Genomic DNA, 63114 nt, shown 5'->3' with positions numbered 1-63114 from the left:
AGGTCTTACAGAATTCAGGTCCGACCTGTCGGGTCGGTTTGTTTTAAAGACCTATTGTTCACATGCGCGCGTTCCCCGGTGGCTGGGATTTAAACCTCGGGCACACGACCTGCTCGCCAGAGAGGCACGCGTGCGCGCACACCACGGGGTGTGATACTCCCTGTGACGGGGGCCATCTTTCAAAGCGGAATACTTGTTTAATTAGTTCAGGTGGGGAGCTGTGTCACCATGCGTAGGCTGCAAAGGAACAAGTAATAGGTTTATTCCATGCTGAAAAAAAAATAAGAAAGAAAACACAATGTTTCGGCCGTGGACCCTTGCTCCACAAGAAACATTGTGTTTTCTTTCTTTTTTTCAGCATGGAATAAATCTACTTGTTTAATTAGGCTGCTTCGCGGTTTCCGGTACTGGCAAGCAATTATCCATTTAAACAGTTCCATAAAAGCCCCCCATTACCAAGTAGCTACACGATCTCCCGGCAGCATCTGCCCACAATGCGGTGTGATACAACCGAAAATTGTGTACGATGTGTGCACCCTCGTTAGTAATTATAGTAATACCAATTAGTAGTTAAATGTTTTTATATTTTATATCCTTCAAATACAAATTCACGTTTGGTTGGAGCGGTTCCCTTTCCTTATTTGCCATATACAACAAGTGTATTGGAATGCTTACTCGTTCAGCTGTACCCAGTAACTTTAGAGAAACAGATAGATATACTGTAGGCACAAATGACAAACAGACATGGACAATAAGTTTAGACAATAGCCGTTATAATACAGCCAAGACAGGACATAGTGCCAACAGTGCAGTACCTTAAAGTGCAGGTGCTCATTTGAGCTGTTTAAGATGCGGACTGCAGGGGGGAAGAAACTGTGAACCTGTTCGTCAGTGTTCCGATATTGCGACCCCTCCTACCGGCTCCCGGGGGTGAAAACAGACCGTGGCCCGGGTGGACTGGGGCCCGGAGCATAGCTCGAGCCCGGTTGTGGCAGCGGTCGAGATATATCCGGTCGACGGAGGGTAGCTCGGTCCCAGTGATTTTCTGCGCGGACCTCGCAACCCCTGTAAGGCTTTTCTTTCCTGTCCTGTGTCCACTATACCACACCGTAATACCACCGGGCAGGGCCCTCTCAATCGGATCACGGGGAAAAAAACTACACGTGTTGTCTTGCTCACCCCCCCCACTTCCTTGACTGTGTCAGGAGGCGAAGGCGCTGGTGGGCTTTAGGGAGGATGGCGGCAGTGTTCTCCGGCCAGCTCAGCCCCTCAGTGATCTGGAGGCCGAGGAACCTGAAGGTGCTGACAGTTTCCACTGGAGCTCCGTGAATGATGAGGGGTGTGTGACGTCCTCCCTGCCCCCTGACGTCCACTACAATCTCTTTTGTTTTGCCGATGTGACGTGTGAGGTGGTTGTTCTGGCACCAGTCCACCAGCTCTGCTCCCTCGCTCCTGTAGGCGGTTTCATCATTGTTGCTAATAAGACCGATTACTGTGGTGTCACTTGATGATGCGTTTGCTGTTCAATCTGGCCACACAGTCATGTGTCAATGGAGGATACAGCCGATGGAGTTGCTGCGGCCCAGACACCTGAGCTTGACACGATTGTGTTGAAGGCTGAGCCGCAGTCAATAATTAACATCCTGCCACAGGTGTTCCTCTTGTCCCGGTGCTCAAGAGTGGTGTGAAGGGCCAGACAGCTTCGTCCACTGACCTATTAATCCTATTAGCAAACTGCAGGGGGGTCCATGGGGTCCGGGACAATACTGTTGATGTGTCCCATCGCCAGTTTCTCCACGCACTTCATGACTACTGAGGTGAGTGCCACCGGGCGGTAGTCTTTCAGACATGACACCTTGGTTGCATACGCCACTGAACATATTTTTAATTAAAATATTAATCTCTGCTTGATCTGCTTCTCTTTGGAGTCACGCGTTATCCGCCCACTCTTCCCGCTAACTACTGGTCAGCTTCCCAGTAGTCGGAAGAAATTATTTCTCGGCTCCTTTTTTTAGTTTTTACGTGGGACGGAGTTAAATGTAATTTTATATTCTACCACTAGGGGGCGACAGCGTACAGCTAGATTGCTCATCAATCGGGCTCGTATACGGATCTCTAACGTTATGATACTGTACACGTGACTCCATTACGTTGAGTGACTGCTTGTGAGTTCCAAATGCCAGGGAATACGTAAATATTATAACCTTTTATTAATATTGCATTTGCGTAATATTAAAGGGCAAATTGAACAGAAAGTGTTCTGTTCAATTTGCCCTTTAATATTGCGCAAATGCAATATTAATGCCCTTTAATATTGGGTTTCTTCGGTCGGACAGAAATGACTAGTCCTGATACGTGCTGCAGTCTGCTCTCCCTCTTTTTAACTGAAGAGGTTTTATTAAAGGGGCGCTATCGAAAAAAAGATTTAAATCACGGGGAAGGGAATAATCTGGTTATGTAACGCATTTGCAGAAATTCAAAGAGAAGAATATCCGGAATGATGTTCCATTCCGTTCGAATAGTTGACAATATGAAAAACGTGCTTTTAGATAACCGCATGCGATTATAATGATAACAACAACAACTTTTATTTTCTAAGTAGTTCAGGTGGGCAGCTGTGTCAGCATGCGTAGTCTGCAAAAGAACAAGTAATAGGTTTATTCCATGCTGAAAAGAGAAGAGAGAAAACACGTTTCGGCCGTGAAGCCTTCTTCAGATGTAAGACCTCACACCTGAAGAAAGTTTCACAGCCGAAACGTCGTTTTCTCTCTTGTGTTTTATTTTAAAATGCGCCTTTCCAAACCCAAGGGCGCTGTACATTGTGTGTGTGTGTGGGGGGATACAATACAAAGTTAAAAACAATGAAACAAGATATAGGCTCGAGTGAAAAGGTGAGTTTAAACCAGCCAAATAAGTGTCAAGGACTTAGTTTGTCTGGAAGAGGCGGTGGAAGAGCACGGTCACCATAAGTCCGAGATTTAGTCCCCGATCCAGTGATCAAAGGACGGGCCTCAGCTGACGAGCCTACAGGAGAGCGTGTAAACATGGAGCAGTTCAGAGACATGGGAGGGAGTCCAGCTGTAGGGTGTTGGACACATTGGAATTGACTGAGGAGAGTGTGAGGGAGCCCATAGAGTAAAGAGCTGCAGAAATCAACCCTTGGTCTTATAAATGCATGTATGAATCGAGCATTCAGCATCGAGCACTGATAAAAACAAACTGCCTATATTACTATAGCACTGAAGTGTAAATTGGTTTATTGTTATTTGATGACGATTTAAGGGAGAGCAGCGCATATTGAACCGCCGCCCCGTCTGTCCGGAGGAGGGTTACCGTTGTTTACTTGGACTCTCGGATCTTAGCAATATATCCTTTTTATTGGAGGCAATAAAACCTTGTTTCACTGACGTAGCCATCATGTATTAATTACGCTGGCCCTGTAACGTTTTTTTTTTTTTGCTCAGATGGGCCGATGGGCAGTGGCGTCAGCGTGTGTACGCTACAGAGGGAACGAGTCAAACTCAATTCCCCGCATATTTCTAAAAACTCTCTCCCGCACACACACACACCTGAAGAATTCTCGACAGCCCAAACGCCGCGTTTCGTCTTTCAACTTTTTACTTCTTCCTTTGCTGCCCAGATACACCGCATGACAGATGAATGTTATCTAAGAGATGGAGAAGTCCTTCCCCAGCTCAAATCCCGCTCTACATTCTGTTTTTCTCCCCCCCCACTTGGAGCTCCGACGGTGACGGCAAGGAATCGCACACAAACGCCCGCCTTACAGAGGGAGGAGAAGGAGCGTACCTGAACCTGCTCCTTAACCTGCGTGTCATTGACCTCTGCTTTACTGCGCGGAACAACGGGGCAGAGGACTTCCTGTCACCAGGCGACAAGCACAAGGAACCGGTATCTACGGGCCCAGTCCCGCGCCTTGCTTGGTTGCGGTGGTATTGCCCAAGAGCCGTCTCTGGCAATGGGCCTCTCCCATCACCCTCAAAGTCAACAGTACAAATCATACTCGCCAGAAATAGTCTATACCGCGATATTTCTGAAGAAATCATCTGTTTTGGTGGCATTGTTGAACCAAAACCTTCCGGATACTGAACGGCGGGGTGTGAAATCGCGTCACCACCCTTGATTTATTCGAAACGACCGTTCACGGCCGAAATTGAATTCCTCGACAGGTAGAGAGAGGTTGCGATTGCTTGAAAGGTAGACGCGGAGTGTGTTCAGACAAGTCATCTTATCGGGCTCATTCAAATTTCGCTTTAGTCCAGATTTTGTATGGTTCTCCAATCCGACTCTTTTGAATCGGCCGTGTTCACTTTTTTTTGCCGCTATAAAAAGACAAAAGGGTATCAACACATTTTTATTAAACACGTTTTTCATGACGTGTTACAGAAACCTTTTTTAAAAAATATATAATTTATTCACATACACTCATGCACACGGAATTTTTTTACAGACGTGTTAAAGGAGTTTTAAAAAAAAAACATAAAATAGTGATTCGGATCAATAAAGTGACGTTTTTCTCCAAGAAGATTCTGTTAAGCCAACAAAACCAGGTTTGCCCTTTCAGCTGAAAGATCTAAATCTAAATCATAACATCGAAAGCTTGGCACAGCGTATGAGAGATACGCCAAATTCACACACCGAAATGATCGAGTAGTGAATCCCCTCTGTAATACAGCCAGGCTGTTCCTCTCAAACGATTTTCTGCGTATCGTCGCCGTTTGAAACGCGCAAGGCGAGAATGTCTCTTTGCTCACTTCGCATGATTTTAGCGGACCTTTTTGCCCAAGTTTTAGACCATAACATGACAGTTTTAATAGCAGGACATGACGTGCGTGTTCCCAGGTAGAGTGCACCAAGCTCTCTGTAACACTGTCCCCTCAAATCAGCGGCTCCGCGACGGGTGTTGTTGAGTTTAAGCAACCTGAGCTCCTGTATCCTCGTTTATCTGGCGAAAAGCATTTCGGCGAGTAGTTCTAAGAGGTCCGCCTGGCCGATGACAGGTCTGAAAAAGAGCTCGGTGATGAGGCTCGGCGTGATGGTCTTGAGCGCGGAGGCGGTGAGGAGGATGCGGGCGAAGCGGCCGCGGTCTCCCGGGTGGAGAGGGAGCAGCACCTCGCGAAGAGCTCTCTGGGCCTCCTGCTGCATGCTCTCGATGAACAGAGACGCTTTCAAGCCCGGGACATCTGAAAAAAATAACCGAATTGAAGGCGTTTTTAAACGTCTACACGCAGTCAGCCTTAATTCGAATTATGGGGTTGCAAAACTGTGCTGGTTAGATACCACCGAGAAGGCACTAATCTCTCTCCCGAAGCGGGGAAAACCAATCAACTCTATTAAGTGTTTCTCCTAACTACTACACGTATGAAACAGAAGGTTTTACATGTGTAGTTTATCCTTTTGCGAGCAAGTAATGGCAAATGATGCCAACACCCGTTACGGACGTGTGCTGTAATACCCACAGTGTCAGCAGTTTGAAAATGTGGTACAAACCCCTTCATAACAGACTTTCCCCGCTGGGGGCTGCCTGACGAATTGTGTTCAGGAAACGGTGGCCTTTTTGACAGCTTGGAAACAACGACTTCAAACGCGTTGGTCCGATTCTTGCGAAGTAATTCTATGCCACTTTACCATACTCATTTTTTATTTCCTATTTTAACTTTCCCCCCTTCAAGAGAAATTAGCTAATTCTGCACTTTATCCCAGTGGACAAGTAATGAATGTGGCTTGTAGACCTAATTAGGTAGAATTTCCTTTTTTTGGGGGGGGAAATGGGACTCTTTTGGGCAGAAGATTTATAGTAGTAAACGAAGGATGAAAATTTGGGCCAATGTCCATCAATGTATAATTTTCGAAACAGCCTTTTCTTAAGCCATGTCAACAAGCTATTTTGTCCGTTAAAAGACATTAATAAGCAGGACATTCATCCACTCATACATTCCAATTAAAATACTTAGTGTGGATTCCTTACTAACTAATCCATCTCCCAACAATAATGTGAGAAAACTATTCGGGAATTGACACTTATTACTTTATTTAACCCGTTGGTACAAGAAGATCAATAAGCACGGTGATAATAATTCGCTAGTATACTTACCGGGGTTAAAAAGAATCGCTCCTTTCAAATAGGCGTATTCTTTTGGACTCATATCCAGGCTCCAGAACTTATTGACGCAAGACTTCAGCTTCTGTACGGCGTCCAGCGTGGGCTGCGCCCTGTCCGAGTGCTCCAGCCGGGTTTGGTCCTGGTCCTGGTCCTTGAGCAGGATTCTCTTCAGCAAACTGGCGGCCGGCGTGTCCGTCACGTCGAAGGCCACCCCTTCCTGCGCCAGCCCCAGGATGAACAGCGGCGCCCAGCCGCTCTGCAGCAGAGCCAGCTGGTCCTTGAGTGGGAGCTGGTAGAAGGAAGGCAGGTTCTTCATGAAGTGGATCGTTTTGACCAGCACGCCGGAAGCTACCTGGCACGTCTCGTCCGGGTTCTTGAGGCCAACAGTCCGCCGCATCTCGCAGTGGCAGCTGTGCGGAGACGTGATGTAGCTGTGGGCGAGGTGGTCGCTGTCCTTGCGGCTCAGAATATTGTAAAGGATGGCGTTGGACTGCCGAACACTGAAGCCGGAACACTGGCATCTGTCGCTGGGCTCTTCGAGGCAAGACATCGTTTACTTAATATTTTCAACTAAACGAGGCTAAAAAGAATTTGGTATGGTGAACACGCAGGTAGCCTGTAAATCGCCCTTGCGCGCTGTACCACTTGGCCGCGCAGCTGATTAAATGCTTTGGATCAGAACGCTCTGTCCGCCGTGCGTACGCCTGTCTCCAGCTCTGCTCTCCCAGACCTATTTATAGAGGCTTCCCCCTAAGGTACAGCAAGCCAGCCTTGACCCTAGCTGAATAACATTTGCTCACTGAAAAACAACATGACCCTGGACTGCTTGGCTCAGGTAGGTTCGCTCCACGTGGAGAAGATAAGGTTTTCTCAATGAAGATCGGCGGGTTGATGGTACAAGGCGACGTTGGGGTGGTTGGGAGTAGGTCACTTATCTTATTTACTTCAGCCATTAACCCAGCCTGTACCAAGCTACCAAGGACTGTGGGAGTAATCAAGCAGACAGTATATGGCAACTATCGCTGCCAGCTAACACCTAATGAGCTGGAAGCCAGCCAGTACAAACAGTTAAGATGTTACGCATGTAAAGAGCTGTCTGATGCGTCCTTGAGTAGTATATCGCCTATCGCAGATGCGAAATTATTCATTTCAACCCCTTTTCGGCAACCTTAAAAGGTGCTGAATACGAACTTAAAACTGGAACTGTTTTCCTTCGAGTATAAAATACGGAGCGATAGAGATTTTGGTTTCAAGAATAGGAGACTTCAGTACGTCACGTCCATTGACTTCAACCCAAGGGGATAGGTAGACGTTTTGAAGAGCTACAATGCATAAGTGATACTGTTGAAAATGCAAGATATTCGCGATTTACAGAAAAATCAATAGGAAAAAGAATCACCCTGAAATGGATAGATGGATTACTTCTGAAAGCTTAACAACATGTAAGAAATTGTAAGGATTTATAATTGTATAATAGAACACCAAACGACGTGTTTTGTAGGAAAAACAGGAAATTCTGAAGTGAAAATTCTAAATATAGTTTGTTATGAGAATAATTATATTAGGTTAATAATAATGCTATACTATATAATATTTGGTACTGACAACTCCCCCGTTTTAATCTGATAAAATACATTATTTTTATTCATCTTGTTTCTGCCCATATGCAAGGCCAAAAATAAAAATCATTGCTGCAATTTTGTAAATTTAAAATAAGCTTGTACCTCCATCCCTGTTCAATGCAAGTCATTCTGTGAACAGCATATATCAATACATTCAGTACAATATATGTGTGAAATAAACTGTTCAGAACCTTGGTATAGGCAGTCCAGTATACAAACCACAAAGGGCATTGATTACTAATAGACTTGTATTTTGCAGATATTATATCTGGGTCAGGAATAGACACTGAACTGAAGGTCATTTGTATTTTTCAACTGCTTAACTAATCAGCAGAAATTAAGGTTGCGTCATCATTTCCCTTGACTGAGTCTGAGACCTCACATTTTCTTTTTTCACACTCATAAATGGTGAATTATTCTGTTTCAACTAGTCCAAGCAATTTGTTTTTCTAAAAACTCGTACCTTTATACACTAAGGAGTTTTAAGGAGTGTTGTATTAATAATCACACTTGACTGGTGTGATGTACTAACCAGCGGAGCGTCTTTTTCAAAATGAAAGAGAAGTACAGCACAATTCTTACATGGCAGTTGAATTTTAGATCTCATCCTTGGTGTGAAACGTCTTGGTGAATGGGTTTCACTTGAAAGAACCACTGTTAGATTTTTGTTCAGAGAAACGGGCTTTTTGTAAGATGTACTGTAAGGTTACTAGATTACAGCCAGATTACTTGTTTCTAATTGAAGAACTAAGACAGCACGTTCAGATGATTTTGCTTGTCTGAAAAACATGGCACATTGGCCTGCTTACTATTTTCTCTTAGTGTGGGATCTTTCTTTCTTTTTGTATATTCTTTTTCTTTTGTATTTTAAAAATGAAAACTCCATTAAAAAAACTGCAGGGAGGAAGGTGAGTGTGAAGCAGTTATTGAAGTAGTTCAGGTGGGCAGCTGCGTCACCATGCGTAGGCTGCAAAGGAACAAGTGATAGGTTTATTCCACGCTGAAAAGAGAAGAAAGAAAACACAACATTTCGACTGTGCAGCCTCCCTTGGGTGTGACACTCGAAGAAGGCTCCACAGCCGAAACGTTGTGTTTTCTTTCTTCTCTTTTCAGCATAGTTATTAATGCGGTTACATTATGCACATTTTGGGCATAAAACCATTGCTGTCTTCGGAACGTTTTAGGAGGTTCAGTGGGTGAAGAGTGAGACCAACAGAAATAAAGAATTATTCTCTTGTCCCCTCCCTTGGTTTTCCAACAATGCTGCACCTGTGGATTAACGCACAACTCCTGGCGCCAATTCTCCTGCTGGGCATTCCTGACTGAATGCCATTCATAATCAGATTACCATTTCCTGATGGTATAGTCAATAAAAGTGAGCTAATGCAAACAGCCATCATCCCAGAAGGAAGGCTCTGAATCAGAGACAAAGCAGTAAAGTATCCCTTTTTTAATCTCAGTTGTGCCTAGCACAGAGCTCTTCTCCTGATAAGGCAATTGATTTATTGGGGAGGAACAAAACTCAGGAATTGCAGCAACATAGTGGCCTTTCACCAGTGTTCCATTCCATCTGGGAAAATGCAGATATGTTGTTCTGAAAACCAAAACATTTAAAAAAGGATATTTAAATTCACTTGCTAACATTCGTGTACATTGATTTTACTGTAATTACTTTGTTCTCTGTATCCTGATGTTGTCCAACTACAGCACATTAAATACAGCACATTTTTTAATACAGCGTATTAAAAAAAAGCACAAGAACTCATTACCACGGTCATTGTTTCTTAGAGTCACTTTTTACTTTTGGGGAACAAAAATACATTTATTTTTCTGACATTGGTCACAACGCAATGATATTATTTTTAGGAGCATTAACTAACTCTCCAATACTACAGCTATTAATATGTACAATATATCTGGTGCAGATTTCATTCCAACCTTAACCAGCATATCTTTCTTTTACCAAGACAGAATAAACTAACATGTCATCAAGAAAAAACACCTGTACATTTACAGTAGAATATGAAGTGGGCAACTACAGAATGCATCACAGTAGCTTACCATTAGGTCCATTGTTTTTTGTTGCATACGTCTCTGATATCTTGAAGATTAATGCATTGAATATCAATATGTGACAAAATCAGCTACTGCATAGGGAAGTAGTCATCTTGGATGGAGACGAGAGGCTCTTGTCATAAAATTGTTTTCTATATTTTATTAAATATGAAGTTATTTGGTAGTTCTATTAACTCAATGTGAGTATATTATTGCTGATGTAGTGACTCTATTTATGCCTTTACCTAGAATAATAATTTTAAGCTAATGTGGCTATGTTATCAGGTACATTAAGAAGTTTTAGGGGGCACATATCACAAATGTCCATTGGTGGAAAGCAGGCAATTGAACAGAATGCTTTCTAACTTTAAGCCTGCCTGATTTGTGCTAAATATAGCATGGACTTTGACCGGTGCTTCATACAAAACAGGTGGGAGAAATCAATGAAGCCAACCTCAGTGCAGAAAGCACACAGACCTGTTTACCAAGTGACATCCAGGTTATCACAGGACTCTGCACACTGACTGGATAAACTGTGCAACATACCGTCGGAATAAACAGGTCTGTCTCACTGTCAGCTGACTGGTAAGTAGTGCCAGGACAATGCACTGAAAACATCAGCACTGCAAACTTCACAGGACAAGCCTCCTTTCATCTAGATCATCGAATCGCTAAATTACAGTCCCACAACAAGCTATACTCTATATATTATGCCTCTCCCATGAATATTTTTTAGGACAGAGAGTAATCAGAGATATGTTTTACAGTATGTAATATGTAATCAGTATTACAAGACATTAAAAGACATATTTCAGTAAAACTTGCATAACCATTAGAAAATATAGTTAACAACAACAATTATTTCCTGGGCTTCTACAGAGTATTCACATCCATAATTGACGAGGTGTGTCAACATATTTGACCAACCTCAATTCCTCATATTTAAGCTGCTTCACCTTTCTTTATCGCTTCCAGGCACGTTTCTTAGTACTGGAAACAGCATTTTCAAGCAGAAACAACATACTGAAAGACAAACATTCACATGACTCAAAGTCAAATAAATCAAGATAATGGGCATCACTTAGTAACTTCCATCTATCTTCTAACCACTTCTTCCAGTTGAGGATCACAGGGGGGAGCAGGAGTCTATCCCAGCAATTAAAGAGCTCAAGGCAGGATACACCCTGGACAGGATGCAGTCAATCACAAGATAGACACACAGACACACTCACACCAGGGCCAGTTTTCCTACAGTTTACCTACCAGTACGTTTTTTGGACTGTGAGAGGAAACTCATAAGAACATCAGGAGAACACATAATAAACTCCACACAGAAAGAACTCCAGGCCCAGAATTGAATTCAGGGCTCCAACACTGCAAGAGAGCAATGCTAGTCTCTGTGCCACCCATGACTTAGTAACTTGTATGTAATATTCAGGTAGTAGTATGGAGTAGCAGTGCTCTGGACTGTAAACCAGAGTGTTATGGGTACTGCTTCCAGGTTGGATGTTGCTGTTGTAACTTTGAGCAAGGTACTTCACTCAGCACACTGCAATAAATGCCCTCTAAAATGGGTCATCATTATAAATGGTCATTTGTTCTCAAATGTGATCACCTGTTCTTAGGGTAGGACTGGTCAGGAATCTGGACTTAACCACTGCAAGGCTGTGAGTTCAAATCTCAGGTGAGGCTCTGCTGATGTTCCTTTGAGCAAGTTGTTTCTACGGTATTGTTCCACTAACATACCCAGCCATACAGATGAGTGAAAATCTGTAAGTGTTAGCCAAATAAATGACTACTTAGCAACTGACTGAATTTATAAAAAAAACAGAAAGTCAACACTTTATATAGGCCTGTGTATGTTTTCTACATTCCTTAAAAAATGTCTAAAATCTCTCAAAGTTCATTATATTCTTTTTACTTATTAGAATTTTGAAGCGTGATATGCATACTCCAACCTGCTAGATTAATTTAAATTTATTTCCAATTTAACAGAGTATAATTGGAAAAGAGGGGAGATGCTGCAAAATACTGTACTAGCTGTTGGCAAATGTTGGCAAGCAGATCTCCTTATGCTAAAGACATGAAGTCGAAGACGGTGAATTCACTATTAATTTTGCGGTATCTTATAATACTGCAAACCGTTTGTCAAAACGAACCAAAGTCAAGACATACTTTGAAAAGGTAGCATAATATCATATTTATTACATTAAATGCTTACATTATAGCATTACAATGGTGCCACTCTACACTTCCCCTAGAGCCACAAACACTGTGATGCATTTTCTTTCACCTTCCAGAACATTCCTTACTCTAACCGCGACTCTGTTCCTAGTCGGCGCGATTTAACAGTCGGAACGCTCTGAACCAGCCCTCTCGGCGACACTGCTGATAGTTGATTGGTTCACAGGACCTGTCAGTTATAAATAAAACATTCGATTGGGTGAGAGTTGATTTTCCTTTTTTTTTTGGTTGTAACGGAGGCGGTGCTTGTTTCCAGGAAGTCAATGGTTGCAGGGCTGCGGGGAGCGTGACAAGACATTCATTGCGTTTGCGACTGTTGCTGTAACAAACGTTCTTCAAATTAAAATTTATTTATTAGATAAGCCATGGCAGAAGAAGATGAGAGGTTTGACGGTATGCTGTTGGCTATGGCTCAACAGCATGACGGTGGAGTGCAGGAGGTAATACATAATAACAAACTCGTGGATGTTACATTGTTATGGGGGATGGGGAACTGCTCTCAAAAACGCTTAAAGAATTTCCGTTGCAGTCCCTTTCTCTAATTGCTGTATGGTCAAACATTATCTGCAATTTCGTAAGCTATTATAAAGCTTTGAGTAAATAAGTAAAGTAAAACGGTTTATTAGTCTTGGGAATCGTTTTATTGCGCTGGGTTTCAGTGGATTTATTTGAAAGTAACCTATGTTCTTTATCTTTAAAATATTAAACAGAATACAGGAGAAAATAAACCTTCCCGTGTGTATCTTCACCCGTAATTGGACAAACATAAGTTATCAGCATTTCCATTTATTGGCCTTTTGTATCCGTACTCCCTAATATTCTGATGTAGCCTAATCTCCGACCATATAAATATATTACCTGTCACTGAAATAGGGGCTGAAACTAAATGTTTCTAAAAAAAAACTAAAAAAAAAACAATACAGGGAGATGGATAAAAAGTTTAGCGCAGTGCTCTGAAGCCCATATATAAAGTCGGTTCATAGCGTTGTGTGGAAAGGCAAGACATTTCTTCATCTTTTCTTACAGGCCTTGTTCTTGATTTAAAAAAATCCTGCTCTTTGCCGATTTGTGTTCGCACTCAGTAAAACAAAGAACTGCCATTAGCAGCACAATCTGCAGCCCTCACACCACACACGTTAAAATACAATGAATAAGATCAAAACTAACACTGAAAAGGTATCTTATAGCACTACACAAGAAAGGTTAGAAACCTTACAAATGAAAGGGCTATTCAGCTCATTAAACTCTTAATATATAGTATTAGATTAGTGAAATACATTCATTTTAAATGCATGAATGCATGTTACCATTCATATCTTGAATTAACAAATGTATATGCAGGTTACTTTTAGTTAATCTAAAAAGAAGAAGGGATTTTTGGAATTGGTCTGGCATTTTAAAACTGAAAGCATGCTGGAGGAGTTGCATAGCAGCACAGTGTTAACTTGAGCAATACCTCCTTCCATTATTTATCTTCCCAGCACAGATGTCTTGAACCTGTCAAATCACTTTTGTTTCGTTTGTGGTTTTGTATGAGGATGGATGCTGTGAATGGTGTTGATGTGAAAGCCAGTGTAGATTGAAACCTTGAATTCCAATGGCAGAGTTGAACGGTGTAATTTATGTACTGTAAATACCATCATGCCATAATGGGTTAATTATTTGTGTTCTATATTTTGTAGCTGGTGAACACATTCTTCAGCTTTCTGAGGCGCAAAACAGACTTTTTCACAGGCGGGGAACCAGGGGCACCAGAGAAGGTAATAATCTTCTGATTTTTATTCAGGTGATCCTGTGCACGTGATCACATTACTCCTGTCCTGGTGTCCTTGCCCTTGCATCTTTGCCTTCATCTCTTGTCACATGCTTGAGATCTCGGGGAGAATCAGGATCTGGGACACAGTCTTTTATGTTTCATTTGAGTTACTTGTAGGATAATTTCAAGAAAGTGTTTTAAAGCAAAGATGGGTTAGGCCAGTGGGCTGTCATCTGTTTCACTCCTGTTTCACACTTGTGTTAATGCAGCTGAAGAGAGGTGGAATTAGTCTGGTTTTTAGTCTTCCAATTGACTTTTAGAATTATCAGAGTATGTTTTTGGATTTGGAATGATCCAAAAACATTCGTAGGTTTTTGATACTAATGATGAATGTAATTATGAATTAACATGCTGCTTTTTTTTCCAAATATGACTCTTCATAAATATGCAGGCCTTCTTATTATTACTATTTTTTAAAATCACTTCTGTATGGAAGGTCCAGGACAGGGTCATGCTCCTGTCCTTGCTGTTTTGCAGTTCATAGCTTCTCCCAGTTGGCAAGCTCATTTGTTTGTCTCTGCTGAAGTAGTACAAAGTCTGGTTTGTTGACCTCAATATCTTCCTGTTACTGCACAGTGTGAAAGTGTCCAAAAAATACTTCAGGGGTCAGACATTGTGATGCAAGGGAAGGCTCAGGGATGAAAACATGTTTTTCCAGGATCTGCTGAGAGCTGCACATTGAACTGTTGCCTTGTATCTGTAAATCAGGCATCAGACAGTGGGTTATTTTAACAGGTATACAGTTATACCCCAATAAATATTTTTACCCCAATAAATTGACCTTACTGGGTAGGAATTCTGTTTCTGCACTCTGCAATTGTAGTTCAGAATCTGAGACAGCTGTTTCTCCCTCAGCAGCCAGAAACCAGTAGCATTTTATTGTATTGAAGTTTTATTGATAGATACTAGTGATAAGACATAATTATGAATTCACAACAAATGTAATAAATCATTTTACATTTTTTGCTGATTTTTTTTCTGAAGAGCACAATGTATTCCTCGTTATTCTGACTTCCACTAGATTTCTACAAGTTTCACAGATTTAATTGCCAATACAGCCTAATTTGAGTTAGAATAAATCAACCTTGAAATCTAATTATCTTTAATATGTGTTGATCAATTAGTTACTAAGTACCAAATGTACTAGAGGAGCCCCCTGTTATTTCTAACATGTTCTAATGAATATTCAAAAGGTTTAGTTACAACTATTGAGTAGTAAATATTAAGCGTTGAAGTAGCTAATCCCCAGAAGTTATTTGCCACGGAAGTCTGTCTGCCTCATTGTCAGATTCTCCCTAGAGCATTATTTGCTCCTCTGTACACGTCACTAATGCTAAAAAGTTGTTTTTTTATACTTACTGTACAGATCTAACTGTTAGCTTAAAACAACATGGCTCCATGTTCAGTAGAAGATAGCCGAGACATCGTGATTCTCCATATAAGAGGAAAAACACGGCAAAAGCAATAGCATATTGCTGAATGTTTACGATTTTTTCACAAAAGTGCACTGTATATATTTTGTGAGTCATCGCAGAAACACACGAAATCTCTACTGAAATGTATTAAAATCCGACAAATACTGTTCATTCAACTATTAATTTATGGTGATCTTAATGCTTCTTGTTATATTTATACCTTGGGACCTTTGCTGGGGTATATTTGAAATGAGAAAAATGCAGTTTTTGCATGGGTTAGTATAGTTAGTATAAAGGGCATCACTGTCATCGCTTTTTGGCCATGTCTGACCTCAGTTGGCAAACACAGTAAGCCTTGACCGAAGTTCCCTTCCTCTCTCCCCTCCCCATCCCCCGGCTAGCTGGTGAAGGAGGCCTTTGCACATCACAATCAGCTGGCGCAGAAGGCTCAGCGGGAAAAACGCGCAAAGCAGGAGAAGGAGCGGCGGGAGAAGGCAGAGAGAGCTGCCAGGCTGGCAGAGGAGGAGGAGGAGGAGGAGAAGGAGAAGGAGAAGGAGAAGAAGACCGGAGAACAGAACGAGCCAAAGATCAAGGAGCTGACGGACGAGGAGGCGGCACAGCTGCAGTCGGAGATCGACCAGGTGAATGACCCTGATCTGCAGGAAGATGGCAGTGCACACAGAGCCAGATACAGAAGATGGTATAACACCGAACAGTAAGACACTTTTGTGCAAGAAAGCACTTGGATGGGTGTGCAGATGCATCAGGTATCCATTTATTCCCTTCAGTTCTGTATGCCTACTGTGTATCTTTACAAAATGGTTTGAATTTAAGTAATTCAGTACAGGAGTAGAGATCAAGCATGCATACTAAGAAAATATTTCTTGCTTAAACTCCCACAATCTCCCACAGTCTAGATGATGACCTAAAACATATGCCGTCCCACTTCTTCCCTTCATGAAGGGTGAACGTCTCTGAATTCATTTTTGTTTTTCATTTTATACCTAACCATTCTGCTAGTTGTGTGATGTTGTTCAGGGAACCTCCAGTCAGGGTCAGCTAGTGACACTAGCACATTAGTCCCAGAGACCGCTAGTGACCCAGGCTTGAACTTGTGTTGTCTGGTTCATGGAGCTGAACCAGCACACTGGGTGAGCACATGTACAGTATATCCAAGCTTCTGTTCTCTTTGTTTCCAGCACAGTGCTGTCCATTCATAAATGGCATCTCTTGTTTCTCATTACAAGAAAAAAGAAGAGGCAAAAAAGCAGGAAAGTGCTCCCAAGAATGACGCAGAGAACTCATCTGACAAAGTGGAGGACAAAGGGGTAAGATCAGTCAGTGTGCCTTGACTGTCTTGTAATACTTAAGCCTCAATTAACTTGTTTAAAATTGTCAAATAAAACTAAATTAAGGATAGGGTTGGGAAGAAAGCACAAGATAGGAATGATTGCGAATGCTGAAGCTGTGAAAAGGGTCGCTCATCCAAATGTTTTTTTCATAATAAAGAAAATGCTTTTTTTTTCTTCTTTCCAGTCTGACTCAGAAGGCGAGGAAGACGAGAAGGACAAAGGAAAGCTGAAGCCTAACTCTGGCAATGGAGCTGATCTGCCCAACTACAGGTGGACACAGACCCTTTCAGAAGTGGATGTGAGTGGATGTATTGAAGCATCGAGCCCTGCTTTGCATATTGCACACTCTTTCATCGTGAGGAAAACTCAGCAGACCATTTGTACGAATATGCCACGCAGCTAAGCACCTTACCGGTGCTTTGGATTTTTAATTCCTTGAATTTACATAGTGATTTTCATTCCACTGGATCTCAAAACATGTTACAAATAGGATGGGCACATTCAATCCTCCTGTGAAGTGCAGGCAGCACCCATCTGGATGTCACACGGTAGTTATTATGCAAAGTGAATGATTGATTTTCTAATTCAGTTAAGAGGAGAGTTTAGGGAGGTCACTCTGATTTAACAATCCTACTCATTCTAACAATGCCTTGGGCTCTTCAATGATATGTGAGCCAGGAACCTGATTAAACATTATCCACAAGGCTTTCTTGCCTACAGTACGGTGTTCTCTTTCAGCTTACTGGGGCATTGTTTGAAAATTGTTCACTTAAAGCACCAAGCTTGGTTTTCTTGGAGTTCTCCTGTTCTATTAGTGAGTAGGCAAAGCCTTATATAGCTTCTGATATTTGATGAGATAATCATACATGGGACAATGCTACAGTTATGGATTGTAATAGAATAGTCTGTGAGCTGATGAATAAAGCTGATCTAAATATGCAAAAATTACTGTGCCATTATTTATAATCATAATAAAAGTAGTGGTGGTGATGTCAATGAAGGTCTTCCAAATTCTTGGGCTCTAAGTTATATATGGCATAAACTGTTTTTTTTTTTAATCTAGCCAAACAGCCTCCCTTTTCATGCATTTTACTTGTTCCCTTCTGCTGTAAATAAGCGTCATTTTATCAATGTATGCTCTCTTTTATTAACCCCCAGCTCCTAGTGCCATTTGATGTTAAGTTCCGCCTGAAGGGGAAGGATTTGGTAGTGGACATCCAGAGGCGGCACCTCAAGGTGGGCCTGAAGGGGCATCCGCCGGTGATTGACGCAGACTTGTACAATGAGGTGAAGGTGGAGGAGAGCTCCTGGCTCATCGAGGACGGGAAGATTGTCACTGTCCATCTGGAGAAGGTAGGGAGCGAGACCTGCAGCGCTGGTAGCCTCCACTCACACACACCCCACAGCGCGATCTCATTGCTGACAAGCCTGCCTTCTGAAAGGTGAGAGAGAGAGTTTGTCGAATGCTTCATCCTCTGTAGACCGAACTGTAATTGCTCTTCCAGTGATAATCTGCAGACTGTAGTGTTGCTCTCTGCATGTCAGGTTTATAAAACTGGTATGTATGTATACAGGTATTAGTGCATACATACAGGTATAGTTATATATAACAGGTATAGTTCTGAATTGTGATTTCTACATTCTTTCAGATTTGTTTCTCATGACTTCTGATAGAATCTCTTGTATACGCTGTTCTGTGTTGCGTACACGAAGAACAGAAATCCTTCACTCATTTCCTTTTTGAAATGTTACCCAGTGACTGTCATTTTCTTAGTAACACTGCATGTTAAAGGTTTTTGTTTTCTGTTTTGTGCCATTTACTTACATTAAGTGTTTATTAAAACAGTGTTGAGTGTGCAACGTAACTGTTTTTTTTACCAGTTTTAACGTAACACCTTTACCTTGTGTTCATTGCTTTGAGTTTTGCAGTTCTGACAACAGTAGACCCAGGTGGCCACAAATCCCTGTCTTCTCTTTCAGATTAACAAAATGGAGTGGTGGAGCAAGATTGTGACAACAGACCCAGAACTCAACACAAAAAAAATATGTCCAGAGAATTCCAAGGTAATCTGAGGAGGGGGGCTTTTCTTCTGACTAAGGAGCATGATAAGGCATTCAAATGTAGGAAAAAACCTAATTTGCTTTTATCATAATTTCAGATTTGACCTTTTTTCTCTATGCAGTTGGCTAATCTGATATGACCATGACCTCTGTCTGTTTCTAATCCGAAATTCAGGCACATTGAGTCACCATGAGATTATTTTATAGGAGCTGTGAATGCATGAAAACGTAAGTGATGCCTCTGATAATATAGATCCCTTTGTCGGTCACTGTGCACAGCTGTCTGACCTAGATGGGGAGACGCGCAGCATGGTGGAGAAGATGATGTATGACCAGAGGCAGAAGTCTATGGGTCTGCCAACCTCAGACGAACAGAAGAAACAGGACATCCTGAAAAAGTAAGTCTGCTTACATTGCTGCAACTATGTGGAAATTGTGCATGGGCCCGGTGACCCTTTAGCTAGTGTGACTGGGTAATTTCCTGAGTTATTGTCTCTAATCTTGACTCTTTCATTTGTGAAAGGTTAATTATTTTTCTTAATATGTGCTTACCTAGACATACATTTTTATCATGGTTTGAAGATTTATTTTTATATGCTGTCTTTATGCAACGCATATTTCCAGAAACAATCTGGATCTGCTTATATTACACCCAAGCAGATGGTTCCACAGAATGTACAGGAGAAAAGAGATTTTATGTCTAACGTGATTGGTGATTAAGTTTTTAGTTTTATTTTATGGTTTGGTTTTTATAACTACTGAATCCTGGTAGCTGTTAGACGTTGGATCATTTACAGTTTTACGGGTCTGGGTAAAGGCCAAATATATATATAAAATCATATCCTTTAAGGCTCGGCAGTAGTTCCTACAGTTACGCAGTCAAGGTCAGGCTAACAAGGTATATTGTTCCAATAAAGTGATTATGTGTTTACTGTACCAGCTAGTGGAAGCTCACCAAGTGCCCGAAGTTGACCTTCATCAGGATTGTGCACTATTGACAGCTGTGTACGCTAGGTCCAGACTGGCTTCCACTCACTCACCATACATGTGGAGTTCACTGTCATTTGCTAGATTGAACTTTTTGTCTAATTTTTCTAGACACGTGTCTGTAAAAACTGTGTGCACCTTGTTACTGTTGCATCTGCTTTCCTCCCATTTCACTTTTTAGTGATTGTATCCTGAACTGTTTAATTCATTACCTTTGATAACCTATTATTTCTAAAAGTACCCCCAGTCAGGCAATCCCATGGCTCAAGTCAGGCCTCAACATGTTTCCAGGTTCTCTGAACTAAAACAGCCATTTCCATGTTGTTTTCTTTATAAATAAATACTTTAACTCATTTCCATTTTTTCTCAAGTGAAGATGGTTACAATTTTGAGAACAAAAGGTGTCTGAGAGTTCTTATCCTTATCTACCTGTGGCCTGTCCTGTCAAACCAACTCCCTTTCAGCTGCCTCAGATGGAAATAGATGGATTTAAGAATCATAATGCTGTGTGAAAATATCCTGCCTTTAAGGAAAACGCCATGAACTAAACATTTTATTTGCGACATCTTAACCAAGGCTGCATTATACAAAAGTAATTGAAGGTGAATTATTTGAATGTCCTCGTGATACATTTTGTGCTGATGTGCCACTGCACCAGTGTACTCTTTTGAAATAAGAATAGATCACGATGTAAAATAGCTGCATGTATGATGGGGATATACTGGGACTACCCTCACACCATTCTAACCTGAATGGACAGCACCATCCATCCATTTTCTAACTGCTTTATCCAATTCACGGTCCCAGGGGAGCCACAGGCTATTCTGTCAAGCAAAGGGCGCACAGCAGGGGACACCCTGGACAGGACGCCAGTCCATTGCAGGGCAGACGCAGACACAAGCACGCACACACTCACACCAGGGCCAGTTCCCCAAAGGCCAGTTAACCAACCAGTATGTCTCTGGACTTGAAACCAGAACACCCATCAGAAACCCACATGAACAAACCAAGGAATTGAAACCAAGGCCCCAGGGATGCTAGGCAGAAATGTTAACCAATGTTAATTGTTTTAATTAAAGTTCAAAAAATCAAATTACAAAGAATAGATACAGTAATTCCCACACAGGTGCAAGAAGAGGTGTGGAGTTATGGAGGCACTAAAGGTTATCGAAGGACCCTGTTAACCTTCAGTGTTGGTGGTTGACTGTGAAAGCAATGCTGTTATATTCCCCCCCCAGTAAATTTTACAAAACTATAACTTGTCTGATAAGGGCTGCATTTATCAAGGTAAGGACAGGTTGAGACAGACACGAATGGCAGCAGCTTATCTGTGGAAAGCTGTAAACCTATGTCCGTGACTGACTTTTGTAGGCAGGTTCACTTTAGAAAATGTATTGCAAGCCTAGAAAGATCTTTTCCATCATAAGTGTCACTACAGTTCATGTACTGGTGGCTGCATTGTTTGAAGAATAGTCACAAAAGAAAGGAAATAGATGGGCACAGATTCATGCAAGCAAATTAGTAACTTTTTTTGTATTGAACATAATGACTAAAATTAATTGCCAAGTATTTAGTATGGGGAAAAGCTGATATTATGAAATGTCAGTGGAAAACTATAATGAATGAAACAAACATAGATATGCTTTAAGGAGACCTGAAGAAAACAAATTTAACTAAAACAGTTAATTTTCGTGTCTTGTGATGATCAGATAAGTTGTAATCAGATCTCATCTTGAGAATCACTGTTGTATGAGAAGATTGACATTTGCCATATATTAAATTTCTTTTAATGTAATAAATATGTAAAGATGTAACCAACAGTCATTTTGCTTCCCATAGACGGATAATAATTAGCTTAGATCTGAATCTACTAACAGGTGTGCCAACAAATATCTATTGCTATGGCACTGACAGACATCTGCTCCTTTCAGAAAATTAAAATAGTGTATCCAAGCATTGAGGAAACTGTTTTGAGACTATAGCTTATTTTGTAGGATATGTGCTCTAAAATATTACCTCATTGTGTATGATTTACTTTCGCTCGGCAGTACATACTTTCATTGTTAAAAGGTTTTGTTAAATTATTCCTGTATTAGAGGACACTAAGTGCGTAAGCTTTCTGTTCCAGCAGTCACTTATTTAGTTGGGGATGATTAACATTGTTTAATGTGAACAAAATATTTCCTAAAGCATTTTTCTAATCACAGGAGAAAAAAAACTGTATTTTTCTTGATTGTTTTAGGTGTGTACGTGCAAACTCCCCAGTTTACTTTAGCTAATCAATGCATTTCTGTTGCAGAATACGTCTGTGTGTTCCTTTACCTTTTAGCAATTAATAATTAATGAGACACACACCTGATGTCATTGACGTAAGCGAGCTTTACTGGTATGCTCCGTCAAAGGTGTCTCTGCTTTTAATATCTGACTTTTTCCCATTGTCTGTCTTTGCAGGTTCATGGCACAGCACCCAGAAATGGATTTCTCAAAGGCAAAGTTCAGCTGAGCGCGTCTCAGAGAGAATCTCTCGGAAGCGGTTTCAATGGTTGTTAATAGCCCACTAGGAAAATTGCATCCAAATAGCAGGTTTTTTTCTTTTATGCAGACTGCCCCGTGGGTCATTCTGTACCTCTATTTAACTGGCCCCACACTGTGTCACAGCTGCTCAGTTCACCATTTGCGTATTGCTGACTTGATGTTATGGAGACAATTTTTTTAATAAAGTTTTCAAACAGTAGCTGACATGATCTCATTTTTGTTGCACGGTTTTGTGGTTGGAACAGAGGTTTTGTCAAGGTAGCCTTGTTTTTATCACTTCCCTTTCTGTAAAACCAAAAAAAAAGTAGCCTCATAAAAGCAAGTTGAAGGCCAGGGAAACAGGTGAAGTTTCTCTGGGTTGTTGACTGTCACATTGTGTCACAGCGTTTTCAAGCCTACTCAAAAAGGAACTCAAGGACCTTGGGTCATTTTCCATATTTTATTTGAAATTTTTTACTCAATTTTTAACTTGGAGAAATTGTAAAAAGGAGCTGTCATTAGAGTGCAAATTCATATAGTATACTTCAGTGTTAAAAACTGTATAACCTTATCTTGGCTTATGCAATCCCAGACCATAAACAAAAATTAAACAAATAGGTAGACCTTTCTAGACCATAGCTTTATATTTATGTCTGGCTTAGCACTAAATGAATTACTGCAGGTTTCCTTTTGCTTTAGAGAGCAGCTTTCATACAGTTCTGGCTTTCTAAACCCCCCTACTCAATATACAGTGCCTTGCGAAAGTATTCGGCCCCCTTGAACTTTTCAACCTTTTGCCACATTTCAGGCTTCAAACATAAAGATATAAATTTTTTTATTTTATGTGAAGAATCACCAACAAGTGGGACACAATTGTGAAGTGGAACGAAATCTATTGGATTTTTGAAACTTTTTTAACTAATAAAAAAGTGAAAAGTGGGGCGTGCAAAATTATTCGGCCCCTTTACTTTCAGTGCAGCAAACTCACTCCAGAAGTTCAGAGAGGATCTCTGAATGATCCAATGTTGTCCTAAATGACTGATGGTGATAAATAGAATCCACCTGTGTGTAATCAAGTCTCTGTATAAATGCACCTGCTCTGTGATAGTCTCAAGGTTCTGTTGAAAGCGCAGAGAGCATCATGAAGACCAAGGAACACACCAGGCAGGTCCGTAATACTGTTGTGGAGAAGTTTAAAGCTGGATTTGGATACAAAAAGATTTCCCAAGCTTCAAACATCCCAAGGAGCACTGTGCAAGCGATCATCTTGAAATGGAAGGAGTATCAGACCACTGTAAATCTACCAAGACCTGGCCGTCCCTCTAAACTTTCAGCTCAGACAAGGAGAAGACTGATCAGAGATGCAGCCAAGAGGCCCATGATCACTCTGGATGAACTGCAGAGAACTACAGCTGAGGTGGGAGAGTCTGTCCATAGGACAACAATCAGTCTTACACTGCACAAATCTGGCCTTTATGGAAGAGTGGTAAGAAGAAAGCCATTTCTCAAAGATATCCATAAAAAGTCTCGTCTAAAGTTTGCCACAAGCCACCTGGGAGACACCCCAAACATGTGGAAGAAGGTGCTCTGGTCAGATGAAACCAAAATCGAACTTTTTGGCCACAATGCAAAACGATATGTTTGGCGTAAAAGCAACACAGCTCATCACCCTCAACACACCATCCCCACTGTCAAACATGGTGGTGGCAGCATCATGGTTTGGGCCTGCTTTTCTTCAGCAGGGACAGGGAAGATGGTTAAAATTGAGGGGAAGATGGATGCAGCCAAATACAGGACCATTCTGGATGAAAACCTGTTGGAGTCTGCAAAAGACCTGAAACTGGGACGGAGATTTATCTTCCAACAAGACAATGATCCCAAACATACAGCAAAATCTACAAAGGAATGGTTCACAAATAAACGTATCCAGGTGTTTGAATGGCCAAGTCAAAGTCCAGACCTGAATCCAATCGAGAATCTGTGGAAAGAGCTGAAAACTGCTGTTCACAAACGCTCTCCATCCAACCTCACTGAGCTCGAGCTGTTTTGCAAGGAAGAATGGGCGAGAATTTCAGTCTCTCGATGTGCAAAACTGATAGAGACATACCCCAAGCGACTTGCAGCTGTAATCGCAGCAAAAGGTGGCTCTACAAAGTATTAACGCAAGGGGGCCGAATAATTTTGCACGCCCCACTTTTCATTTTTTTATTAGTTAAAAAAGTTTCAAAAATCCAATAGATTTCGTTCCACTTCACAATTGTGTCCCACTTGTTGGTGATTCTTCACATAAAATAAAAAATTTATATCTTTATTTTTGAAGCCTGAAATGTGGCAAAAGGTTGAAAAGTTCAAGGGGGCCGAATACTTTCGCAAGGCACTGTATCTCTCTCCATATGTTCCAGTTTACCAGACTGAAGTTTGTAATGTGGATTAATGAGCATTAACAACTGCACCACACATTCATTGATCAATGACGGCACTGTCAGAGGGGTCCACTGAGTAAAAAGTGTTGATCTTACATTCTGCCAGGCTTGTGTTGAGATGTTTTCCTCATTATTGGGTACCCCCTAAATGGTTTCTGAGGATCCTGGGGTCCCTGATCTCCACCCCCCCATGCCCCCACCTCCTGTCTGAAGACCCCTGCAGTAGGGAATTTTTCTTCATTAAATGTAGTCAATTATTTTGAAAACGTTTGTGTTTTGTCATGAGGTCTTCAATGTTCTAGTATTTTGCTGTGTTTTGGGAGTCCAGGTCGGTGCTGCCTACCCTTGCATATGAAATAAATCTTCCCTAGAATCACTCAAAATGTGTGATTTCATACACATTCATGACATGATCTGAAAAAAAAAGCCCAAAACAACTCAAATCATTTGACAGCGACGAGGGGATTCATTGTTTTTGCATTTCGAAGAATGAGCAGCACTACCGTATGACGGTGCCAGATCTCAAAATCTGCTGTCCTGCGTCGGACTTGTGAAAAACACGGTCAGAGACGCCAGGCGTAGCTGGGATGACAGCTGACCTGTGGACAGAGTTCAGCCGCTATGAAATTGGCTGCTGTTTCGCAAAAAAGTTTGCTTATGATGTCAGTGTCATATATTTACTGAAGGCACCCTCAGGATTTTTGACTTCCTTCTTTTGTTTATACAGTATTTCTATAGGGTTATTCACTTTTACAGAAGAAAAAAGAACACTAGACTAGTTTGCACTGTTCATTGATACCTAATCTGGCACTAGATACAGTATGTCTGAATATTGTCTTAGTATAAACACTTTATATAATAAATTAAACACTTTCCATTTTTACTGTTAGAAACTATCTTTGGGGCATTATGTTTTTAATTTCATAAGTCTTAAATCCTAATCAAATGCAATAAGCTGAACATGTTGGAGACAATTAAAATCGTGAGATTTTCAGATAAAAATCCAGCAGGAATTAATCTTACACGTTGCCATTGTCTGAGGAACTTTGGACATTCATAAGTCATGGTCGCACCTGTGAAAACTTCGGGACACAATCTCGAAGTGCGAGACCTACCATTTTTTGTGAACGACGTGTGGGAAACTATATGGCTACATAACACAAACCGATCAGATCATAAGAAAAAGAAGTGAAGCTCACATCAAAGCTAGAAGAAAGAGAAAGAAGAAAAATAAAGGGCGCTTTTTTTTAAAAGAAATGTAAATTAGGAAGTAGACTTTAGCCAAGATGAAACGTTTCTTGGAGCTGAATAATGGAATTTAGCTACACCTCTCACCAAGCCAATAACATACACAAAAGTATACAACCATATTATTTAAAGGTCTCCAGTCAGCCCCTCCAGATTGATTTTTGGGTAAGACTCATCAAAAAAAGAAGCTGTATGTAAAACGTTTCAGTCCCGAGGCTTATTGGCGTAGTCACAGCAGTTAGCTGTGATAAACACCAGTTACCTACAACCACAGGAGCTGCATCACAACATACAGTATATAAATAGGTGCCAGTCACACTCTGAATACAGTGCATCTGTGATGGAGAAAAACTCAAGTAATCCCCATCTGGAAACATTTGCATGGTGGTACATACAGTACACTCCATGAGTAAATAAAAATTGATTATTTGTTTTGATTAATAGTTAATCCAGGTGTCTCCAACCAGTTATTCTTACAAGCCACCCTAAATCACCTGGTATTTCAAGACAAGGGACACAATTAGCCAGTAATGTTTTAGCCAAGGGGACGCTGGTGATTGAGAACTTTCTTCCACTTTATCTCAGAATGATTTAATTGAGCACTCCACCTCTTCAATGGATCAAAGTTAAATTGATCCAGACCTTTGGAAACTTACGATTTAAAAGGCCAAGTCTAAAAAAAACTGCTGGACTGGAGCTCTCCTGGCTTAGAAGAAATGAAATTGTTTTCTCATACTGCATTCCGCTCAAGACTACTTTCCAAGATGTCTTATTTAAAATATTACGTCTCCCAAAACATGAAACGACAAGAATAAGTGCTTGGTTTTAGGTTTTGTTCCACGCAGTTAATTATCTGTGAACGTATACAGATAAACTGTAGATTGTCTTTAATAACCCATAGACATACATATTTTTACATTATCGTTTTTCCACAATACAGCGTAATTAAACCACACGCTTCCCTTTACTCCTTTATGTCCTTCCCGTCCTGAAGTTATTCTTCAATTCACGAATTACGAAAGATATACGCATTCAGTTTAGCCTCATTTCAATATGCGCCATAAACTAAAAGAGCTAAGCTAAAATGAAAGATGGAAGAAACGAAACGAAAGCCAATGGTATAGGCCCATGTGTCTCACAAATTAAGCAAAAAAGTCGTATAAGACACGATGAACGTACGCCTGTGTCCATGCAAGTCCAGGGGCAAACTAAAAAGAGACGCGCGCGCCACCTAGTGGCTGAATGTGTTGTTGCTGGTCTTTCTGTGAACAATAAAGTTCATACAAATGGGGTATGACGTCACTGCCTGCGTTACAGGAACAGTTTGTGATTGAAACATGGCCGACTCTGGTGTTGTGTATGTTGTTGTTAGTAACATTCCGGCAAAATTTCGATCGGCGGATCTGCGAAACTACTTCAGCCAGTTTATCGAAAGCGGGGGGTTCGTGTGTTTCCACTACCGGCACCGACCCGAAGTCCTGAAGGATCCGGTCGTGTCTGGTGGGAATCAGGAGCCGGAGAGATCCGATGAGACGTCGGAGTGTCCGGGGAGCAGTGACCCGGGGGAGGGCAACTCCGCGTCGGCGGTCAGTGCCAAGGGGGTCGCCGCCACGAAGGGCAAAACAAGCTGCTGCTGTGTGGTCTCGGTTCACGCCCAAGAAGCTGCTAAATTCGTGAAGATGTACGCCGGGCAGCAGTGGATTGATTCGGAGGGGAGCTGGCTCGGTCGCCTCTGTGTGATCCGACGAATAAAAGTGTCTGCCCAGTCAGGTACGGTGGATTATAATGCAGTCTCTACTGTTTTAAACCCTTTCAGTATATTGCCTGCAGTCAGGGTGCACCCACGAAGAAAACCGAGTCAGAAGGGTTAAATACATAGTCTGGTCCTTTACTTCCTGCAGCCGTGTGAAACCTCTGACTTAAGAGGAGCATGTTAGTACAGCGCGATTATTTAACAATGAAGAAAATGTAGTCCGACATTGAAAGAGCCATCTTCAATATGACATTTATCGCAAGAATTGTTTGCAATTCTTGGTCTTCATTGCACTTTCCTGTCTTTCCCATATCATACAATAATACTTCATTTCTGTGTTTCTCAGACATCTGTCTTACATCAAAGCAGCTATGCTGTACATACACAAAAACGTAGAAAAACATACAAACAGTACAAGTACACATTATATTACATAACAGACACTGGCCCATAGGATATCCTTTCACACATAACCTAATGGCTGCACCAGAACCCTGTAAATTTACTCTGCTCACAATAACACCAAACCCATATAAATACACAGTAATCCCTTGTCTGCATATAATCCACGGGTTGCACTTGCTCATAATTAAATAAATATTCCTTATGCTTACCTAGAACTTTTCTGGATGCCGTACTCAAAGCACTTTACAGGTAATGGGGATCTCCTCCCCCACCACCCGTGTGATGCGACGGCAGCCATAGTGCTCCTGCACACTCACCACACACCAGCTATCACTGGGGATGAGAACAGAGTGATGAAGCCAATTCATAGATGGGGATTATTAGGAGGCTATGATTGGTAAAGGCCGGTGGGGAAATTTAACAAGGATAACACCCGTACTCTTTTCGGGAAACGCCCTGGGATTTTTAATAACCACAGAGAGTCAGGACCTCGGTTTTATGTCTCATCCGAAGGACGGCGCCTTTTTACAGTATAGTGTCCCCGTCACTACACTGGGGCATTAGGACCCACATGAACCGCAGGATGAACGCCCCCTGCTGGCCCCACGAACACCTCTTCCAGCAGCAACCTTAGTTTTTCCCAGGAGGTCTCCCCTCCAGGTACTGACCAGGCTCACACCTGCTGAGCTTCAGTGGGGCTGCCAGCTGTGAGCTACAGGGTGATCTATATAGGCAGTAAAAATCACTTAACCAAAAAGAACATAAAACAATATGCTGTCAGAGTTAAATACAAGTCTGAACTCAAAAAGTTAAATTTTTTACATGAATTGTTTTGCCTCGTTATTTTAATATCGCATTGCCATCTTATAACCAATAAGCAACAGAGTAACATTAGATGGTTTTGTTTGTGAAGATGACTATCCAGTATTACTAGCCCGTTCGTTTTAAATAAGATAAGATAACTTTATTGGCCAAATACAATTTCTTGTATTAGGAATTTTTCTTTTTACATACCCCAGCTTGCTCTCCATGAGACACACAGTCAGGGAGAGAAGTTGGGGGTCAGAGCGCAGGGTCAGCCATTCATACAACACCCCTGGAGCGGTTGGGGTGAAGGGCCTTGCTCAGGGGCCCAGCGGAGTAGGATTCCTCTGCCGGCCGAGGGATACAAACCGGCAACCTTCCAGCCACAGGCGCAGATCCTGAGCCACAGAGCCACCGCAGTGCCGTTTTTTTTTTTTTTTAAAAAGCGTTTTTCCCTCTGTTTAGACCGGAGCGAGTTCCCGTACCGAACCAGGCCGGAGCTGCGCCGCCGCGTGGCCCTGAGCGAGCGCTTCACCGAGGAGGACCTGAGGACCCTGCCCGAGATGAACCCCCCGGCCCTGATGCCCCGCGGCAACGTGGGCACCCCGGTCCCCGTCTTCCTGCAGCTGATCCAGGCCTGCCGGCTGCCCCCCCGCCTCATCCGCAAACTGGGGCTCAGCTTCCCCCGCACGGCCTCCAGCCGGCGCTATGGCAACGTGCCCTTCGAGTACCGCGGCACGCAGACGGTGGCGCCGCCGGGGGAGAGCGTCTACACGGCCGGGGGCGCCGAGCTCTCCGGGCCGGGGGGGCGGGGGAGCGAGGAGTCCGCTCGGGAGAGCGCCGTGCCCGGCGGGGGCGAGGGCAGGCCGCAGTCGGACTCGGAGGATGTGAGTCAGCCTGAGTTTGGCTTTTGAGTTCCTTCCATGTGGAATTGTCTTTATTTTAGCAGCTGTCCCCATAAGATCCTAACCTTTATCTTAGCATCCACCCCGGCGTTTTCTAAGCACTTCATCCAGTACAGGCTCGCAGGGAGCCAGAGCCTAGCAAGCAACAGGCACAAGGCAGGGTACACACAGGTTTCCCAGAATCTACCAGTATAATCACAATAATGATCATTCCTGATACTGGTATACCACCCTTAGCTTTCTCTGGTCTCCCAGGCAGGTACTGGCCAGGCTCACACCTGCTGAGCTTCAGTGGGTTGCCAGGGTGATATGGCTGCTAGCAGTGTCTGTCAAAGTAGGTCACAGACCCACTGTCAGGAAATCCATGCAAACGGGGGTGGGGGAGAATATACAAACTCCACACAGTCAGCGCCCCAGGAGTAGAACCCAGGGCCCCAGCGCTGCGAGGCACCAGTGCTCACCTCTGCGCCGTTCCTTGATCTTTCCAAGAAATGACAAATCATTTTCGCTACTTGCACCTGTGTCTCTCAGGGCTCGGCCCCAGCGCCAGTCAGTACCAATGAATGTGGTTTCGCTCCTCCCTCCTCCCTGACAGCACTGCGCTGTGTTCCGCTGCAGGGAGACCACATGGGAGGAGACAGTGATGTGGAAACATGGCTCGTCTGTTCTTGACAGTGCTGCTGCTAGTGAAAATTCAAGAAGCTCTAGGATGTTCATCATTTTTAAACTTAACCCCTGCAACTTGGAAAGTTTGCACAAGTGGTTTAAGACAGGGAAGATGAGTTGTGGTTATTAATGGGTATAATCCAGTCATGATCAGATCCTGTTTTTTCTGCAGTCAGTTGAAACAGTTTTGGAAGAGTCATCTAAGAGCATACAGTCATGGTCAGTCATCGATTGTACTGCATGGTCTTTACCCAGAGGGTTGCAGGAGTGTGGAACAAGCTACTCAGTCATGCTCCTGAATCCGATACCCTGACATCTTTGAGACAACGGCTGGTTGAGAATCTTGGATCTGTTCATTAATCACAACCCAGCGGGCCAGACGAGCTGAATTGCCTCCTTGTGTGGTGTTCGTGGCGAGCACAAGTGAGCGGGCTTTTGTGTGTCCTGCGTGTGTGTGCCAGGACGCGGACGCCTGCGAGGAGTGGGAGCGCCACGAGGCCCTGCGCGAAGACGTGACGCGGCAGGAGCGCGCCGAGGAGAGGCTGTTCGAGGACGAGATCGAGCTGAAGTGGGAGAAGGGCGGCTCGGGCCTGGTTTTCTACACCGACGCGCAGTACTGGAAGGAGGAGGAAGGCGGTGAGGCGCTGCCTGAGCAGGGCATTTCAAGCTGAGGGCGGGAGGCGCATCTTTACCCTAATGGTTGTGGGGGAGTGGAACAAGCAGCCAGACACATTGTTGCAGACGATATCTTGACTTCTTTTAAGAAACGGCTGGATCAGTTAAATACTAACTACCACACAAGTGGTAGCCTAAATGGGCTGAATTGCCTCTTGTTTGTAACCATTCATATGTTCTGAGTAGGTTCGCACTGAGGTGTGTGCTTGATTGTCCCATCGTGGTATTTATTACAAATCTCCCTTTAAATGCTGATCATGATAACGCTTATTGACAAAACAAGCTGGGAGATCGATAAAGGAGGGTTCCTGCCAATGTTGCTTTTCTTACTTGGCATCTTCTGAATTGTTGCAGAACAGCAGCGTGTTTATCTAAAGTCCAAGGTCATCTGCGTGCACCATTAAATTTTTTTTTTTTTAATCAAAACCTGTCACCACACCTCCAGTTAAAGATAAGGGTCAAAAACTGAAATATGGCACAAAGTGTCCTGTAGGAACTATTGCAGTAGCTTCATCTCATTCGCACTCTTAGTGGTTTTCCTTCTACCTCTGACCACGAGCTGCACTGTAGTCCTAAAGCAATCAGATTAGGTGCATCTCCAGTTCAGTGGGGGACTTCAGTTAAGGAGCAGTACTGATGCATTATAATTTTCTGGGATCCGGTCAAGTGATTTGGAAATTACTCAAGCTTATGGAATACAAAACCCTTAAGGAAAGGGAATCCCATCCTTGTTTTAATATACAGTGATAATTGGTTTCAACATGTTATGAAGTTGGTCAGTCAAACAGTATTTACAGACAAGCAGATGGAATTCATTCCTGGTGATTTTCCCTTTGATCCTTCTTGTCGCTGGCAGATTTCGACGAGCAAACGGCTGATGACTGGGATGTGGACATGAGCATCTACTATGACAAAGGTACACTGTCCATTTAGATTCAGACGTCATGCGTCACTGCAGTACTGTATAAATATCTGAGTGGATTGAAACGTTTTTGTCAAATGCAGCCCGAGTACCTAATTGCTGACGTTTCTCAGTAGATATTTTACGTTTGAGTGTTATGTTTTGATGAGTGACTGTCCCAACGAGCTCGACGGGATCGGAAGGTGTCTTTCGCTACCAGCTGGTGTCCTCACAGCCTCCCTCTCTCCCTGTTTCCAGACGGAGGTGATAAGGACGCCCGTGATTATGTCCGCATGAGATATGAACGCAGACTGAGAGAGGGGCTGGAGGAGGGGTCGACGCAGTGTCGTCCGATCGGCAGTTTTGAGAAGTTCACGAAGGTATGGAAAAGAGGGAGTAAAAGCCCAGGGCAGCGGTCCTGTCACAGCCTCTTACGGGGTCTCACCCTTGGCATGTGATACTTAGCCTGGGAGTTTGTGGCTCAGCTGGAAGACTGATTTCATTGTTGACTCATGCCACCTTGGATGTTAAATGCAATAAAACCAAATGCAACCTCAGTTGCATATTGTTTGCAAGTAATATGTTGAAATTTGGGCTTTAACTTCATTTTCCCTTAGATTTTTAACTATTTTCATAAGAGACAAGTGATTTTCCTCCCGTATAAACGGTCCCGGTTTAGTAGAGTTAAGCCTGTAGTTTCTAATAAAGCACTAGCAGTCTTCTTTGTGTCTCCGATCCCCGGTGTTGTAGTTAAGAGATCCCTGCAGGAATGGACGGGTTGATGTCCTTTACGTGTGCAGAGCAGGTAGCAGTTGCAGGGATGGCCGACAGGAGCAGTGGTCTCTGTGCTTGGTGCTAGCTGGTCGTGAGTGAAGCAGCAGGTCCAGCGCTCCTGACCGCTTGACCACTGTGCTTGCTCCGCAGGGCGTGGGCAGGAGGGTGATGGAGCGCCAGGGCTGGAGAGATGGAGAGGGGCTGGGGCACAGCCAGCCTGGGATGGCAGAGGCCCTGGAGAGCGAGGGGCAGCACCCCAGGTGCAAGAGGGGGTTTGGGTGAGTATGCATTTCCCCTGGCAGTTCCACGAAAGAGGTCTGGTACTGTAGCTTGTCTCCCACCGCTGAGAGAACAGAAGATTCCGTAGATTCAACCACACGCTTAATTGTGACCTTAGTAGGTTTAGGAGGAGGCTAGTTTCTATACATCCATAGACGTTTTTTTAAATTAAGAAAAACATGTCCACCAGGTGCAACATAATGTCAGATTCTTCCATACATTATTATGTGATTTTATGTTACACGATGTTTCATGTGAGAAACATTTGACAGTTTTTACTGGAGCATTGCGAACCAGCCTTGGAGTCTAGCCACTGATTGTTTGCGCTGCCTCACAGTTACCATGGAGAGAAGATCAGCACTTTTCCACCCGTGAAGAAGCCACGGCCGACTTTCCTCATATCCACCGTCTATGACCAGCCCAAAGACATGGACTGCGGTGACAGCCTACTGCGTCGGCAGCCCACCACCAGCTTGAAGTACAGACAGTGGCAGCCAGGAGGCAGCAGTGAGACGCACAGATAGCTCCTGGGAAACAATTCGAGCGCTAAATGTTGGATCTCCTTTGGACTTTTGTATTATATTTATTAGTCTTATTTCGTCTTTAACATTCCATGGTTTAATCATGGACTTCTCAGGAAATGTGTTCAGGATATTTTTAACTTTTCACTACATAGCTCTCATGAGTTTCAGCTGCAGATTCTGACAGATGAAAAGCTGTCACATTTTGCGGGATTATTTCCTTCATTATTATTGTTGTTATTAATATTATATCCTGATCATATGTAATGGGATTTTATAGTAACAGACTGTAAAACATTTACAGTGTTTCTTGAATTTACTGTATGTTACAGTGTCCTTTGTATGTTTAACTTTTTAATAAGCTGGGAATTTTGGCATGTAAAATGTTTGTAATAAATATTTTATTACAAAATCTTTTTGTGTTGTGTATAATCTTTGTTTATGATCTTGATCTTACAATGAGGAAAACAGCAGCACTGTTTCTGAACATTTTATTGGAGATGAAAAATTGACAGATAAATCAGATCATCAGACGGTTACTTTAAACGGACTGATAAGAAATTTGTATAAGTATATCCCTTAAATAATTTTTGGCTTTTGTTAAATTTAGATGCCTGGGAACCAAATATTTATATTCTGTGTTTCCGTTCAGGACGAATATGAAGCGTGCACTAATTTCCGTTTTCGGATTTGGTGTGCAGTGTTTGAAACCAAGAGCTGAGCAGGTAGGTGGAAGTAAAGGATTTTTCAATCTAAGTAATAAGAAGCAATATATTGGACAATTGGGAGTTATTTTTAACAAAGGAATGCCGGAGTGCGAGTTACTACTTTCTAGTAATGTTTTCTGGTGTTATACCTGTAATGAATTCTAGAAATCGTAGCTAAACATGACGAAAACGTTCTCTACATCAAACACGGGAGACGTGATGTATTAAAAGTCACTATCAGCCGAGCTGTGTTTTACTAATTTGTTGGAGGGACTTTAACGACGTTTTTTGGTAAATATGAAACTACCGCTATATTTATGTTTATTGTTCACGTTCATAGGACGTTAATTTCCGTATGCGGTGGTCATAGTATGACATGTTTGTAGAAACGTAGGTAAGAAGCTTTCAGAGGCTAAAAACTTGGGAGCGATCAGGTTTTGAGCGTCTCTGTCGTATTGCTCGCGTGAAAACGCAGATTCTATGGACTATTATTAAGATGCACTACTCTGCCTGAAAATGAAATACTCGTCTGATTAATGTACACTTCCAGCTTATTTTAAATTTGACTATTTCTTTTATTTTAAAAGTACGTGCACAGTGCATTTGCTTTATACTTTGTTTTACACTTAGGTCTTTGTGTGTGTAGAGATGTCTTTTACAGCTTCTGATGTTTTCCTGTGAAAAAAAAAGACCAAATTTCCCAAGTGTCTCTCTCTCTGTGTTCCTCCTGCGTTATTATTGAATAGTGCGATCAGGAAGAATATGGTTTTCCTTGTCAGTTCCCCTGATCTCTGTTCACAGAGCCCGTCGTGCCTTGGTCCTGACGCAGCTGTGATATGAATCGGTGAATCAGTGACCTGTCATGGCCGCCCAGACCAAAGTGCCCTCCCTGCGTTTTGGCCAGGTGGTGATTGGGCCCCCTGGCTCAGGGAAGACCACTTACTGCCAGGGCATGCAGGAGTTCCTCACCCAGCTGGGGCGCAAGGTGGTGGTGGTCAACCTGGACCCCGCTAACGAGGGCCTGCCCTACCCCTGCGCCGTGGACATCGCCGAGCTGATCACTCTGGATGACGTGATGGAGGGCCTCAAGCTGGGGCCCAACGGCGGCCTCGTTTACTGCATGGAGTACCTGGAGGCCAACCTGGACTGGCTGGAGGAGAAGGTGGCGAAGCACCGGGACTGCTACTTCCTGTTCGACTGCCCGGGCCAGGTGGAGCTGTACACCCACCAGAGCTCGGTCAAGAACATCTTCGCCCGGCTGGCCCAGTGGAGCTTCAGGGTTCGTCTCCGCCCGCTTGCCGTTTGTCCTTGACGTGGCCGGTGGATCACGAAAGGGGGAATTGAGATAAACATTCCCCTGCAGGTCGATTTCTTTTCAAGTGTCCCGGGGTGCTACCACTGATCAAGATTATTGAAAAGGGGGGTCAAATACATCTCCATATTGCTCATATTATTATACATGTCTCTATCCCCGCATATTTCCTACCATGGGGGGGATTTCCAGCATCTGAAGTTATTTTAAGGGCAAAAGCATGCAGGTTACAAAAGCTGAAGGGGCTCTGACTAACGTGAACTGGGTGGTGTAGCTTTTGTCAAGGACGGATTTTGATTTTCTAGTTCAGAGAAAAGCTTTGTCAGCTAATTCTGAAAGAGTTTGCTCCAGTGTGGTCTTCTAAAGTGAACTGAAATCTGGTGCAAGGTTATCTGCAGTCCTTTTAAGAGCTAATGACTACTTTTCTTGGAAACGTACATCTTCACTAACGTCCTACGGGTCTCATTCGATTTAAGATCCCTATACATTGAGCATAGATGCATGTTACCATTCTGGACGTGTGTATTTCTTTTACAGGGATAGTTTATTGTGAAAAGTGAGAGGCATTAGTACTGTAGGACCAGGTCTCCTTTCTCTAGGTTTTATTCAGTTTATACGGCTGGGAGTTTGGACTGCATGATTTGTGTAACAGGGTTGCTCTTTGTCTCTCTTGCAGCTGACCGCTGTGCACCTGGTAGACTCCCATTACTGTGCTGACCCTGCCAAGTTCATCTCCGTGCTGTGCACCTCGCTGTCCACCATGCTGCATGTGGAGTTGCCCCATGTCAATGTCCTCTCCAAAATGGATCTCGTCGAGCAGTTTGGGAAACTGGGTAAGACACAAGGAGCACTTTTATCCTCTTCGAGAAATTAAGAAATAGTTGCATCTGCACCTTTTGGTCATAGAACTTTCACTATGTCGCAGGAAAACCTGATTTCCCAAATGAATTCCATTTTGTCGCAGTGCCGCTATTACTGTTTGTGTAGGGTGGGAGTAAACCATTTACCTGTGTGTAATGACGGAGTCAGAGATCAATCCCTTGTGTTCGATTCCAATCTGTGTGTGTGTGATAGATGAGCCAGTGTGATTGTGACAGCTCTCTGCCATTGCTGATGCACCTCAGCATTCTCTGAAAGCCCTGTTTTGTCGGGAAGAATCCCTAACTCTCCCTGGGACTTTCAGGATTTTTGGCCTGGCTGCCCACTGATGATGAGGTGTAGGATAATTATAATTGTTCATATGGGAAGAGTGTTCATTCCAGATCTTTGTCTCTTTGCAATAGCGTTTAATCTGGACTATTACACTGAGGTTTTGGACTTGTCATATTTACTGGGGCACCTGGCTGAGGATCCGTTTTTCAAAAAATTCAAGCGCCTGAATGAGAAGCTGGTGGAGGTCATCGAGGACTACAGCCTGGTCTCCTTTGTGCCTTTGAACATTCAGGTAGGCGCTCCTTCCCATAGCAGGGTGGGCTTTCTTTTAATTGGACATGGAAAGCTCTGGCCAATCTGTGGATACTGTGGACTCACTTGAGAAGCTCTTACTGTTTTATTTCTTGTTGGTTCTTTTATGTTACAGAGTACTAGATCAGCAAGTGTGTTCCTCTGTGTCTTGGTGATTAAAAAAATAAATAAAAAGCTGAGTTTGAAAGACCACCAGTGCCCACCCCTCTGCTTGCAGCCAGGTGGTTTGACCACAATGTTACTAAGTTCATTCCATGAGTCATTGTGCATGGCTGGAACAGAGTGTGTGACATAACTCGTTTTTTTGTTGAGTCCAGAAGGTAGAGCTGGCAACAAAGGATATCGCTACGCTCAGATCTTTTGTAGTGGCTACTAATTCTTAGTAAGTAGGTATACGTGATACGAAGCTTGTTGAATGTCCTGTCTCTACTCTCCCCAGGACAAGGAGAGCATGGTGCAGGTGATTCGGCAGGTGGACAAGGCCAATGGCTACTGCTTTGGAGATCTGGAGCAGAGGAGCCTGACAGCTATGATGTCTGCAGCTGTGGGGGCTGATTTTCACTTCAATTCGTATCCTTGTCTGTCACACTCTTTCAGTTCCTTTCTCATTCGCCGAGTCGCTTCAGGGTAGATTAGCGTCTCTTTTGTTTGCGTGATCTAGGATCGCGTCGGCTGGACGCTGCAGGTTGGCGGCCGGTTCGCCGTTGGCTGGAGTCTGGGCTTTCCCAGCAGCAGCACACTGTTGGCAGAGCGGCGCGGGGAATGAGGTTGAGATTAATCAGTCCAGGGCTCTCTCGGCCTTGCAGTAACCCCTGCGGCTGCCCAGGTGCAGAGCAGGCTTGCAGAGACGTCGGCGAGAGATCTGCTGCTCCTGCAGGTGGCGCTCACTCTCCTGTCGGGCGCTGTGGAGCTTGCAGCGTGCCGGGGAGGGAAAGCTTTGATCGGCGGGCAAGATGGAAGAGCCTGTCCATCCTTCCTCAACTCCCTGTGCAGCATAGAAGGTGTTGAAAGCAACAGCTGGATATTCTCAGCTCAGGGGGTACAAAATGAAAACTCACAAAATGAAAACTGACAAATTATTAAGGCAAAAGGCAATTTACACAGCAGAGGTGTAGTGCAAATCCTGTTGATGCTTTCCTTATTCAAAGCCCATGAGCGAAGTGAAGTATGGAGGGTATGATTGTGGTGTTTCATGCTCTGTTGCCGTCTGTTGTCTATGTTTCTTTAACCCCAGTCTCAGGAGCCTGGCTGTGCAGGAGAAGTACGTGCAGCCTGGCAGCAAAACTGTGGAGGCAGAGGTGATGGACTTGTAGCTGGCAGCTGGATACCCACTCTCACACCTGATCCGCCCTGGCGTCTGCAGCTGTCCTTCCTCAGGTCGCCCACAGTCATACCCCAGCTGGAGCTGTCCTGCCCAGTTACAGCCCTACCCTGCCAGCATCCATGTGTAGATACCATGTTCAGTGCACAGCTGCTGAGATAGTTCCAGATGAATGATTAGTAACATGACTGTGCTTTTTCAGCACGGTTTGTTTTGTTATGCCCCCTGTTCAACACTATAGACCTATAGCACAGGGGTAGGGCAGACCATTCTGCACGTGTGATATAAATATGGTGGTGAGATCGTGGCATGCTGCCCATGTGTCAATACAGCCTGGCCACATTCACACAGGACAGGAGGGATTTGTGATAGCCCAGGGAGACCAGCTTCGGATACAGCAATGCCTAATGCCTGTAACCTTGAAGTAGCACTTGGACTTCAATTCTACAGTTAGTCCCGGTGGCTTACAGGGGTGAGTTGACATCATGAGCGAACAAGAGCACAAGAACTGAAGCAATGTTTCAGCTCTCAGCCATGTGGAACTTTGAACAGAATAAGGCAGCTGCAGGATTTTACTTAGGACTTTGCCAGGTCTTTTTTGTTTCTTCACATTTCTCGTCTGTTGATTTTTCATAAATTTAATTTGAATTAATGTCTTTAGTTGTGTGCCATGGCAGAGCTTTGGCAATTTGATCGTACTCCTCCCATCACCTTGCTGTGCTGTAGGTGTTAGATCTGTGCTCAGGGTTCACTATGACTTTCCACGATTAAGTCTAAATGGCCTTCTCTACCTAAGGGCACTTGTGTTGTCCTTCCTCAAAATTTCTTAGGTATTGAGATGTTCCAATTAGGAGGAAGATTTGTACTGCTGGGTCCTGTTGATCTCCTTCATGACTGCAAAGTTTAGATAATAAAAAATATTTCTCTGATGCAGAGCAAATTGTAAAGTGCTGCAAAGGTATTATTTATGTCCGCTTATTAAAAGTTTCTGTAATCATCAAAGTTGAACGTTCAGGGGTTAATTTAGAGGTTAATAAAATGTTGGATGCAGAGTTGTAATCTTCTCTTAGTTCTTACAAAATACACCAAACCTTCATCGATTGCAGCCTTGCTATCCTTCCTGGGTTTAAAGTCTTTTAGTCTCTAGCTTTTTCATTCCTATAAAAAAGCACCAGGTGGCGTTAAATACCATGTATGCAGTAGAAGCAAATGGCAATTTTCTTCGCCATCAACTGGCCAAGCAGCAGTTCACAGCCTCTGGATTTTGGTCAGTTTGATTAAACATTTCTACTACAAATTCAGTTGTTGCTTAGACTGACTGAGCATTTAATATTGGGCTTAGAACTGCCATTGATTCGAAATATACACAGGAGGCCAAGTGGTGCAGAAGCCATGGTTTTCCCTGAACTCACTGTGTGGTGCTCTCAGAAGACCTTTATTATCCCATATACAGTAATGAAGCTGGCAGCAGAATGGCCATTAGTTAACCTGATTGTGGTCTCAACTACATTTTAACTTAGTAACGAAATAATTAATATTAAGAAAACAGTGGAATAATTAAGCATCTTAATGAAATTGATTGGCACCAACACTGTTTGCTTGCTTCCATCTTTTGGCAGAATGCCATTCCAAGATTAGGATTCGTCTGCGACAGGTGCACAATGTCTTCCTGTTAATATAAGCAACAGTTTTTCAGAGTTGGGTTCAAGGACAGATCCTGCCGGGGTTAACTCCGACGTATGTTGTTGACTGATGATTTCCAGCAAGAAATGTTTCAGAAAACAAATGGGCACAGAACATTTTATCCTTCAGTCACAAGCTAGCAGAAGAGCAACTTTCCAGAGAAACAGCATAGCTGACGTGCAGTTTTAATGTATCGGACTGAAGAATTTGCTCGACACAATCTGTCATAATTAGCTAACAGGAGAAATCAATTTCAATCAGATATGTTCATTCAGGTCGTCATGCAGCTTGTTGTATTTAGCCTTGTTTTGGGCAGAATGTAACAATCGCCTATAAATTTCTTTTATAATGTGCTTGACATTGCTTGAAAAACTTCGCATTGCTTTGTGGGTGACAGTATCGAGCAAGTGTTAACCAGTGTGTACAAATTGTTACCTGGACTAATGCTCCTTTTGTAATGGTGAAAATGTAGAGGTGCCTTCCTTTCATAACACTTTGCCCCTCTGTAGCTGTTCAAGACATGTAATGTAACAAGGTTTGTGGTTTTAATGCCACTGCAGTCAGTAAACTCTATGATAGCTGGTGCTGTGTTTTGTTCTAGCAACAATTCACCGTAGCAAGATATGTGCTGACAAGCTTCGTGTTTTTTCCGCTACAGTATCCTATGTAAATGCAGAGGAGTTTATGCATATTTTAGAGGATATGGTGAATTCACAATATTACCCAGCAGTTGTCTAAATTCCAGTCCTAAGAATGTGTTAACTAATGCAGTGCATTTAGATCTATACATCCAAAAGACCCCATATTCCTCCTTAAGAATTTCTCTGAGTTCATCAGCTGCAGTTAAAGATGTATAGGACTATATTACTATAGAGAGGTGGTGGGTTGACATTGTCTTGTGTTTTTTGGAAGCCGGTGGACGGTGAGACCCAGAGGGCCCATGTACCAGGCCTGGAGGGTGGGTGGCCAGTGTGCTCAGCTGAGAGCAATGTCTCACTGGGGTCTGAAAATTTTCTTCATTAGCGATGCCATACAGAGATCACAGGGCCGGCTGGGGGCTGCTGTGCGCTTGGCAAACACGTTGCGAATGTGCTGGAGCGGTGTGAGATACATTAACTTGTTTATACCTCGGCTCTCCAATAAATAACGGTGCATTGAAGGATTGCAGGCATGTGCCCAGTATTTGCTGAGGATCGCTTTATAGAGCTGGGTTCTCAAAGTCTTCTTGGAAATCCAGACACACAAAAACAATTCTTCAACAAGGGTCTAAACTAAGAGTCCACTAGTTTATTTTTCATCGGCGAGGGATCCATTCTGTTTTACCCCACAGGGAAGTGGGGTATAAGGAAACCATGCCTGCCTTCTGACTCTATAGTACCATCTTTAAAAAGACCTTGATTTGCCCCCTTCCTGGAGTGAAGCTCATCCGTAAACTCAAATCTCGAAGCTCAATTAACGAGGACAAACACTGACAGCAGGTCTAGCAAAACCCAGCTTCTGCAAGTGTGCGTTCAGGTTCTGTTTGGACAGCTCTGCAGACAGAAGCCCAGTGTGCTGTTGTTTGCTGCTCTAAATGATGCCATGTGTTAATGAATCCCAGTGTCCTTCCTGGCTTGAAGCTTAAACACTGCATTTGAGAAGGGTCTTAAAAGGATATGTGTGTGCACAAGCTTAATTGACATTCTGTTTTAAAAAGGGTAACCGTTTGGGAGGGAGAATCATTAGTAATGTAATGCAAGCTTAAATATTCATTTTTAGGAAGCAAAAAACCATAGAATATGAAAGCTGTACCGATTCCTACTAGTCTGTGACTCCACAGGGAATGGAGTACATGAAGTCCATAGAGAGCTTTGTGTTTCTAGTGCACTGTAATACCTTTAGACTCTTACAGCTGACAGATACTAAAAAGGTTTGCAGTTATTGTAATAGAGCTGTGTGAGACCAATAAACCAGTTTTGTTCTCAGACTTGAAAATCAAAGTACTGCAAAATCACAATTTTCTTTTCTTCTGCTATGTCAGTGTCTATGTGCACGTACTCTTTTGCTTTGTCCACATTCAGAATTCTGTTTCCCATTGACTCCTCGTGGCTCGTTGTTTTCTTTTTTGATAGAGCTGAGCCGTGATGTACTTAAGCAAATTATGTTTTAATTGAAATAATCAAATTTTTACGTTTTCTGGGCGCCCATGTGTATTTGTACACACTTCTACAAGTTAAGAAATCAATAAAAGTGTGCCTTAATCCTGGCAATTGGAAATACAGACTTTAATAATCATACTGATTAATATTTCATTTTCTGACTTTTTCTCACAAATGGTAGCAGTTATCGGTCAGCTTTGTTATCTGTAAAGCATTCATGACAAAATGTTGTGTTGTGTTTGGTTGCTGTTTGTGTAGAAGTGGACATGAGAGCTGTTTAACATGATTGTTGAATACTGGAATATAGTGATATAAATCACCCTTGCGATGGAAATATTTTAGGACTGTCTCTGGGGTTCTCCGTAGAGCATTGCTCATACAGTTACCGTCCAAGTTAATGTACTGTAAGTATGACAACAGGCTGCAAGATTGCTCTCTCATCAGTGCCAGGGCAGCAGTTGTACCTCTCCAGTGTTCATTTGAGTCCCCGTGTGGGATACTTAATCATGCTGAGGGCTGTCACTTCACTGACTCATCCCAGGATAGCGGTGTTGCCCTCACCAGCACAACCTCACTCTGAGTTATTACCGTCACTGATTGAATACTTTAATGGGCGGGTAGCACAGATACGATAGGAAGGCTTTCAGGATAAAAAAAGCCAGATTCAAAGCTTGTGAAGAGCATGTGGAATGTTACAAAGAGGAGAAGGTGATTTGGTCCGTGTTGGTTATTTAGTTGGCTGGTAGCTTCATGATCCAAGAATTCCCTGAAGATGTTTTTTAAGAACCCCAGGGCTGGGTTCAACAGCATGGTTCAGGGGGTCAGTTTCAGATTCCTTCAATTCCTTATCTTTTGAATAACAAAATAAATTGCCACTTGCGTTCCTGGGTCTTTGTGGGTGTTGCTGGCTTTGTAAAAGACCCCTGGATTTTGCCAATTATTAAACTGGACCTTTTAGAGCGTGTAAAAAAGAAACAGTGTTGTTGACATTGTTTAATGACAATATTGAAAGTTTGAAAGGAAACAATTGTGACCTTAGCACAGTGGATTGAAATGGCTTAATTATGATCTGGGCCATAATCAAGTAACAGCACATCAAGTGCATCACATAAACCTTTTAGAAGCCTATATGATTGATTTTACATCTCATGCATTTGTATACTGTGTTATTGAACATAAGAGACCAAGTCAAACCCTCGCTCAATTGCATATTAATGTAATCTTCAGCAAAGAATCCAAGTGATTAATTTAGAGGTAGCAAAGACAACAATCCCACCATTTAAAATGTGCTTTCATAGATGTACAATAGTGTTTTAAAAATCTGTGAAGTGACTCAACAGTAGAGGAAAAAAATGTATTTATTTTTTTAGCAAATGTATTTCCGCAAGGGCTGTAGGAATTGCAGTTTGCTCAACAAATTTAAATTAACAATCCCTACTGATTAAAGTTCCATCCTGAAGATGTCAGATGATATTACTTTTGTTTGGGGTTTTTTTTCAGTAAACCAAATGATATTATGCATTAAAGATTTTACAATATACCTCTGCTTAGTCTCCATTTTAGCAGGATATTTATGCTGAAGTCAATACTGCTGTCTGTATAGTAGATTGTTGTGGGAGGTGAAACATTGAGCATTTTCTATTTCAAAACTAGTATCTGTAATGATCTGTATATTGGACTGTTTTTAAATTTCAAGACAGGCACGGAGTGATTCATTCACAGGACTTCTCCTCTGGAAGAAAAGCATGGGGGAGAATTCCATGTAGCTGGGAAAAATTAAGGAGTCTGAATGTGAGAAGCTGCTCCCTTGTCCCATTCAAGACAGGAGAATGCTCCTACACCAAAAAGTCGTAGTGAAAAGTTAAAGAAGGTGGCAACAGGTAGTTTGGATTGTTTCCCTCAGCTGTGTCTTATGCTAGCCCGTGTTCACCTGTCCCAGACAGTTTCTGCTGGTGCTTGACTTTTTCCTCTCTCATCCTGGGGCGGATCCACACTACCAGTCACAGGAGTACTTAGGCTTGATGCCATCTGTCTGATGTGGCCTCAGAGCGGAGTGAGAATGTTCATTTCTACATAGGACTCGATCTCTAAATTATTTTCGTAAGTCCTGTAACCGATGTTGAGTGAAGGATTTTGCTTCTTTGGGGATTATTGCTGAAGTAGTATGGTAGGTAGTTCTTTTGTATTTCTCATCTTTTTTTAAAGTCAGAATTCAGCATGAGGTTTGCAGGTGAAAGGCAGAACTTAATTTGTGATTGGCTGCAAATGTAAAAGGTGGAGGAGACCATTGTGATGAGGTAGGGAGAAAAGTGTAGTGTAAAAGTGTAAAAGGCTAGCAGATACAAAACTCTGCAATTCAAATCTAGCAACCCACTAAAGATCAGCAGGTGTGAGCCTGGCCAGTACCTGGATGGAAGACTCCTGGAAAAGCTAAGGTTGCTGCTGGGAGAGAAGTGAGTGGGACCAGTAGGGGGCGCTCACGCTGCAGTCTGTGTGGGTCCTAATGCCCCGGTATAGTTATGGGGACACTATACCACCAAAAGGTGCCATCCTTTAGATGAGATGGAAAACTGAGATCCTGACTCTGTGGTCATTAAAAATCCCAGGGCGTTTCCCCTAAAGAGTAGGGCATTATCCCTGGTGTCCTGGCCAAATTCCTTTTAGCAGTCAAGGCCTGCTAATAATCCCCATCTATAAATTGGCTACATTACTCTGCTCTCCTCCCCACTGATAGCTGATGTGTGGGGAGCGTTCTGGCGCACTATGGCTGCCGTCGCATCATCCAGGTGGGGCTGCACATTGGTGGTGGTGGAGGGGAGTCCCCATTACCTGTAAAGCACTTTGAGTGGAGTGTCCAGAAAAAGCGCTACATAAGTGTAAGAAATTATTATTAAATATGACACTCTACAGCTACACTGCATGACAAGCTGCTGGGCCTCTGGCTAGACCAGTTGTGGACTTGGTGTCCTGGTATAATCACCCTAGACCACTGCGGTCTTCTTTACTAAAGAAAGTGGCACGAGGAGGTTTGTGTGAATGGATATATTCAGGCAAGAGTGTGCAAGATTAAAAACTACATACTGCTTGCAACTACGATGTTCTTGAAAACAAGCAAATTAATTTACTTTTAAAATTACATAAATAAAGATCACCATGTTCAGCACGTACAAATAAACAAAATATATACAGTATGTTATGAGGACATCTCACAAAGGCACAGGTGGAAGGAAGGGCTGACAGACATATTTAAACGGACATTTGACATGACAAGAATGACTTCCCTCCCAGCAGGCTGAAACAAGTGTCCCCCATCCCCAAGTCTTTTTAAAACCAAAGGAATTGTGCATGGAAAAGGCTTTCCTTTTCTTGAGGAGCTTGTACAAAGGTGTTATAGAGAGGAGTCATAATTAAGGCATTCTTTATATCTGGAGATCAGCTGCACGTTTATATTAAAAATAGTTTGAATAACAAAACTGATCATTCATATTTTTTACTTTTGATGTTCTATATAACTTTTTAAAATTGACCCACACTATTATCAATGAAGGTAGTGTTTGTTGACACCCGTGATATACCTCATTGTTTTCGTGGTGATGCTGGATTTAAGACTAAGATGGATGTCGCAGTGAATAACAAAACCTAGCATTATTCTCAAGACTACATCCTGTTTTTTTTTTTTTTTGCTTCCCCTCATCTAGAACCCCTTTTTAAATAAGATGGTATGAACACATTTACAAACTGCAGGGCTAAACCGATACCTCAATTCTGCAAAACTATGTTCATCCCATTATGTCACTGCATTCGAGTTCAACCCGGTGACAGAATTCCATAGGAAATGTATCAAAAACATTTGTACAGGATCTGATCTGGCTTCATGCAGCATCAGAGTCAACTGGCCTTCACATCAGACCGATTGGGAAGCGCCTGGCAGTGGGCCTTCAATGTCTGATCGTTACTTTGGAAGGAAGAGCCTGCGTCTGTCCCACAGTTGCACGAAGAGATTTCACCGAGGTAGAAGGTCGATACTGAAGTTCCTCAGGGGTCCTCCTGTGCTGAACCCATTATGTGCTCCAAAACCTGGTGTGGTCCTCTCTCTTTCCTTGTGGCAGGGGTCAAAACGGTCTGCTTGTCCAGCTGGTGGCGCTCAGTAGGTCTGGGCCACTGGCGCCCAGGAGGCCGCCAGTCTGGCGATGGAGCTCTCAAACTGGGCCTCGCCGCTGCCCACTTCGCCCAGGCTGTTGTCATACATGGGGGAGGCCGAGGATGCTGGGATAGAGGAGGTCAGCCCCGAATAGGAGACGGAGGAGCTGCGGAGGAACTGGGACGTCAGGCCGCCCGCGATTGACCCCGACGGAGACCCAGGGTTCAGGGGTGTGCCAGCAACTGACCACAGGTTCGGGTACTGGCTGCAGCAGGGAAAGAGAGGGAGTGGACAAAGTTCAGAAAGGCAATGGTAAGGAATGCAATGCGCATGATCCGAAATCACTTAATGGCACCACGGCACAATACAGTTTGCATGGTCTTGCTGGAATTTTCCATGTCTGGATTAGGACAGTGCCTTTTTATAATACTTTTCATGTGGCTGCTATACATATCTGAAATGTAGCTCCCCCCCTAATTTTTGTGAAAACATTTGAGCAGACCTTGCATATAGAGTCGTTATAAAGCTATTCATGAAGATTTTGTTTAAAGTCAAATTAGTGATTTACACAAGTCTTAGACCTAGCAAAAGGTAGTTAGATTCTCAGCTTTTGAAACAAAACCAATATTATTTAGAACAGCAACGGTGTGGTTTCATTGTGAGTTATAGAACTAAACAATTAAAGATGTACAACAGTACACATTGAGAGCGATCAAAAATAATTCCTTTATACATCACTTGAGTCCCAAAGGATCCCAAACTGCTTTAAATATATAGGACCACTGAAGTGCAGTGTCCACCTCTAAGAGCTGTGATTAGTTCACTTGTGGCGTGATCCTAAGGGGTCAGACATGCCACAGTGACGTGCTTTGTGCTGTGACTTTGGTTTGTCCCTTGACAAGTTTTATAACATATGAGCAGGTCTAGGTATTAAGCTTTCCAATTAGAACGGACTGAGATCTCAAAGGATTGAGTTACATTGATTTTTAGGATGGCATTTTAGAAGTTTTGTGCCAGTAATTCACAAATTTGTTTCCCTCTGCTCACATGGTCTTGGGTTGCTTGATTACCAGGAGCCTGTGGATTAGTCTCTGAATTCATTATGCTTTTTCTAAGGACTTCAAGGAACAAGGCATATGCAGTCAGGTTTTCCTGGGGATGGTTCTGTGGAGCATTGCAGCCTAGGTGAAAGGGTTAAAGAGGTAGTTCCTACCTTGGGTTAGAGACCGTGTTGGTGGTATGCGAGAGAGAGGGCATCCCATTGGAGTTGGGGATCTGCAGGGAGGTCCAGCTGTCGTGAGCAGGCAGGCTGGGGGAGGAGGTATCCATGTACGTGTCTGAAACGATAAGGAGAAGATTATCTCCTATGTAAGAAAGGGGGGGAAAATACACTGAAAATATCATCTTACCCAGTGCTGCAGGTTACACGCGTCACCTTTAAATTTAGAAAGATTTGGAACACTTTCCATTGATTGATTTGTAATTTGTAACCAAAATCAGGTACTTTTGAATTCTGAAGTTCCAGAACTCTTAATTGAACAGAGGGGCTTAATTCATCAATAACACACAGGTGTTGACAATTTGAAGAACCAGGTGAAAGTCCAACTACACCACTGCTCTACAGAACCAGGACTGTAGACCTCTGGATTAGCTACGTCTAAGGTCCAACAGCAACAGGAGCTCTGCAGGACAGGCACCCACTGCTCAATGAGCTCAGAGCGACACGCCCCCCCCCCCCCTCAAGGTCTCTACCTCAGTCTTCAATGAGTACTTATGAAGCCTGCAGGATTTGGGGTCTTTCAAACCCAGGTAACAGAAGGTTTCAGCTTCGACATGAGTGAAGTGATCATCCATCTGCTTCATTAGCATTATACTAGCAGCCGAAGCTTTTCAGAGCCCCCTGCTGGGAGTAATCTGCTTCTATCAAGTATGGAGATGTCCTGGCTCCAGCTCAGTGGTAGCCATTCCTTCTGTTATCTGATCCGAGTCCCCGATTACAGAGGGGAGCTCTTCACGGGCTGTTCCACATTCATTTAAATATACCTGCAGCTTTCGGCGGGATTGAGGTTGTTAAGGAATGGAGCCGAGCTGGCAGCCACATCTCCAGAGAGAGCAGCTCAGCGACTTTAAGAGCAGCGGGGGACTTTATTGTATTGCCAAGAGGAAGGCACAAGGGGGAGCTCAAAAGAAGAGGCCCCAAGAGATACAGACTCCTCCATTCCACAGAGAGGTGGCGTTTCGGTATGTACCCAGGAGGCCTCTAAAGGCGTTTCACCGACACTAGTGGGAGAAGCGGAGTGGAATCCTACATTTAAACCACTTACAGCCCAGCCTGCGTCAAGGCGAAAATCGTCTCCTGCTGCACTGCTCTACCCCCCCGGGGATTAAAAAAAAAAAGTTCTTACTTGTGCTGGCGTTGCGGTGTGGGTAGGGGCTGGGGTAGGGGGCAGCCCTGTGTGCCCTCAGCCCCGAGTATCTCTCGCAGTACGAGCCCGAGGAGAGGCCAGGGTTTCCGGTGAACTGAGGGGGGCTGGTACTGGGGCAGATGGAGCCGTTGCCGGGCAGAAACCATCCACCAACTGTCGGGAAGAGACCAAGAATGAGGTTGACAGCACACACAGCCTGGATGCTGACATTTGGTGTCCTCACAGCATTTCTTGTGCAGATCTTCAGCAGTAATGCAGCGTGCTCCAATCGCAGAGGCAGTTACATTAAGTCAGCCCTTTCTTATTTTGAGGCTATATCAATACACAGAACTTGCACGGAGTATAATATTGTAAAGGTCGAGGTTTAAATTGTAAAGCATTACAAAAAAAGCAGCGAGTCAAGTTGGGTGTAGTGAAACGACAACCTAACTGCCGACGGAGAGAGATTTTAGATTTCTTACTTTGCGAGTAACCAGGTTGCTGGGTTTCTCCTGAAGGGTCTGGCAGGTCCTTGTGGTCACTCCTGTTGAGCATCGGACAGAACAAAATCAGAAGCTGGGAAAGAGCCCTAGTCGTCTTATTTTTAAGCATAAGAGAACATAAAGGTTACAAATGAGGAACTTTTTTGGCCCCTGTGGCTCATTGACAGTTTAGTTTAACTATTTTTTTCATCATTACTTATTCAAGGCCAGCAAAATCAGAAATGTCCTAGTTCAACAATAAATAACACCGGACTTTTGGAAAACATGTCACAGAACTATGTATGCACAGGAAAGCCTGATGTTTAAAACAGTGATGCACTGCTCAAGAAGTATTTATATATAGACAAGATGGAAATTTACTTTATTTATATTGGTGGATCATGCCCATATTTACTTACCTCTCCTTTGCATCAAGAAATGCTTTGGCAAATGGGTTGTGTTTTATCTTGAGTGCAGTGATCTAGGGGGGGGAAGAGAGAATTCGTTTTTACAGTGAACACTCGCAGTTGGCTTTGAATTCCTCTGAAGCCAAATGCCCTCCAGCCCCGTAGGCTGTCAATGGCATTTAATGGTGCTCCTTGCCAAAATTCAGCAGAGAAACGAGGCGACCCACGACATCAAAACGAGATGGTAAAAATTAGCAGACCAAAGCGAAATCACAGTAAGCCATACCGAGGCCCTACAGTTAACGATATGGAAATCGAACAGGGGGACCTTTCAAGTGGTTCCTCAAGTCTTTATCAAATGAAAACGAGAAGAGCCGTTTAGAAATGACAGGATCCTTGGTCTGGAGTTACCCGGCTAGCTGCCGTATAAATCGGTTTTTGTCGAGCCAAAGTGCAATTGAGAGTTTTGTCGGGATTGATTTGATCTCGTTAAATCAGCATTTCTTTAAAAAAAAAGGAGAGCTGTACGCGGTTTACCTCCTCGTTCTGGTACGCGGTCACGGCGATGAACTGCGTCTCCGGGAACGACTGGCTGCTGATCATCTTCTGAACCCCTCCGACCTTTACGATGTGAATCCGGGGCTCGTATTTGTGGAGCGAGTTCAGCATGATCTGTGGCGATACAGAGAGAACTCTTTGAACTGACCCCGTCTTTCAACTTTTAAATGGTGCCATCGAGTGGGGGAAAACATTTTATCGCACGGCATCCACTTTAACGGTCAAGATTAAAAAAAAAACATGCACTGATCTGAATCCTTTATCTAATGCCACCTATAGAAACTACATAGGTCTTTACTGTTGGTGCCCTCTGCTTATTTGTAAACGCATAACGTTTAGGTAGCGAGTAACGGCAAAGGGCATCGTGAGCAAAACCGATTGATTAGCGACACGGGCAGTAACGTCACCCCATTACGGAGAAACGCAAAGAAACGGTTTTAAAACGCATTTCGCGCCACAAGCACAAGGTTCAACCGAGCGTCTTACCTGTCCCCCGCCGTTGAGTTTATTGGACAGCTTCACCTTGCTGAAGGATACCGGCGCTTTCATCCAGTGGGCCCCGAAATTGGGCGAGTCCGGGTGAATGTAGACGCAGCTGGGACTCTGTGGCTCCGGTTTGCCCCCGGGCACCCACTCCCCGTTAACGTACTTCCACCGGTTGTTGTCGGCCGCCACAAAGTCCAGCAGCACGGAGTACATCGCGTTGGGATCCAGTCCCGCCACGTTGACTCGGAGCACCGGGAACATCCTCCTGAAACACGAACAGAACTGGACTTTAGGACCGCAGCTGTAGCTATGAAAAATACACGGAACCCTCTAAGACCGTTTTAACTGTATTGATTAAAACTTCAGTTGGAAAGCCTATACGCAATTAGTTTCCATGGGACAGTAGAAACACTTAACACTTATTAACACGACCGTGAAACCCACGGCAGACGGCTTGAGAGACATTTCAATTGGATCTGTTTTTCCAGGAAACGAAGGCCCGTATTTTAGTCGTCTTTTACAAGGTAGAATGTGAATTAACAACTATCTTCGTCGAAGTGCGCCGACGCTCCTCGCATTCATAACTTGTGACATTAGACCTTTGCACGGGTACTTCAATGAGAGACTTGTACGTTATTAATGAAGTTATGAGGTCCTATTGAATGGGTATTTAAAAACTTTCGGGCAAGATATGCCCATTTAATAATACATATTGCATTCTTTGGAGAACTATTATCAATCTGAAACTACACTCTACCAAACCTGTCTTATATACATTTCAAAATCATTTTAGATCTGTGCAACGTCTGAGCACATATTTATAAAATTGTAACGTTAACTCGTTAGCTATGGGATAACAAAAAATAAGCTTTCCAACGTTAGAGAAGTTTCATTCTAAAGAGGACATGTATGCATCGCCGTTTTCCTTTTCATGCATACACGCACTCTGCGTCTTGTATTTTGTCTCGGTGAACCGCAACACCTACAGTCCCGCAGGCGGGTTCATCCGATTAGGTTAATTAGGTAAATTAACAAATAATCGGCCGACCTTCCCGTCTTGGTTACGATCATTTCGTTCGTCAGCTCCTTGAACTTCGCCCAGAGATCCACATCTTCCAACCCGACTTTTATATCCGTCTCCGACGCGTCCCCTTTCTCGCTGCCCTTCTGAAACTCGCTCTCCACGGCGCTCAGGAGATGGTCCAGGCGCTGGTCTGTGCTGCTGGAAGTCATAATTTCCCGAGGGAGGCGAGAGACCCCTGAACAAAGTTCCTTGGAAGACCACACAAAGTGTTTGGGTTTGTTTTGTTGTTTTTTTTTTCCCCCCCGGCTGATTCCAGATTCTTGGCTGCGAAGTCTGACAGGCCGGTCTTAAAGGCCACGATTTTTAAAGCCCATCAAGGTGTGCGCGCTAAATGTGGGTGTGGCTGTCCGGTCCTGTCCCCGCCCCCTGGCCGCCGGTGTCGGCTGTCGGCTCTTCAGACAGCAGCCTCAAAGAGCGCCGACGGGGGTCCTCTTGTATCCCCCTCTGTGACGTAGACGTATGAACGACACCCGGCTTAGTTCTCATTTCGTGCTGACGGCCTTGGCGTTGCTCGCGTTACCAAACTAGTTCCACACACACAAAAAAATCACCTTGAACTCAACAAATGACATATCAAGAAATGATATTTTTTTCCCCCCTGAAAAGATTTCCTAACACGATAGCAAAGGAAACTAAACTATATTTTCTTCTGCGATTCCCAAGACTGTTTTCTCAAGACGGTTGCCCACACTCCAGAACTGGATTTTGAATTTTGAACAATATCCAATTCCAAGTAGGATTAGTGCATATGATATATGCACATATTAATATTCATATTAGTGAACTGTGTTTAATTGTCTCCTGTACTTATTGTAATGTATAAAAAATACTCGTTTATTTTTCACTTTTAAACTGCTTGCTCCGCTCTGACACATTCTCGGGTTTTTTTTTCCAGACTTAAATCTCAATACAAGCTTTAAAAGTTTCACTTTTTTCCAGATCAGTGGTGTTACAGGAAAACCGTTTTGACTTGGCTAACATTTTTCGATTTCTTCGGGCGCTGAAAATAGTGTGTTTCGTGCAAAATCCTAGAAACATTTATATGGTAAAGTGTTGTCGTTATTTTAACTTTTAAAGTGGATGAACGACAACCCTGCAGCTAGTTCCTTAAGTATGCGCCGCCTTTGAACTCGGTTGTGTATTTGCGAATATCACTTATCTTTTGTTGTACAAAATACACATGTGACAAATCTAGTGTTTACTGGGGCCCAATTATGTAGCGGCGGCTGAAGCGCCCTTTTCCTGTGCCTGACAAGAAGCAAGTGTGAAGTGAATTGCGTTAATGGGGCCCTCTGTTATATTAATTCCACATCCTCCTCGGGAGAATTATTGAGCAAGCGATTCGCAGCTTAATGCGATATTTGAGGGGGGGCGCCTCGGTGCGTCTTTATTTTTTTTTACGAATGACCTTACGATCGTTAAAACTCTTTTTGATCATTTAATTTAGCCCGGGCCGTTTTCCTCTCCTGAGCAGGGCGTCTGCCTGGATACACCGAGGCGGAGAAACCACCTGCGCTCCGCTTTGCTGGAAAACCGAGAATTTTTAGGATAGTTTTCCTCGAGTCCGTTTCTCCGATTTGGCGCAACTTCTCGCAGGTGCACCAGGAAAAACCGACATGAAACTAACAAAACGGAAGATCTAACGAGTATCTGAATTCATGGGTTTTTTTATCTAATTTTTTTTACTAGAGCTCAATTTTTCAAGTTGCTGCATGTAACTTTAAAACAAATGTGCTCCCAGCTACACGTCATATGTAACACAATAAAGAACTGTACTGTAGTTCTTCAGTGCTTAAACCATGCTGCAGTTTCTAAATACATTGTATATAATTGTGTTATAATTTAAATAATTATTTATTGGACTGTTCGATTCATTTGCTTGTGAACTCTGTAATCTTTTTCGTGTTATCTTACTGAGCCTTTTTGTATCAGAATCCCCCAAGTGCTCAAAACCAGAAGAAACAGCCCTCTAAAATCATGTACAGAAAATGATTGCCTTCATTCATGGGTGCCTTCAGAGAGGGGGGAGAGTCAAACAACCGAATCTCAACCGAGAGCCGATGAGCTTTGATGTGAACTTGTCTTTACGTTTTACTGCGGACTGCAGAGAGCTGGCCAGGAATGGGCTGGGTTTTCTGGGGTGCAGGACTCTCGGGGCTGTTTGGTCTTTCCTCCCTTTGCTGAGCCTGGTTTTGAGTGTGGGCTGTGGAGCGTGACTCACTTTACAGCCAGACTTCCTGCGGTTCAGCTGCATGGTAATCAAAGCAGAGGAGGTCTCGCACCTTGGCATCCCTGGCTAGCCTCCTGTTTTTATGTGGGACGTAGGCCCTTTTTGAAGCTGAGCACATTCGGCTGCTTTAGGACTCTGCTTTCCACAGCGTTTCAATCGGCGATAATCCCAAGAGTTGTTTTTTTTTCCTCCCCTCCGATACTTAAACCTTGCCACTCTGAAGACTTCCAGGCGTGAGGAGGTAAAAAAATGAAACAAAGTGCCAGGATGGACACCAAAGTGCTCCAGTTATAGAGACCCTGCTGCGTGCTTGCAAGAGCTCTTACTGCGTGATATTCCTCTGTTAGCAAGGGGTCGGACAGTCACATCCGAAAACAGTGTTAACACACGGAAATTCTGACTTAGGTTGAGGAAGTTTCATTTTTCTTTCCTGTAGTTCAATTTAAAAAAAAACTGGCAGTGGAGAAAATCATTTAAATTAATGTACGTTTTCAAAGCACAGCAGTACCTTGACCGGTAGTGAGCCCGGCGTATGGCTGTACTATATATGTCTATATTTCTACCTGTTCGAATTACACAAAAACGCCACACAGTATGTTTATTTTTGATTGAAAGGACATACATTCGGGGTGGCACAGTGGAACAGTGGTGGCATGGCTGCCTTGTGGCGCCGGGGCCCTGGGTTCAAGTACTGGGGTGCTTTCTGTGTTTAGTTTGGATCCAATTCAATTAAAAATTAATATATATACTTCCCCAAGGGGGCAATTTAAGCAGCAAGTTGTGCAAGATACAACTCCTTCCAAGTAAAACAACATTGCCAAGACAATATATATACATAAAGACAGCAAACAGACTATAAAATGATTATGGAAGTAACAGTGTGCAATATTCATTAGTAAAGTACATGCACATCTTTAGTATGGGCTCTATCTAATAGAGATCATATTGGTAACATTTTTTGCATTCATTGTTGGAGAGCCTGAAGGCCTCTGGAGCACAGCTAAATATTCTTCTATCTGTCTTGCCCTTTGGACAGCAAAACCATCTTTTTGAAGGCAAGAGTTCAAAAGACTGGTGAGGAACATCAGCTGGGTCTTCACAGGATCTGCTGGACATGCAGCTGTGCCAGGGGTCTTAAAGGCTCACCTGTGAGTTCAGAGCTGAGGTTTTCCACATTTTAAAAGCAGATTTCCTCTCTTTGAGTGAAGTAAACCCACAGAAAATAGAAAAAGTTCAAATACGTCCGATAAAAGAGCTATAACGTGGATAGAATTCTTTTTTGGACTCCACAAGAACTCAGACCATGAAAGCGTTGCTGGAATTTCTTCACAATGACATCCGTGTTCTCGGTGAATTTAAACTTATCATCACAGTGTCCAGAAATCTGTTACTGTGAACCATCAGACTCCCTGTGGATTGTTGCGGAATCTATATTGTTTTGGGGTTATTTTTAAATTGACAATCATTTCTTTTGTTTTTGACACATTCTTCTCAAGGTAAGAAGTATCACACCAGTTGACCGCTTTGTCTGTCCTCATATGGTCCAAGTGTTTGTTCAGGCTTTTAGAAAAGTGAGACTAATTCACTGTCCTCAGCAAACGTGATGGTATATTGATTTACCCTGGCTCTGGCAGTCATCAGTATATAAGATTAAGAGGAGGGGAGAAAGAGCGCAGCCTTGTGGTGAACCAGTAGAAGTACAAACAGGGTCAGACGCCAGCCCGTTACTAAATACATTTTATGTTCTATAAGTCAGAAAACTAATGATCCACATGATAAGTTGAGGATCGAATGTTCTCCCAGTGTTTGTGTCGGTTTCCTCTGGGTGCTCTTGAGTTTACTGCCACAATAAAAATGCCTACTTGTAGGTTAACTGACTTCTGGGACAGCCGGCCCTGGTGTGTGTGAGTGTGTGTGTCTGCCCTGAGATGGACTGGTGTCCCATCCAGGATGTATCCTATGTTGTGCCCCAAATAGCCTGTGCTAGATAGTCAGTACGTTGCACTATTGCAATTGGAAAATCAGTTTTCTATAATCAGTTATTATACAAGACTTCTATAAAGAAAATCTGACTGCATGTAATTTTTTTCCTAAAACAGCATTATGTAGGGATTCCTAGTTTGTAACTTCAAACAGGTAGACTGGTTTCGCTCTAGAAATGAAGGGGGGGTGTGGCTATGTGGACAGCTGTTTGAGAGGGCTCTCTGTGGATGCTGTCCGTGAGGTTAAGAGTTAAGAAACCCCACCTACTGAAGCAGCATACGCTCACTTAGGTGTGAAATACTGCAAAGCCCTGGTATTTCACAATGGAAACAGTTATAAGACGTTACATATTTTCCACAGGACTATCCCTGTGGCCTAAAGAAGTAAACAAGCAGAAGAGAATGAATCAATCAGCTCAGAGAGAAGGGCCACAGAAAAAGTAGAATGTTTCGACATTCTGAAACGGAAAAGGTGGAAGGCAGCCGAATCCATCTCAGCACTTTCTCACGGAAAACGCAGGTTATGCCTGTGCCGTCGTTATGGTATGAATTTCCCCCTGGCTGTCTTCGCAGCCTCCCCTGCTACGTCCGATAAAGGTTGATCTCATCCTTACAGTGCATTACAGCACATTAACCGAGCTGAGCTCAGGCCACATTTTTGGGGGGCTGAGTACTGCTGGCTGTTTTTTGGAAATGACTTGCCATGACATATTCTGGGTGATCTGGGAGCAGGTTTGCTGTTAGTTCTGTGGCCACAGGAGCCCAGCCTGCTGTACTCTTGGAGAAATGTGCTTTGGCTAAGGTGCCATGCATTATATTAGATATTATATTAGATATACATGAAGGTTCATAGCTATGGGCAAAAAAAACAACAACATGAGACTTTGGTGATCATGACGTTCTTTGTCAAGGTTCACTTAGAATGTCTTACGCCATAATGAAATTTTACTTTAATTCTATTCATTTTAGAAGAAAAGCACAATTTCTTGTTCAGTCAAGTCCCCTGTTAGAGTTTTTGAAGCCGATATTCTGGCTTCTTTCAACAAATATCAACAGGAGATCCGTGGATCCATCAAATACTACTAACTGCTGAGCAGGTTTGATGGTCCCTGAGGCTCCTCTCGTTTGTACTGTAAGTGATCTTACATTCTTTTTGTCCCTTCTTGACAACGTTCTTCATACTAAACCAAGGGCTACCCCAGTCCTATCCTTCAACTATACACTTCAAACTCTTTAGAAATTAGCGAAAGCTTTGTAAATGTACCTGCACAGAAGTGTACTGCAAAATAAAAACATATTCAGCATTTTTAAGGTCTTATTTTCCTTAGGATTTTTCCACAGAGCTGCCCTCATAGATCTACTGTAGTTGCATGGTCATCCTTCTTATCTTTTCTTCATGACCAAATCCAAACTCATGCATCATGTGCAATTTGTTTAATGACTATCTTGAGCCCCTGTGGTTCCTCAAAGAGGCAATTAAAGATAAAAACCTTCAACATTTGCATCATAAAATTCTGACTTGTGCTTATCTTTATGTGGCTAATGTTATCTCCCAGGCAGTCCTTTAGTGGTGGTAACTACAGCCTGTGACTGCAGCTCTGAGCCCCTTGACTGCAGAGCCCAGCAAATCATCACAGGGAGATTATTTTCTGAGCATGGGCTGCCACTGTTTCTTTTCTTCTTCATTTCTGCTCAAAATGGGACAGTAAAGCTTGGATCTACATCACCAGGATTATTAATTAAATATGTTCTAATGCAATCAACATTTCTTCTTTCTGATGCAGGTTGAGAAGCTCATGGATTGTAAATCAACAGTAAATTCAGCCCTTAGAAAAAAGCCATAAATTTGGGCACTATTTGGGTTTTGAAGAATTTAGCTTCAGATGAACATTCTGATGAACATGTGCATTCTGGAGGATTATACTAAACATCTTCTGGTTATCAAATTAAACAGGCCCGCAGCTCCTCAGTCCTGAAGGAGTTCCTGCTTGTTTAAATGAGCTACATGGGGCTAAGCGGCCTCCTTTCGTCTGGAACCTGTCTTACATCCTTAAAATCTTTCTTATGGGAAATGCGGCAGTGTCACCTCCAGACCAGGAGAGCAGGCTTCCTCCCAATGTGGATTGAGGCCCCCAGAGACGTCTGTCACTTTTGTGTTTCCATTTCAAGTTCAGGAAATCCAAACTTTCCTTTCTAATCACCCGCACCTTTGAAAGGGATAAAAAGAATTAGCAGCGACTTTAATTGTCCTGGGACAAACAGTTTCCCTTGTAGTTCCCTGCCTCACAATGGAGCAAGAGCCTTTTGGCATGCTAATTCTCAAAGCACTTTGGCGCTGGGAAGTTATGATTAACTTTATCCTGGAACGAGAGCAGGAGGGTGGCCAGAGAAGAGGCTAATCTTCTAGTATCAGGAGATCGATACAGAGGCCGTGTTGCACAGTGGCTGGATTACAGGAGTTTTCTCAGCATGGGTGGCAAGAGATTTTATATCCAGAGTGGGGAAGCCAGCGAGTTCGTATCTCTTTATGGCTGTTAAACATTTAATAGTCTGAGGGAAAGAGAGACAGAGACCTTCTCTAAGCCTATGATGTTTTTAACTAGGTGGAATGACACACTGGCTTGTTTCAATTAGGTGTTTTTTTTACAGGAGACCGCCAGAGTCATCAGGTGTTTCTGAGAACTGTACCTCAATTCTTACCCAATTCTCTTGGCTCAAAATAAATTAACTAAATACCCCCCATATTTGTCACTCCCTGTTTTGCTAATGGGAAATAAAATGTTGGGTTATTTCTGTTTTGCCCTGTAACAGTACATTTCTTTACAAGGCAAGGGCATAGGTCCGAAAAGTATGATTATTATGTTCAGTGACCTAGTGAAATGTTCGATTGACTTCATGTTTTAGGATGCTTGTTCTGATGCGTCTATCTAAACAGGAAAGGTATCCTGCATTACAAGACATTTAAAAAAATAATTTAAGCCTAGCTTTCTGCTGGAGAACAGGACCACGAAAACGTCTCAGAAAACCTTTCTGCTCTTTAACTATGTTTATTTGTTGACAATAAACGTCTTAACTTTAGCACAAAGGGATTGCCAGAATTTTCCTCAGGTTGTGTTGTTTGTTCACACGGCTCAAGGTGTGATCTGCAGGAGGAGATTGCCCCAAGTTGTATTTACATATTGTTGCATAGTAACGGAATAGTTTAGTGTTTCTTTGCACAAGTTTGTTGAAATGTAATTTACAATGAAGTAATTATACAATTTGTTACTATAGTTTTCTTTATAAACTAAACGAAAATATATTTTCTTTTGTTTTTAAGTCTCACATATGCACAAAACATTTCAAAATTTTCCTTTCCTTTCCTCAGTTTGTAAACACATCAAGACCCTGTTTATATTTTAAGCATCCAATAACATCTGGAGACATTACTGTAATATCACCTGTAGTTTCAGATCAACATTTTAATTAATAGCTTGTAAATCTTGATGCACACCATGTTTTGTTTCAGCTTTAAAGTCACTTGCTTGAAACCCAGCTGCCCAGAAGAACTTTATTAGGGCTCAGTCTTGTGCCGTACTTTCAGACGAAGTTCTCCATTGATCGTTGATTGATTTGTTATTGAAAACAGGGTGGGTGTGTCCCTCGTACATAGCTCTAACATTTAACAGGCTTCAAAACGTTAATCAAGGCCTCCCTGTGGTCAAGAGTGCTGCAGAAACCATGGTAACAGCGAAACAAAGAAAAAGAAACCTGGAAAAGCCACCAACAGGTGGGCCTGAGGTGTTCAGTCATTTTCACTGTTGTAACGAGTCCTGGCACTGTCGATAGGCAAATTTGCCTTCACACCCACAGGATGTTACACAAAAGACAACTACATCACGCAAACTGCTTAAGACACCATACCTTTGAGATTGACAAGGGTAGCATTAGAGCCTGAATTGGTTTTTATGTTCATAGCTGAGGGGATGTTAGTCCATGCATAAAGTACTGTAATAGCTCTTCTTCCTTGAGTTTCGCTCTCTGATGTAATTTTTGTCCCTTGGGGGGCTGTGTGTTCTCACGCTTTTGTTTTGTCAGTCGGTGTGGTTTCTCCACAGCAAAGGTGAGCAGATCCCAGCAGGTGAGGAAAAAGCCCAGTCAGAACAGGCACAGCTTCTTCCATCCCAGCTCCTAGCTTCCTGAAAACAGAAAAACAAACAAACGTGTGGGACGGTGCTTGTGATGGAATTTAGTTTTTTGTTTTGTTTGTTTTTTTAATCAGACATTCTCTGTGATGCTTGATTTTGGGTGCTCGAAGTTAGGATTGGGGACAAATTTATGAGTCGCCCGTTCAGCAGCGTATCTGTTTTTCACTCTTAAAGAAGGGCTTTATTAATATTGAGGTGTACATGTGTGCCTGCAATATTTGGGGGCAAGACTTTCTAGCTGTTAAAATAGAGAATTGTCCACAGCCTAGTGAGAGACACAAGAATGAAGCAGCTGTTCGGGAATAAGGCTCTGCTTTTTCACTAGATAACACAAATGTTTGACAATACTGCTGTGTTTAACACTGGCACACGTTGCATTTTTTACATATGAAGGTGGTACTGTGTGGAAGATGTTGCGTGTGTGAATGCACTGAGGAGAGTCACAGCGGTACTTCCACACGACTCCCTTTCATTTTCTGCCCTGGGATGATTGGTGTCCCAGGTTGTGGGAACTTATATTCTGCAAATGCTATAATCACACATTGATGCAGTAGGCGTATCTTAGCAGAGTGAAGAGACACATCAGGCAGCAAGGCTGAGCACTATGTTGCTTGTCAATGAACAAGCATTCTGCAGTGTTCTGAACTGCGGATTAAGGATGAATCAATGAAATTTAGGGGTCTGAGTTTATTTATTTATTCTCACTCAGCTGTTAACGAGCTAAACCAGCTGGTCACTGGCTTCACTGAACCACTTCAAGAGCATCTCCCAGCTCACCAGCTCGTCCTGGAACACCTGCAGACCGGAGGAACACACCTGCTCTTCAGCCGCAGGACTGGACACCCCTGGTCCGGGACAATGCCTACTGCTACTTCGGTGCTGTGTCTCTGGAGGACATCCTCAGAGCCAGGATCCAGTGGAGGAATGGACAAGGGCAGCGATCTGCTCATGGGTAAGAGGCATCCTCAGTCCAGACCCACCCCTGCATCACAGATTCACTGGATTGTGCACAGCTCACACTTACTGCACAGTGAAACCTCGTTATTCACAAGGGTTAGGACTCTTCATTGAAAAACAAGATTCAAAGTCATCTACTGGTCATCTACAGGCTTCTGAAGAACATCGGGTGTCCTGTAAGGATGGTCTTACAGCTATCAGATCCTCCTCCTACACCAGTTTGATTGTGAAGAGTTAAACTGCTGAGATCTGCTCATTGAGATCTTCCAAATCCAGACTCACAGTGGGTGACATAACTTATCTTGTGCCCAGATCTGTTAGAGATTTGGCATCTTTAAGACTGACATTTTTAAGACTTTGTTTTAAATACTGTATGTAGTTCTACTTTGACTTTTATTTGATCACTTTACTATTTAATTTCTTTTACCTTCTGTTATGTATCTTATCTGTGTGTTGCTGTAGAGTGCTTATAAATAAATCGTTTTACTGCTACTACCCCACTACTATTACAACAGGCTGGTATAGGTACTGCAGTAGAGTAGGGCCCTATCCTGTCTACCAGACTCATTCAGCCCTCAGCTTCTGAGGAGTGGGAGAAATCTACTCTACACTGAAGCCCGTCTCAGCTGCCTAGAGGCAGATGCGTTTTCCTGAAACCTGTGAGTCATCAGGCTGTAACTGCCCTTTTGAAGTCAAGACTGTGAGAGGTGAGACCCAGGGACTGATTATACTGCAAAAGGGGGACAACACATAGTGCGGAGTGGGGCTGCTGGAGGTGCCACAGGCCTGTGAAAAGACAGGGGGATCGGTTAACTATTCGAAGATGGGCGGTCCCAAGGGAGAACGCTCTGACACATCTGCGCATATCTTCCTAATTATTGTAAATGAATCCAAGGTTCTGGAAGTCAAGAGCCAAGCTCCTTTTTCACTCAGCTTCAGTCTCTGGTACGTATAGCACAAGGCTTGCTTTTCTAAGTATCACGGGCAGCAGAACACTGAACTGTACAGTAACAAGCCTTCTGATGGCTCTCCTCCCTGTAAATACAAAAATCCTGGAGCGTCTGTGAAGAGGGCACAAGTCAAGGTGTTGGGTGACTCAGATCTGACTCATGACTGAAAGTCCACAAATACTAAATTATGACAAGAGCCACGATGTAACTTGTGTAGCCTACCTAGCCTAATGTTTTAAGATATTGATGACACAACCCATCTTATTTACATCCAACTTTTAAAATGCATTTTTGAAAAAGAGTAATAACTTTAATCTAGATTTAATCCAAACTGATTATATACATTTGTGTGATCTCAGGGCTCTAATTGACTTATTGTTTAAAACGTTTTTGGTGTTTTGGGTTTTGCGTTTTGCATTTTCATAAATGTGTTATTATTACTGCATTTGTTAAGGGCAAAGCAGACAAACATTAGCATAGGACTTTTTTCATAAAAGAGTTAGCACAGAGACACTGGTTTCTAATTTAAAAAATAAATAAAATGGACATTTTTACATGCCATTTTGTTTCTTCTGTTGTTAAGTTTGTCCATTCTTGCCATGGGTGTTTATAGGCGTTGTTCAAGAGGCTCAGTGTCCTCGGAAAAACACAGTATATCTTTCTCATGTGGTTTTGTGTTTGGACCTTGGGGTAGTGGACAGTAAATAAAAGGGTTTTAAAAGACCCCCTTTCTGTTTTGTTTTTTACAACATTCCCACGCCTCTGGCGGCTCATTGACAAGTGTTACCTGAAGAACTGAGATCCTGCCTTCTCTAGCAAGTCAGCAAAGCTGCCCTGCTCCCCCAGGTGCACAAACACTAAACCACAGTGTCAGATCAAAGACTCTCATTAAAGGACAATAAATATATATCCCCTGGCAATCTGGCCCCCTCCTCTCCAAGGCCCCTTCAGCCAAATCTGCGCTCCCCCTGCACTACACAGTCGCTCACCGTGTGGCAGTGGAGCTGTTTGTGCACGGAGCCCAGCCGCGTGCCGCTGGTCATGACAGTGAGGCAGCCTTTTCATGAGGTGGGCCCTGC

General features: G+C 43.0%; 5 protein-coding genes across 5 annotated transcripts; 3 read left to right on the top strand and 2 right to left on the bottom strand.

Moving 5' to 3' along the window:
- Positions 1–4359: 4359 nt before the first annotated feature.
- Positions 4360–6847, bottom strand: nr0b2a (nuclear receptor subfamily 0, group B, member 2a). The gene is made up of 2 exons (XM_088602883.1): positions 6113–6847; positions 4360–5201 (listed from the first exon to the last, which is right to left on the bottom strand). Exons 1-2 carry the CDS (start codon positions 6669–6671, stop codon positions 4960–4962), a joined length of 801 nt encoding a protein of 266 aa, XP_088459009.1. The 5' UTR covers positions 6672–6847; the 3' UTR covers positions 4360–4959.
- A 5436-nt stretch (positions 6848–12283) lies between these two features.
- nudc (nudC nuclear distribution protein) lies at positions 12284–22407 on the top strand. The gene is made up of 9 exons (XM_088602881.1): positions 12284–12482; positions 13725–13802; positions 15675–15914; positions 16521–16601; positions 16810–16923; positions 17784–17978; positions 18606–18689; positions 18966–19084; positions 22125–22407. Exons 1-9 carry the CDS (start codon positions 12408–12410, stop codon positions 22174–22176), a joined length of 1038 nt encoding a protein of 345 aa, XP_088459007.1. The 5' UTR covers positions 12284–12407; the 3' UTR covers positions 22177–22407.
- Positions 22408–27176: 4769 nt separating this feature from the next.
- gpatch3 (G patch domain containing 3) lies at positions 27177–33955 on the top strand. The gene is made up of 7 exons (XM_088602870.1): positions 27177–27628; positions 29286–29707; positions 30853–31027; positions 31923–31982; positions 32226–32347; positions 32892–33019; positions 33358–33955. The coding sequence occupies exons 1-7, from the start codon at positions 27196–27198 to the stop codon at positions 33542–33544; spliced, it is 1527 nt and encodes a 508-aa protein (XP_088458996.1). The 5' UTR covers positions 27177–27195; the 3' UTR covers positions 33545–33955.
- Positions 33956–34199: 244 nt separating this feature from the next.
- Positions 34200–42277, top strand: gpn2 (GPN-loop GTPase 2). Its single transcript, XM_088602855.1, has 6 exons — positions 34200–34266; positions 35050–35527; positions 36237–36393; positions 36844–37004; positions 37464–37594; positions 38265–42277. Exons 2-6 carry the CDS (start codon positions 35111–35113, stop codon positions 38335–38337), a joined length of 939 nt encoding a protein of 312 aa, XP_088458981.1. The 5' UTR covers positions 34200–34266; positions 35050–35110; the 3' UTR covers positions 38338–42277.
- A 2849-nt stretch (positions 42278–45126) lies between these two features.
- tbxta (T-box transcription factor Ta) lies at positions 45127–51986 on the bottom strand. The gene is made up of 8 exons (XM_088602854.1): positions 51694–51986; positions 50646–50910; positions 50139–50273; positions 49614–49675; positions 49195–49256; positions 48713–48886; positions 47521–47644; positions 45127–46572 (listed from the first exon to the last, which is right to left on the bottom strand). The coding sequence occupies exons 1-8, from the start codon at positions 51876–51878 to the stop codon at positions 46311–46313; spliced, it is 1269 nt and encodes a 422-aa protein (XP_088458980.1). The 5' UTR covers positions 51879–51986; the 3' UTR covers positions 45127–46310.
- Between the last annotated feature and the right edge of the window lie 11128 nt (positions 51987–63114).

Source organism: Lepisosteus platostomus, chromosome 13 (assembly GCF_059453375.1).
Source record: "Lepisosteus platostomus isolate fLepPlt1 chromosome 13, fLepPlt1.hap1, whole genome shotgun sequence".
NCBI lineage: Eukaryota > Metazoa > Chordata > Actinopteri > Semionotiformes > Lepisosteidae > Lepisosteus > Lepisosteus platostomus.
Note: the sequence above shows the minus strand (reverse complement) of the source record. Positions and strands in the feature narration are given on the sequence as shown.

Bases quoted from the DNA above. Each gene is read 5' to 3' on its own strand.
- tbxta (XM_088602854.1), bottom strand. From the start codon at position 51,878: ATGACTTCCAGCAGCACAGACCAGCGCCTGGACCATCTCCTGAGCGCC. The intron at 50,911-51,693 runs GTCGGCCGATTA...TTCGTGTTTCAG, and splicing joins ATCGTAACCAAGACGGGAAG to GAGGATGTTCCCGGTGCTCC. The intron at 50,274-50,645 runs GTAAGACGCTCG...GTATCGCCACAG, and splicing joins AACTCAACGGCGGGGGACAG to ATCATGCTGAACTCGCTCCA.
- gpatch3 (XM_088602870.1), top strand. From the start codon at position 27,196: ATGGCCGACTCTGGTGTTGTGTATGTTGTTGTTAGTAACATTCCGGCA. The intron at 29,708-30,852 runs GTGAGTCAGCCT...TGTGTGTGCCAG, and splicing joins CGCAGTCGGACTCGGAGGAT to GACGCGGACGCCTGCGAGGA. The intron at 31,983-32,225 runs GTACACTGTCCA...CCCTGTTTCCAG, and splicing joins GAGCATCTACTATGACAAAG to ACGGAGGTGATAAGGACGCC.
- gpn2 (XM_088602855.1), top strand. From the start codon at position 35,111: ATGGCCGCCCAGACCAAAGTGCCCTCCCTGCGTTTTGGCCAGGTGGTG. The intron at 37,005-37,463 runs GTAGGCGCTCCT...TACTCTCCCCAG, and splicing joins TTGTGCCTTTGAACATTCAG to GACAAGGAGAGCATGGTGCA. The intron at 37,595-38,264 runs GTATCCTTGTCT...CCCCAGTCTCAG, and splicing joins GCTGATTTTCACTTCAATTC to GAGCCTGGCTGTGCAGGAGA.
- nudc (XM_088602881.1), top strand. From the start codon at position 12,408: ATGGCAGAAGAAGATGAGAGGTTTGACGGTATGCTGTTGGCTATGGCT. The intron at 15,915-16,520 runs GTGAATGACCCT...TCTCATTACAAG, and splicing joins TGCAGTCGGAGATCGACCAG to AAAAAAGAAGAGGCAAAAAA. The intron at 18,690-18,965 runs GTAATCTGAGGA...CACTGTGCACAG, and splicing joins TATGTCCAGAGAATTCCAAG to CTGTCTGACCTAGATGGGGA.
- nr0b2a (XM_088602883.1), bottom strand. From the start codon at position 6,671: ATGTCTTGCCTCGAAGAGCCCAGCGACAGATGCCAGTGTTCCGGCTTC. The intron at 5,202-6,112 runs GTAAGTATACTA...TATTTTTTTCAG, and splicing joins AGCGATTCTTTTTAACCCCG to ATGTCCCGGGCTTGAAAGCG.